Source organism: Pinus tabuliformis, chromosome J, assembly GCF_031772625.1.
Source record: "Pinus tabuliformis cultivar Carrire ecotype Pingquan chromosome J, CPIR1, whole genome shotgun sequence".
In the NCBI taxonomy this organism is placed as follows: domain Eukaryota; kingdom Viridiplantae; phylum Streptophyta; class Pinopsida; order Pinales; family Pinaceae; genus Pinus; species Pinus tabuliformis.
The window spans coordinates 394611068-394683156 of NC_142295.1; positions in this window are offsets into that span (position 1 = coordinate 394611068).

Genomic DNA, 72089 nt, shown 5'->3' on the forward strand with positions numbered 1-72089 from the left:
TATCGTTGGGAGACGTGAGGAGGCTTGTATGCGCCAGAAACCTTGATATATGTTTCTTCCCTAATAAAGAACCAATCTCCCACCTCAATAGGGTATTCTGAGGTTGCTCTAACATATAAGGTAGGTCATGACCAAAATGTATCTGATATAGCGGAGCAATAAAATATTCTGCAATAGTTTCAAATGATTCCTTGTAACCTGGGTTCCAAAAGAACCTCTAATAAATATGTATTAGCTCTGGTACCTCTAGGGTCCATTTAAAACTCTAACCTTCAAATTGACACTTTGAAAAAATTGCATCCATAAGATAAGATGCCATGTAAAATTTTGATGGCTTACCTTTCTCTAGATTGTTTGTTTTGATTGTAGATGCTAGGATGCTTACACAATTGAGTCCCTTTAGTGGAAACTGTGTGCATCACAGGTACCCATGCTCCAAGGAGAGTATCCATATTCGCTCTTTCGTACAACATGTTCATCATTGCTACCATCAACTGAATACTTTTCTAAGTCTATTTGTCTTATAAATCTAATCTATCTTAACCATGGACTTGGTGGGTTCTATCCACCATGATTTCAATATGTCTTTGGTACATTTGGCACTTTCATTGATATTTTCCAGCCATCTAGCATTGAAAGACTCTTCTCATTGAGGAAGTTTGTAATAGTTATCAATATTGATAGTAGTGAAAGATGCCAAAACTTCTCCATCATGCCTCCTGATTACCTAATGACTTTTATCTGTACATTGAAATATCCAATAAAAGGTTTTGGCACACAGGAAGACTAGAGGGTGTGAAACTAACTTATGCAACCAATATGTTTTGACATTAATATATAATTTGAAATATTCATTGTCTTTAGAGTGTAGGTTTTAACACCGTACAAAAATTACCTGCATACGAATTCTAAAACATGGAAAATAAACAATGCAAGAGCATAACACATAAAACACATATACACAAAGATTTTCCCCTGGATCCCAAAACCGGGACTACCAGCTTGATTTTTCATTATGTTCCTTTCAATGTTACAATACATATTTATACATGCCGAATCATCCAATACCATGGACCGAAAACCATCGCGTCCAAAACCATGTGCGAAAAACATTCACAAAACCATAGGTAGGTCCGCCCAAACTAATATAGGGTCCAAAACCAAAAATTTTCGACGCACTGCCCCGGAACCCATAGAGTGGGGTTACCCACACCCCTTAAAACCCCTCTGACTCCCCCCGCTATGCAATAGGTGCAATGAAGGGGGGGCTCCGCCCCCCTTCTAATCCCCCGATTAACTAGGTGGGCTAGTCGTGGAAAGAATATAACACAACCCAACATTCTCCCACTTGTTGTTTTCTTTTCACAGGGGGCAACAAGAGAGATTAGTCATTTATCCAGCCCTACAATGCCCATTGTTTCTCTACACCAAGAGAAGTTCTCAGAGCTTACATATTTTGTCAACGCATCTGCAGTATTCTTCAAAGTGTCCACCTTTACCAACAACACCTTTTTGTCTTCTATCATATCCCTCACAAAGTGATATTGAACATCAATATGCTTTGTATTTGAATGATATTTAGGGTTCTTTGCCCAAGAAAATTGCACTTTGTCTGTCACAGTCTATCCTTATAGCACCCTGTACTAACCCCATACTTGAACACATTCTCTACAACCAAACTGCTTCCTTGCTTGCATGAGTGGCTACCATGTATTTTGCCTCTGAGTTGATAGTGCCACTACAGATTGTTTCTTACTCATCCAACTTACTGCACCTCCAAATAGGTTAAACACATACCCACTTATAGATCTTCTTTGATCCAGATCTCCAACCCAATCTGCATCAACAAAGCCACGAATATCCAACACTCTATCCAATCCTAGTCTTCCTTGGTAGCACAAACCATAATCACTAGTGCCACGGAAATACCTGAAAACTCACTTCACTATTGTATAGTGCTCCTTCCTTGGTTTTGACATAAACCTGCGCAATACTCCCACTATATGTGCATTGTCTGGTCTAGTACAGACCATCGCATACATCAGGCTATCGACTGCACTTGCATATGGAACACAGGACATGTCCTATTCCTCTTCATGTGTCTTGGGACACTGTTCAGCAGATAAATTTACACCTACAGGAATAGGAACCTTCACTGGTTTACCATCCTACATATTAAACCTCTACAATATTGTCTCAACATACTTCCTCTGGTTTAACCAGAGCTTCCTCTTTTTCTGATCTCTTTTAATTTCCATGCCCAAAATATAGTTTGCAGCACCAAGATATTTCATGTCGAATTTGGAGGACAAATGGGTCTTCAAATCCTAGATAATTTCTTTGTCATTTCCAACCAGCAACATATCATCCACATACAAGACAAGATAACTAACATGGTCACCAATTAATTTAAAATACACATAGTGATCTGCTTTGCTTCTGGTGAAGCCAAGTCCCCGTGTAAGTGTATCAAATTTCTGATACGACATCCTTGGGTTTTAACCCATACAGAGACTTATTTAACTTGCATACCAGTTCTTTCTTACCCTTCACCGCAAAGCCTTCAGGTTGCTTCATGTAGATCTCCTCTTCCAGATTACCATGAAGAAATGTTGTCTTCACATCCATCTGTTCTACCTCAAAATCAAAAGTAGCAACAATAGATAAAATTAATCTAATAGAAGTTACCTTGGCAACAAGAGAAAAAATATCACCAAAATCAATTCCCAACACTTGGGAATAACCTTTTTCTACTAACCGAGCTTTGTATTTCTCCACCTTTCCTTCTGCATTTTTCTTCTTCTTAAACACCCATTTGTTGCCAACGTGTTTTCTTCCAGCGGGCAACTCCACCAGATCCCAAGCCTCATTTTTGTGCAAAGATGCCATTTCATCACCCATGGCCTCTTTCCAGAGTTTTCCATCCTCTGAATCTACTGCTTCCTTCATAGTTCTAGGATCATCATCAGTAATAGATAAAGCAAAATTTGAACAGAAAGCAGATGGACTATACCTTTCTGGCTTCCTTCTTTCTCGAACTGATTTCTCACACCCAGAGTTTGTGGCTCTTCATCTTCTGATTCCTCCTCTATTATAGAGTCTGATTCTTCCTCCTTTAGCTCAAACTCTATCTTCTCAGCTTCCTTTGGTTGGACTTCATGTTTGATAACATCTTTTACCTCTCTGAACACCACATCTTGGTTGTACACAACCTTCCTTGTTACTGGGTTCCAAAGCTGATAACCCTTTAAACCATCCTTATACCTAATATAGATGCAATTTTCAGATTTACTATCCAACTTGGTTCATTTCTCCTTTGGAACATGTACATATGCATCACATCCAAATACCCTCACATGTGAAAGAGAGGGTTTCTTACCAGTCCATACCTCTTGTGGAGTCTTAACCTCCAACGTTGATGAAGGTGATCTGTTGACCACGTAACATGTTGTCTACACCGCCTCTGCCCAAAATTCCTGTCCTAACCCGACACCACTAAGCATGCTTCTTGCCCTTTCCATCAACGTCTTGTTCATTCTTTCTGCAACTCCATTTTTCTCAGGTGTGTATGGAGTAGTCTTCTGTTGTGCTATACCACACTTCTTACAGAATTCTTCAAATTCCTTACTGTAAAACTCTCCACCGTTATCTGTCATTAGCACCTTTATCTTCTTCTCTATCTGGTTTTCCACCAGAGCCTTAAATTCTTTAAACTTGCTAAAGACTTCAGATTTATTCTTAAGGAAATATATCCATGTATTCCTTGAGAAGTCATCTATAAAGGATACATAGTACATAAACTTACCTAGTGATGGAACCTTCACAGGTCCAAACACATCATTGTGCACAAGCTCTAATATATGTTTCGCCCTCTTACCACCAAAGGGGAAACTCACCTGATTCTGCTTCCCATATACACAATTTTCACAGAAATCAAAATCCAAAGAGCTATTACTCATACCTTCTACCATACCTTTACCATGAAGTATTCGAAGGCCCTTCTCTACAATATGTCCAAGCCTTTGATGCCACAGCATGGTCTTCTCTCCAGAGACCACTAGATTTTCTGCTCCACTTTCAGGAACCACGGAACTGTTGCACCCATCAACAATAGTGCTACCTTGAAGCTTGTACAAAGTTCCAATTCAAACTCCCTGCATCAATACCAGTGCCCTCGGAACCATCTTGCAGGTATCCTTCTCGAACACTGTTTTCACACCTAAATCCCAGCTTGCTTACACAAATTAGATTTCTGGCTAATGCAGGAATATGCAGAACACCCAGAAGTGTTCTAACCCTTCCACCTTGCAACTTCAACTTTACTTTTCCACGAGAAATGACTCTAGCCTTCCTATCATCCCCCAAGAATACATCACCACCATCATATTTATCATACTCGCAGAACCACTCTTTATGGGGAGTGAAGTGAAAGGATGCACCTGAGTCAATAAACCATGCCTCATGATCTACATGTGTACTTGAAGAAGCCAAGTACATATCCCCACCTTCATCTGAGGTGGTTTTTGCCTCTGTAGAAGCAGCATAATCAGATCCCTTTCCTTTATCAGGAGCTTTAGATTTACAGTCCCTTTTGTAGTGCCCTTCCTTTCCGCATTTCCAGCACACCACCTTTACAGTTTTTCCTGGAGATTTAGATCTCCCTCTAGATTTAGATCTCCCACTCGATGAATTATTTTTGTTTATGTTCTGGGACAGTGCTCGTACAGACAAGGCATCACCATTTTGGCTCTCCATATTTTTCCTTCTCATTTCCTCCGTTAGCAAGGATGAGACTATTTCATCAAACTGTAAGGCAGTTGCATTGCCACCTATTGTAATAACCAGACTATCCCACAAATCTGGTAGAGAACACAACAAACTGATGCACTTATCTTCATCTGAAATTTTAATATCAATAGATAATAACTGACTTACCACAGTATTAAGTGCGTTCAGATGCTCTGTCACCGAGTCTCCATCTTTCATCCTCAAGTTATACAGTTTTTTTCACAGGAACAGTTTATTCACCAGAGACTTAGATTGGTACAAAGTCCCTAACTTGTCCCACAAAACCTTCGCTGTAGCTTCCCCTGATACATTCAAAAACACTGAATCTGAGACACACAATCATATTGTGCTATTTACATTCCGATCCAACTTCTTCCATTCTTCATCAGACACTCCCGTTGGTTTAGTACCCAGATCTACTGCGATCCAATGATCTTTATCCACCAACAGATCCTCCATCTTGAGTTTCCACAACTCAAAACTTTGACCATTAAATTTCTCAATCTCTATATTTCTAGTGCTCGCCATCTTCTTTCACCACCAGAATTGATCTAGCAGATCTCCCACTAAAAAGGGTCTACCATAGGCCCGAGTGAAACCCCTCAGCAACTAACGCATCCCCTTGAAGCCAAAACAGCCCTGATACCAAATTTAGGTTTTAACCCCGTACAGAAATTACCTGCATATGAATTCTAAAACACAGAAAATAAACAATGTGAGAGCATAACACATAAAACACATATACACAGAGATTTTCCCCTAGATCCCAAAATCAGGACTACCAGCTTGATTTTTCATATGTTCCTTTCAATGTTACAATACATATTTATACATGTTGAAGCATCGAATACCATGGACTAAAAACCATCGCGTCCAAAACCATGGACCGAAAACCATCGCATCCAAAACCATGTGCAAAAAACATTCACAAAACCATAGGTAGGTCTGCACAACCTAATATAGGGTCCAAAACCAAAATTTCTACCTGCACCCCTCAAACCCCCTGTGACTCCCCCCACTTCGTAATAAGCACAACAAATGGGGGGCTCCGCCCCCCTTCTAGCCCCCAGGTTAACTACGTGGGCTAGTTGTGGAAAGAATATAGCACAACCCAACATAGAGATGTCTTGGTTAGCAAACTCTAAGTACATCTCCCACCAGGTCAGCTTTGTCTTCTTATTGATATTGCAGGCCCATAAATCATAAAAGAAGGTGGATTGTATACAACTCCTATGTTTCTTTCTTCTCTAGCTAAACTATTTCCCAAACCCTTGCGAGAACTCTTGACCACTTGTGGTGCCATCTCTCCATAGAAGGATGAAATGTTGATGCAGTCCAGATTGATGTCACCTAACATTTCAAAAAAGTAGTCCCAAGACACGGAGTTTAACATGAATAAAAATCACTAAAAACAGAAGAAATATTACAGGCACAAAATAAGTGGGTCACTTGGTCGCAATTTGGATCAATAAGAAGTTCGAAAATCTCAATTGGTGAGATACGTAACACAAGATATCAAAAGGACTAGTTGCAATTCCATTGTAGGTTGCATAGTCGCACTAGAGAGGTGGTCTTAGAGGGTCTGACTCTGACAAATGCGCATGTGTGACTGTACGACTAGAGGCAGTCTAAGTGAACTGCAAAAAGAGGAAGTCACAAGTCGCATGATCTGGTTGGTCACATTCGTATTTGTCATTATATAATGCGACCTACGACTATGCGACTAGGGTCAAGGGTGGACAAGTCGCACAATCACAACGAGGAATAAATATCTTTTTTATTGGCCTCATGAATGGCAAGTAACAACTAAACAGTAATGAAATGCATGATCACAAATCACGAGAGGAAGAGATATACCTATGAGCGAATTAGAAATCTGGTAAGGGTTGTGACTTACAACCTGTATACAAGTTGAGACCTTGGGAAATGGGGGAGTAAAGGTAAGTTTATGCCTTGGTTATTTCAGCTCGAGCCTCAAGTTCAAATTGAACTAACCAAGGAGGAGGCCATTGTATGAATTGATAATGGGTTCAAGCATGTATCAGTCGCGAATATGAAATCAAATCAAGGAGACGTGATTTTTTGGATGCATCGCTTGAACGTAATTCATATAACGAATGGATATTTTTGGGAGGTTGACTGATAGTAGATTGGATGAATGAGGGTTAAAAGGCCATCTCGGCCAAGTCTAGAGAGGGATTCTAGGATGTAGGGTTATGTAATGGGAAACCAAGGTAGTGAGAGTTGTGAGGTAGGTTTAGATTTAGGGTGAGGATAATAACATGAAGGGCTTAGGTAACTTGCAGAGGCATGGAATCAAGGAAGGAGACAAATGGAAAACTCAAAGAATGAAATGATTGCAATAAAAGGAAACATTGCATACTTATGGGAGTCATGGGGTTGCTCAGTTGTAGAGTGGGAATGAATGAAGGGTAGGGTTGGTGAGTTTATATAAAGAGTGTGCATGTGTGAGGAGAGGGCTCACAACTAGAGAGTGTGCATGAATAGGGTCGTGTGTGACTAGAATTGGGTAGATATCGCAAAAGAGGTTGCGCAAAGAAAAGGGGCACATGTGACCTTTTTAAAAGGGTCGCAAGTCGAGGGTGCGAAAGAGAGTAGTCACATGCAACCTATTATAGAGGTATCATAAGGTCGCACTAACAAGTGGGTCGCACAAGGTATGGACAGTTCAGGTTTATTTATGAGACTAGTGCAATAAGAGGTCACATGCGACCTGCAATGTATTGGTTTCAAGTCACGTTGACACCTGATGAATGAGAATGCAACTAGGTCTAGATGCAACTTAGTGACTAGGATAAAGCAATGAATATGAAGTCACAAGTCACAAATTTAATGCCCATATTAAACCTAACCACTAGGAGGGGGAAATCAGACTTAGACCTTTACAGTATGATTTTTCTAAGTTCTAAAGAGACCTTGAAGATGTGAAGGGAGAGCATAACCCTGAGAGACCTTAGGAAAAGACTAGAAGGAAGTCTAGTAAACAGCGGCTCCAAAATTTTGAAATAGGTCAAATTTAGGGGTTGTTATAGTCGCTCCGACATATTTTTAAGCTAACTATTTCCTCGAGCTCCTTCTCCTTTTCATCACAGATATGCAAATGTTTCTCTTGGTATCTACACACAACTGTCAGTTTACTAATTATCTATGACAACCATTGTTGACTCATATTTAGCATGAAGTAGCATCATCATATCGCAATCATCATCACTATGCAACTCAACATGACTAGCATCATAACCATCCAAAGCATAAATCAAAAGAAACTCATTAGTATTTAAACCTTTAGATCCATTTTGTTGCATGAGATTTGGTTTTCTTGCACCTCAATTTTATGATTTACCAGCTACGCCATTCATGCTAGGGGGGTCAAACTCCTTATTCTGTAAAACCCTTTTTCTTCTTAATCTTTTTATCCCCATTCCTACTACTGTTGTTGTCTCCTCCATATAACACTTGCAATCTATCCCTAATCTCCTTGGCAGATTTTAGATCCGCTATCTTCTCTAAGTTTACATTGTGTAGATTTTCATAAATAATAAATCTCGCGTGGTCATATTTTTACATCACCTTTGCTAGCGTAGGACTCTCTCCACATCCTTCACATAGAAACTACCAAATGTCATATCCACAAGATAATAATTGAGATTTAACATTTTCTTTCCATACCTTGAATTTTGTCGTAGTGAGTAAAGGCACTCCTCGATGATCCATTCAAAAAAAAAAAAACAAATTTTTACTAGAACTGTCCAGATCTACTCTCCAACAATTAAGCTACAACTAAGAGCCTCGCTTTAATACTAATTTTTGGAACTGGGGGGGTGTGAATCAGTATTATGCACTATGATCAAATTATACCAAATTTTCCCTTCTTTACCAATTAACTAAATCACCAATATAATCATTAGCAACACATCATATAAATAGAAGATTAGGATAATAACATGATTAATGCATAGTAGTAGCAAACAAATAAACAAATAACCATGAGAAACAACACATCAATAAGCACATGAGACACAGGATATAAGGTGGAAATCCAAAGGGAGAAAACCACCATCTTCCTTTCTATGCTTCACTCTTCTTCTTATTAATCAAAATCTTCTTATTACATAATCATTGGCCCCCACCAATGCTCTAGGCCACTACTAGTTGGAACTCGCCAATTCTTGAACTTTGTAAACTAACATCTGTCAGAAGCCACTACTCCTATGACTTTGCAGGCCACCGCCTGTTGGATGCCCCAACACATAATAGTCTTTTCTAGCCACCACCAGAAGGAAGACTTTACTCCCAAGTTCTCAGGCCACTACTTGAAGGATGTCGCTACACCCTAAATCCGCAAACTGCCACTTGCTTGACTGAAGGCCCCAACCTTCAAGCTCTTCTAGTGGACCTAGTTTCACAATTTTCACACTAGGTCCACACTCATAATCCAAATATCCATGGGCCACATTTCATCCCATTTTCACGTTGGACCCATTGAAGACTCTATGCATAGAAACAATTCAATCAAACCCTCAAACAGTCTACTCAAATCTCTCTCTACAACACACAACCAATCTCAAAATTTCTCATACAATCTCTTATACAAACTCTAACTCAAACCCTCTCAACTCAACAACATACTCTCAAGACAACATACATACATTAGGATATAACAATACATGGCACTCTAGCAACATTACATCAAGACTCATTTACACATGTCTAAGGACATCATACAAGGCCATACACATGACATTAATACATCTCAACAATCTATACTCAGTCATACAAAACATATAAACAATTTTTCACCCATATAATTTCTATGCTACAATTGAATATGATACACTAAGAACCCCTGCAATCAAAAATATGTCAGCACATTAAACACAACTAATACTCTGCCACAAACTCTTGAATTATGCCCATTGTCTGTCACTGCATGAGAAACTTTGTTTCTCAATTGCCCAATGCATTCCTCTGCTCTATTCTAAGTCAAACTAACCATACTTCCATTAGCCCCTAAGCCATGCACATTGGTTCCAATTATGATCATTGCATCAGCTATTCAACATGCCACGTGCACCTCTACTCAATGATATGTCCATACTCTATTTTTTTTACATTCCTTTTGTTCATTGTTTATGTTTCAAGGATCCTTGTGCTCAAACAATATTTATGAAATACATATTCTACCCATACATTAAAGTGCATAAGTTATTCTCACTCTATACCCACATCTCATATGCATATGCTCCAAATCTCACCCATTTGAACCTTTGAACAGTGCAACTCAAATGTATTTAACTATGTTGCTCAACTCCATAAGCTATCAACCCATTCAAAACATATTTACTACCAAATCCATTCCATACTCAACAATCAATGTATTCACACATTCTAATTGGAGACCTAATTAACCACTTCAACAACTAAACCAATGTCGCTATTTCCACAACGAATTTAATCAATGTGTTTTAACTACGTCAAGTCTATTACAATGACTAGATTGATCCATTAAAAAGCACTTGATTAATTAAATGTGTTCATACTACTTTTGGACCAATTCCAATGATCCACTTTCTTGGAGACCAAATTAATCATTAGTCAATTATAACCACATCAAAACGACTTGATAATTTCCAATACCATGTGCAAAAACCATGGGATATAATGTAGAGTTTTTATTTTCCATGCACCAATCCACGAACATGGATTTATACACTTACAGGACTATGGATGCAGATTCGCCACCAACAATCTAGGTTATGAACGCAGGTTATCGGTGGAAAAACTGAGTTTATCCCCTAAGGATGTGTTGATAAATGGCAACAAGAAATTCTAGTTTAATTTGTCCTTGAATTAAACTGTGAACTAAATTTGAATTCTATTGTCATAGAAACTTAAAATAGTTAAATTAAGTTTATTAAACTTACTTAACTTAGGAAATTCTAGTTGGAAGTCTTTTGGAAGTCATGTATATGTTCTCCCTACTTTGTAAGAGTCTAGTGTGAGTTAATTGTGAGTTGTAAAATAGAAGACTCAGTTTCATGAGTCAATTCAGTTAAATTAGTTCTCAAACTGATTGAGAGAACTAATAGTGAGTTAATAATCAATGGTGACACTAATGAACTCCACCAGTGCTACTCTAGTTAACTGAATATTTACTCATCAGAAACTCATGCATGTTGATTCTGAGAAAGACCCAGTTGAGAATAGAGTGCAGGGACAATGTACTATTTGTTTTAGATTTTTTTGAGTTGCACTGATAGTGCATGCAATCAGGAACTGATCCTTGAGGAATTGCACTATTTTTAGAGGCTTTATTTCCCTTTAAATACAAGCTATCCTTCATAGGAATTACACATTGGAATAGAGACTTGGAGAGCTTGTGAAGAGGCTAAGATTTGGCCTTGAGCTTGCTTATGAGTTGGAGATTGAATTTGTTGAGTGTTGAGATTGTTCTAGAGAGAAAAAGCATTGTAACTTCATCTTGATTTTCTGAATTAATACAAAACAGATAGTGGGGTTTTGAGCTATGGCTTTCCCTGGATATTTATTGTGTTATGTGTCTTTGATCCTCTTCCTCTATTGATTATTGTTTGCTCGATGTTTATGGGCTTCTGCTGTAAAGAGTTGAAGTAGATTATTGTCTCTTGCTTTAGCAAATTGCATTAGCTTGTGAATCTACGTGATCTTCAACATGGTATCGGAGCAAGATTGTTTTTTGGGCCGAGAGTTTTCAGAGCATATCTGAGAATTTATATGCAAAATTTTCATAAAAAAAAATTGCAGATCTGGATTCCTTGGGACAAGATAACCAAATTCAAAAAAAAAAATCGACTGAATTGGAGTTCGGATGAGGGAGTTATCGTTGATTTAAAATCAGTGCTCTAGAGGACATTTCGAAGTTTTCGGTTTCTAGGTTATAGGTGAAAGTCGAATTTGCATACATACTTTAGGATCGGCAGATGGCGTTCCATGGGTTGAGGCTTGAGTATGCCTTAGAAGGTAGCTCAAATTTCATAGTCTGGAAGGACAAGATGGATGTTTTGCTAGAGGACAATGGCTTGAAGGAATTTGTTGAACAAGCAATTCCTAAGCTAGCTGCTACTGATGCATAGAACTTGGCCCGAAGAAGTGTGTGGCGAAGGCAAGGTAGATAATCCTTGAGGGAGTTTGAGATCATATTGTCTCAAGTCTCCATGGAAAGGAAACCCCTCATGCTATGTGGAAAATAATTACGGACTTGTATCATAATAACAGTGATCAAAGGAAGTTGGCACTAAAGGATAAACTTTGTAAAATCAAGATGGAGAAAGGTGAGACGATTCCAAAGTACTTGACCAAGTTCACTCAATGTCGGGATGAACTTGGAAGTGTTGGAATCATGGTTTCCGAGGAGGATATGGTGATCCTTACTCTTCTTGGACTCCCAAAGAGTTGGAATATTTATCAGAACTCTGTCAATGGTCAAGAGAAGCTGCCAGATTGGGAACGACTATGGTCAAATTTGATGCAGGATGAGATCAGGAGGAACACCAGGGATGGCTCTTCATCAAAGATTGATTATGAAGAGAAATGTGCCTTAGTGATTAAGATGAGGAAGGGAAAAGGTAAAATTTCTCGTTCCAAATCAGATTCTTATCATGGAGGTAAGAAGAAGGATATGGTGAAAGTTAAATGCTTTCATTGTCACAAGATGGGTCACTTTGCTACGAATTGTCCATTTAGGAAGTCCAAGGAGAAGTCCTCAGGAGGAGCAGCAAGTGAGGCTTTGGCATCCCAATTCGAATTAGAATTTTCCCTCATTGCATGCATGGTGTCTTCAATGATGGGAAGTGTTTGGTACTTAGACAGTGGAGCTTAGTTCCACATGACTGACGACAAAGAGTTATTTAGTGAACTGGAGGAGAAAGATCTCAAGATGCATATCAAGATGGGTGATGACAATAAGTATAGTGTTACTGGTGTGGGGACTATTAATTTTCAAAGGGACCATGTGGCTCCACTCACCTTGAAGAATGTTATGCATGTACTGAGACTAATGGAGAACTTGGTATCCATTGCCATGCTTATGGATAGAGGCTATGATGTGATATTTTCGAAAGGAAAGGCGTTCCTTCGACACATAGCCATGAGTCAAGTAAAGAAGATAGGGATTCGAGTTTAGAATCTCTATAAGATAGAGGTAGAGGATTGTGTTGCTTTGACTTCAAAAGCAATAAATATGTTGAGGCAAGACGTCGGTGATTTGTGGCATAGGCAATTGGACCACTTGCATCATGGGGATTTGAAGATATTGCAGGAAATATCTACCAGTATTCCCAAAGGTATGCTTGAGAAAGTTGATACATGCAAGGGTTGTACTTTAGGCAAATACACCAAGTAATCCTTTGGAGACAGAGACAATCGAGCAGAGTATATTCTGTTGATATTGCAACAAGATGATGGAGCTTAGTGAAAAGAGTCGCCTTCACTAAGTGGGCCCGCAGGCAAATTATGGCGCAAGTTCTATTTTTTATCACAGTGTGGATGATCACAGTGTGGGTGATCACAGTGTGGGTGATCACAGTGTGGGTGACCACAGTGTGGGTGACCACAGTGTGGGTGACCACAGTGTGAGTGATCACAGTGTGGGTGATCAAAGTCTATTTTTAGACTGGCTGTCAAAAATAGAAAAGTCAAATATTATTGTCTCATAATAATATTTGGACTATAAACTTGATCTTATTCTCTTGGAGCACTTCAGTTTGAGCTACAGATGTGGCCCATGCAGCTGTCAGAAGGAAGTACGGTTTTCTTATGAGTTAGTTGAGTTGTTTCATGCATGACTTCAGTTAGAACTCAATCAGTTGAGTTTGGTGGAGTTGATTGTGGAGTTGATGGAGTTGTGTTCAGTTTGACTTGGTTAAACTAGTTGTAGTTAGTCTAACTGCAAATAGACTAATGATGAGTTGTTAAAATAATTATTAACTCAACTATAGAATACATCAGTTAACTCAGTTGCATGTCAGTGCTTGTTCAGTTCAGCAGAGACAGGTGTTAGAGAATCAGATTGCTATCAGTTGTGACTATAGTTGTGCATCAGATCTTGCACAATCAAGGGATTGAGTATGCCAATGAGTTTGCTCATGTATTTGCCCAGTTTGTAGCTTCTTCTCACGTCTTACACATTGTGAGTGATTCTTTGGAGGTGAAATATGAGTTTGGTAGACCATTCTCATTCATTCTTGAGCAGGTATTGAGCAGTAGAGGCAGGCAAGCAGTGGAATAGATTTGGAGATCAGATCTTAGTTGTATTGTGTGTAACAAGTGGAGCTGGTACTGGATTGCTTGTGATAAGCATTGTACTTTGTAATGTTACATGGTCTCAATCATTAATATACAGATAGTGTGGGGTTTTTAGCGAGATGCTTTCCCCGGGTTACATACTGTGTTAATGTGTGAATGCTCTTGATGTTTTATTGTTATTGATGCTCCTATATTGATGATCAATGTAGAGGAGCTTATGTATTGTGTATGTATTCCGCAATAGTACATGATCAGGATAATCTCTATTGAATATGTGTTAAATTATTCAAAATTTCTACATGGTATCAGAGCTAGATTTGTAGAGAATGTGCAAAAATTTCTACATGGTATTGGAGTTGTTGATCATCAGATCTACTATTCAGGAAGTGTTTACATTCTATTTCTTCAGGCAGAGTCTGTAATCGGGCCAGGTAGCCTCTGGATTCATCCTTCCTTTGGAAGGTGAGATATCTAGTAAAATCCCATACAGTCAATCTCTGTACGAGAAATATTTTGTTCTCACGAATCTTAGATCGGAAGCGGTTGAGTTGGTTGCTTGTGGAATTCGAATTTGCAGCAGTGTTTTCTTGGTGACAATGCAGCAATGTCTTTCAACGGATTGCAAATGTTAGTCCAAAGCAAGATCGACCTGGCGCTCAAGGATAAACTCAGAAACAATAAAGGTGAGAATGGATCTTCATCAAAGGTATCTGATGAAGAGAATTGTGCTTTGGCTGCCAAAGCAAAGAAAGGGAAGAGCAAGAAAGCTTCTCAGTCTGGTACGAAAGGCAAGAAGCAGGATATGTCCAAGGTGAAGTGTTTTCACTGTCACCAGCACGGACACTATGCCACTAATTGTCCGCAGAAGAAGAAGAACAAGCAGGATGTTGGATCTTCAGCAGGAGAGGCTCTAGCCTCACAGTTTGAGCTTGATTTTTCATTGATCGCATGCTTGGTTTCAAGTGTGATGGGATCAGTGTGGTTCTTGGACAGTGGTGCGTCTTTTCACATGACAGGAGATAGAGATTTGTTCTCTGATCTGGAGGACAAAGATCTTGGAGTGCACATCGAGATGGGCGATGATGGTAGATACAGTGCGACCGGTATCGGTACCATTTCCTTTGAGAGGGAGTCTGGTAAACCCTTCGTATTGAAGGAAGTCATGCATGTTCCAGGATTGATGAAGAATCTCATCTCAGTGGCGATGTTAGAAGACAAGGGTTATGATGTTGTTTTCAGCGAGGGAAAGGCTTTCCTGCGCAGCAAGACAACTTGTGAGACCCGGAAGATATGGGTTCGAGTGAGGAACCTTTATCAGTTGCATGTAGATGGAAGCACAGCAATGGCGGGCAAGGCAGAAGGATTGTTGAGCCGGGATGATGGCGAGTTGTGGCACAGGAGATTGGGTCACCTTCACCATGGAGCCTTGAAGATAATGCAGCAAATCACTACAGGGCTTCCTAAAGGCACACTTGCGCAGTCAAATCAGTGCAAGGGGTGTACTTTGGGGAAGTTTGTGAAAGCCACCTTTCACGAGAAGGATAGTCGCGCCACGATGATCCTTGAGAGAATTCACACACACGTGTGTGGACCTTTCTCAGTTGCTTCAACAGCAAAACATAGGTATTATGTGATTTTTGTTGATGATTTCTCTCGTAAGTGCTGGATCTTCTTCATGCAGAAGAAGAGCGAGACAAATTCAAAGTTCTATGAATTCAAAGCACTGGTCGAGAAGGAGTCGGGGAAGAAAGTGAAGGCTCGTAGGAGCGATAATGGTGGTGAATACATCTCGGAAGAGTTCAAGGATTTCTGCAAGGCAGAAGGGATTCGTAGAGAGCTCATAGCTCCCCATAACCCACAGCAGAATGGGGTAGCTGAGCGGAAGAACAGAACGATTGTGGGTGCTGCACGGGCAATGTTGCATGATCAGGGCCTACCCCTTCACTTGTGGGTGGAAGCATGAAATACAGCAGTTTATGTGCAGAACTGTTGTCCTCATAGGATACTTGGCATGAGTACACCTGAGGAGACTTATTCTGGTAAGAAGCCTGATCTTTCTCATTTGAGGATTTTTGGTGCTAACGTTTACATGCATGTGAAGAAAGATGCCAGGAAGAAGTTGGAGCCGACCACAAAGGTTGGGATATTTGTGGGGTACACTGATACGCCCCACAACTATCGTGTGTATTTGCCAGACAGTGGTAAAACTGTTATGCGACGGGATATAAAATTTCAGGAGGAGAAAGCCATGAAGTGTTCGCTTGAGAGGGAGCTACACTTGCATGCAGATGAGGAGCTATTAGTTCCTAAGGATGAGCTTAAGGACGTGGATCAGCCACAGGACGAGGTTCATGGAGTGGAAGAGACCACTCATGTAGCGCCAACCATCAGAGAGCGAAAGCGCTTGACAGAAGCTGAGCGACTGGCTCAAGATGCAGAGAAAGTTGTAGGACCACCTACAGCCCAACGCAGCCAGAGACAGTCACCTGATCAGTACACTGGATACATGACTCTGATGAGCAAGTGTGTTGTGACTGAGCCATCCTCTTTCGAGGAAGCTGTGGAGGATCTCGCATGGGTAGACGCCATGTTGGAAGAGTATGATTCTATTGTCAGAAACAGTGCATGGGAGATTGTTCCTAGACCGGAAGGGAAATCAATGGTGGGTTCGAGATGGATCTACAAGGTCAAGCAGGCAGCTGACAGGAGTGTGGAGAAGTACAAGGCAAGATTTGTTGCCCGAGGCTTTTCACAGATAGAGGGGATCGATTATGAGGAGACCTTTGCACCTGTCGCAAGGTATTCTTCCATACGGACAATTCTTGCTCTCTCAATGCAGATGGGATGGCACATTCATCAGATGGATGTGAAGATTGTGTTCCTCAATGAAGTCATTGAGGAGGAGGTGTACATTGATCAGCCTGAAGGCTTTGAGGTCTTCAGCAGCGATTCGCATGTGTGCAGGCTCAAGAGAGCGATGTATGGGTTGAAGCAAGCACCACATGCTTGGTACACACGGATAGACAGCTATTTCACAGGACTTGGATTCTCCAAGAGCGAGGCGGATCCTAACCTATACCAGATTGTGGTGGAGGGTAAGTTGCTTATCATTGTACTGTATGTTGATGATTTGATTCTAACGGGTGATTGTAGGTTTTAACCCTGTACAGAAATTACATGCATACGAATTCTTAAACAAAGAAAATAAACAATGCGAGAGCATAACCCATAAAACACATATGCATAGAGATTTTTCCCTGGATCCCAAAACCGGGAGTACCAGCTTGATTTTTCATTATGTTCCTTTCAATGTTACAATACATATTTATACATGCCGAAGCATCCAATACCATGGACCGAAAACCATCTCGTCCAATACCATGGACCGAAAACCATCGCGTCCAAAAAAACATGTTCGAAAATCATGCACAAAACCATAGGTGGGTCCGCCCAACCTAACATATGGTCCAAAACCAAAATTTTCCGGGGCGCTGCCCCGGACCCCATAAAGTGGGGTTACGGGTGCCCTTCAAACCCCCTATTAACTACGTGGAAAGAATATAACACAACCCAACAATCTCCCACTTGTTGTTTTCTTTCCATAGGGGGCCACAAGAGAGCTTACTCATTTTTCAGCCCTGAGATTCCCATTGCTTCTCTACACCAAGAGAACTTCTCAGAGCTCACAGATTTTGTCAATGCATCTGCAGTATTCTTCAAAGTGTCCACCTTTACCAGCAACACCTTTCTGTCTTCTATCATATCCCTCACAAAGTGATATTGAACATCAATGTGCTTTGTCTTTGAATGATAAGCAGGGTTCTTTGCCAAGAAAATTGCACTTTGGCTGTCACAGTCTATTCTTATAGATCCCTGTACTAACCCCATACTTGAACACAATCTCTGCAACCAAACTGCTTCCTTGCTTGCATGAGTGGCCGCCATGTATTCTGCCTCTGTAGTTGATAGTGCCACTACAGATTGTTTCTTACTCATCCAACTGACTGCACCTCCAAATAGGTTAAACACATACCCACTTGTAGATCTTCTCTGATCCAGATCTCCAGCCCAGTCTGCATCAACAAAGCCATGAATATCCAACACTCTGTCCAATCCTGGTCTTCCTTGATAGCACAAACCATAATCACTAGTGCCACGCAAATACCTGAAAACCAGCTTCACTGTTGTCCAGTGCTCCTTCCCAGGTTTTGACATAAACCTGCTCAATACTCCCACTGCATGTGCAATGTCTGGTCTAGTACAGACCATTGCATACATTAGGCTACCAACTGCACTTGCATATGGAAAACGGGACATGTCCTCTTCCTCTTCTTGTGTCTTGGGACACTGTTCAGCAGATAACCTCACACCTACAGGAATAGGAACCTTCACCGGTTTACTATCCTGCATATTAAACCTCTGGAGTATTGTCTCGACATACTTCCTCTGGTTTAACCAGAGCTTCCTCTTTGACCGATCTCTTTTAATTTCCATGCCCAAAATATAGTTTGCAGCACCAAGATCTTTCATGTCGAATTTGGAGGACAATTGGGTCTTAAAATCCTGGATAATTTCTTTGTCATTTCCAACCAGCAACATATCATCCACATACAAGACCAGATAAATAATACGGTCACCAATTAATTTAAAATACACACAATGATCTGCTTTTCTTCTGGTGAAGCCAAGTCCCCGTAGAAATGTATCAAATTTCTGATACCACATCCTTGGTGACTGTTTTAACCCATACAGAGACTTCTTCAACTTGCATACCAGTTCTTTCTTACCCTTCACCGCAAAGCCTTCAGGTTGCTTCATGTAGATTTCCTCTTCCAAATCCCCGTGAAGAAATGTTGTCTTCACATCCATATGTTCTACCTCAAAATCAAAAGCAGCAGCAACAGATAAAAGCAATCTAATAGAAGTTACCTTGGCAACAGGAGAAAAAATATCACCAAAATCAATTCCCGACACCTGGGAATAACCTTTTGCTACCAACCGAGCTTTGTATTTCTCCACCTTTCCTTCTGCATTTGTCTTCTTCTTGAACACCCATTTGCTGCCAATGGGTTTCCTTCCAGCCGGCAACTCCACCAGATCCCAAGCCTCATTTTTGTGCAAAGATGCCATTTCATCGACCATGGCCTCTTTCCATAGTTTTCCATCCTCTGAATCCACTGCTTCCTTCATAGTTCTGCGATCATTATCAGTAACAGACAAAGCAAAATTTGAACTGAAAGCAGATGGACTATACCTTTCTGGCTGCCTTCTTTCTCGAACTGATCTTCTCACAGCCGGAGTTTGTGGCTCTTCATCTTCTGATTCCTCCTCTACTGCAGAGTCTGATTCTTCCTCCTTTGGCTCAAACTCTATCTTCTCAGGTTCCTTTGGTTGGACTTCATGTTGAATAACATCTTTTACCTCTCTGAACAACACATCTCGACTGTACACAACCTTCCATGTGACTGGGTTCCAAAGCTTATAACCCTTTAAACCATCCTTATACCCAATAAAGATGCACTTTTCAGATTTACTATCCAACTTGGTTCGTTTCTCCTTTGGAACATGTACATATGCATCACATCGAAATACCCTTAGATGTGAAATAGAGGGTCTCTTACCAGTCCATACTTCTTGTGGAGTCTTATCCTCCAACGTTGATGAAGGTGATATGTTGATCAGGTAACATGCAGTATCCACTGCCTATGCCCAGAATTCCTGTCCTAACCCGGCACCACTGAGCATGCTTCTCGCCCTTTCCATCAATGTCTTGTTCATTCTTTCTGCAACTCCATTTTGCTGAGGTGTATATGGAGTAGTCTTCTGTCGTGCTATACAACACTTCTTACAAAATTCTTCAAATTCCTTGCTGCAAAATTCTCCACCATTATCTGTCCTCAGCACCTTTATCTTCTTCTCTGTCTGATTTTCCACCAGAGCCTTAAATTCTTTAAACCTGTCAAAGACTTCAGATTTCTTCTTAAGAAAATATATCCATGTATTCCTTGAGAAGTCATCTATGAATGATACATAGTACACAGACTTACCCAGTGATGGAACCTTCATAGGTCCAAACACATCACTATGCACAAGCTCTAATATCTGTTTCTTCCTCTTACCACCAGAGGGGAAACTCACCCGATTCTGCTTCCCATATACACAATTTTCACAGAAATCAAAACCGAGAGAGCTATTATTCATACCTTCTACCATACCTTTACCATGAAGTATTTGAAGGCCCTTCTCTCCAATATGTCCAAGCCTTTGATGCCACAACATGGTCTTCTCTCCAGAGACCACTAGATTCTCTACTCTATTTTCAGGAACCATAGAACTATTGCACTCATCAACAACAGTGCTACCTTGCAGCTTGTACAGAGTTCCAATCTGAACTCCCCGCATTAATATCAGTGCTCCTCGAACCATCTTGCAGGTATCTTTCTCGAACACCATCTTTACACCTGCATCATCCAACTTGCTTACAGAAATCAGATTTCTGGCCAATGCAGGAATATGTAGAACACCCGGAAGTATTCTAACCCTTCCACCTTGCAACTTCAACTTTACTTTTCCCCGACCAATGATTCTAGCCTTCCTATCATCTCCTAAGAAGACATCACCACCATCGTATTTCTCATACTCGCAGAACCACTCTCTATGGGGAGTGAAGAGAAAGGATGCACCTGAGTCAATCAACCATGCCTCATGATCTACATGTGTACTTGAAGAAGCCAAGTACACATCCCCACCTTCATCTAAGGTGGTTTTCGCCTCTGCAGAAGGAGCATCATTAGATCCCTTTCCTTTATTAGGAGCATTAGATTTACAATCCCTTATGAAATGCCCTTCCTTTCCGCATTTCCAGCACACCACCTTTGTAGGTTTTCCTGGAGATTTAGATCTCCCTCTAGATTTAGATCTCCCACTCGATGACTTATTTTTGTTCCTGTTTTGGGACCGTCCTCGTACAGACAAGGCATCACCATTTTGGTTGTCCATATTTTTCCGTCTCATCTCCTCCGTCAGCAAGGCTGAGACTATTTCATCAAACTGCAAAGCAGTTGCATTGCTACCTATTGCAATAACCAGACTATCCCACGAATCTGGTAGAGAACACAACAGACTGATGCACTTATCTTCATCTAAAATTTTAATATCAACAGATAATAACTGACTTACCACAGTATTAAACGCATTCAGATGCTCTGTCACCGAGTCTCCATCTTTCATCCTCAAGTTATACAGCTTTTTCCGCAGGAACAGTTTATTCACCAGAGACTTAGATTGGTACAAAGTCCCTAACTTGACCCACAAAGCCTTTGTCGTAGCTTCCCCTGATACATTCAGCAATACTGAATCCGAGACACACAATCGTATTATGCTCTTTACCTTCCGATCCAACTTCTTCCATTCTTCATCGGTCACTCCCGATGGTTTAGTACCCGGATCTACCGCGATCCACTGATCTTTATCCACCAACAGATCCTCCATCTTTAGTTTCCACAACTCAAAATTCTTACCATTGAACTTCTCAATCTCTATCTTTCCACTGCTCGCCATCTTCTTTCACCACCAGAATCGATCTCGTAGATCTCCCACTGAACAGGGTCTACCACAGGCCCGAGCGAAACACCTCAGCAACAAAGGAGTCCCCTTGAAGCCAAAATAGCTCCGATACCAAATGTAGGTTTTAACCCTGTACATAAATTACCTGCATACGAATTCTTAAACAAAGAAAATAAACAATGCGAGAGCATAACCCATAAAACACATATGCACAGAGATTTTTCCCTAGATCCCAAAATCGGGAGTACCAGCTTGATTTTTCATTATGTTCCTTTCAATGTTACAATACATATTTATACATGCCGAAGCATCCAATACCATGGACCGAAAACCATCGCGTCCAATACCATGGACCGAAAACCATCGCGTCCAAAAAAACATGTGAGAAAATCATGCACAAAACCATAGGTGGGTCCGCCCAACCTAACATATGGTCCAAAACCAAAATTTTCCTTCAAACCCCCTATTAACTACGTGGAAAGAATATAACACAACCCAACAGTGATGAGCTATTGATACTGTCATGCAAGAAGGATCTTGCTACAGAGTTTGAGATGAAGGACTTGGGCCTCCTTCACTATTTCCTAGGATTGGAAATATGGTAGCGCAGTGGTGGACTGTTTGTTTCTCAGGGCAAGTATGCTCGGGAGATACTGGAGAAGTTCAACATGCATGGCTGCAAGCCTGTTGATACTCCTCTTCCTGGAGGTTGGAGGAAGGAGGATGCCACTTCGGGAGAAGAAGTGGATGCCACTGTTTATCGACAGTTGGTGGGGTCGCTGATGTATTTGGTCAATACACGACCTGATATATGCTATGCAGTTAACCAGCTTTCACAAGCTATGGTTAAGCCTACCAAGCTCTTCTGGAAGGCGGGCAAGCATGTATTGCGCTACTTGAGATGCACATCAAGATATGGTTTGTGGTACAGACAGGAGGATGAGGTGAAGCTATGTGGCTTCACGGATGCAGATTGGGTAGGAAGCCCAACGGACAGAAAGAGCACATCAGGAGGGGTCTTCAGTATTGGATTGACAGCAGTTTCTTGGTACAGCAGGAAGCAGAGATCTGTGGCACTCAGTTCAGCGAAGGCCGAGTATATGGCAGCAAGTTTGGCTGCATGTGAGGCTATATGGATGAGGAAGATCTTGGTTGGTTTGTTCGGTTCTCATTTGGATCCTACTTTGATTTACTGTGATAACCAGAGTTGCATTAAACTCTCGGCTAATCCTGTATTTCATGATAGATCTAAGCATATTGACATCAGGTACCATCATATCAGAGATTGTGTGCAGCGGAGGATCATGTTGCTTTCATACATTCCAACGGAGGATCAGGATGCTAATATTCTGACGAAGGCTCTCACCAGGAGCATATTCGAGTACCACCGAGGCAGGATAGGGGTTGCTGATAATCCATATCTTGTCGAGAGGGAGTGTTGAGATTGCAACAAGACGATGGAGCTTAGTGAAAAGAGTCGCCTTCACTAAGTGGGCCCGCAGGCAAATTATGGCGCAAGTTCTATTTTTTATCGCAGTGTGGATGATCACAGTGTGGGTGACCATAGTGTGGGTGACCACAGTGTGAGTGATCATAGTGTGGGTGATCAAAGTCTATTTTTAGACTGGCTGTCAAAAATAGAAAAGTCAAATATTATTGTCTCATAATAATATTTGGACTATAAACTTGATCTTATTCTCTTGGAGCACTTCAGTTTGAGCTACAGATGTGGCCCATGCAGCTGTCAGAAGGAAGTACGCTTTTCTTATGAGTCAGTTGAGTTGTTGCATGCATGAATTCAGTTAGAACTCAATCAGTTGAGTTTGGTGGAGTTGATTGTGGAGTTGATGGAGTTGTGTTCAGTTTGACTTGGTTAAACTAGTTGTAGTTAGTCTAACTACAAATAGACTAATGATGAGTTGTTACACTAATTATTAACTCAACTATAGAATACATCAGTTAACTCATTTGCATGTCAGTGCATGTTCAGTTCAGCAGGGACAGGTGTTAGAGAATCAGATTGCTATCAGTTGTGACTATAGTTGTGCATCAGATCTTGCACAATCAAGGGATTGAGTATGCCAATGAGTTTGCTCATGTATTTGCCCAGTTTGTAGCTTCTACTCATGTCTTACACATTGTGAGTGATTCTTTGGAGGTGAAATATGAGTTTGGTAGACCATTCTCCTTCATTCTTGAGCAGGTATTGAGCAGTAGAGGCAGGCAAGCAGTGGAATAGATTTGGAGATCAGATCTTAGCTGTATTGTGTGTAACAGGTGGAGCTGGTACTGGATTGCTTGTGATAAGCATTGTACTTTGTAATGTTACATGGTCTCAATCATTAATATACATATAGTGTGGGGTTTTTAGCGAGATGCTTTCCCCGGGTTACATACTGTGTTAATGTGTGAATGCTCTTGATGTTTTATTGTTATTGATGCTGCTATATTGATGATCAACGTAGAGGAGCTTATGTATTGTGTATGTATTCTGCAATAGTAAATGATCAGGATAATCTCTGTTGAATATGTGTTAAATTATTCAAAATTTCTACATATTCTAGAGAGAGTCCATTCAGATGTGTGCGGACCATTGATCCGAATCGGATCCTAAACACTCTCTAAGTTTTCATGACTGTTTCAAATTATGCCAAAAGATTCAAGTCTTAGAAAAATCAAAGCTATCAGAAGGAATCCTCGTAACAGTTGCAGTCGTGGCCAAAGCGGAGCAACGAGGACCCTCGGTCGAGCGCGTAAATCGTTGGCCCATGGTAGCGCACACTGGCACAAACTGGCAAAATCGGAGGCCAAATCAAGAAACAGGGGTGGTTTCTAATACACGATTAGCGCTAAAGCACTAATCGCGTATCGCAGGGCGTCACCCTTAGTGAAGGAAAGCCCTGAAGCACCTGAACTCGAAAATGCTATGAAATGTGGAAAAGTAATGCGTTCGGTTCCATAGCGCAGGATTCCACAAACCGGCAGGATATCGGAAGACCTTGAGGCAGTAAGCAGTTTTGATTGAGTCCCGCCCGATGCCACACATCGAGCGACACGCGTCCGAAGGATGAGAGAGAAAACTGCCTGCATCTGACGGGTAAACATCGTGCAACTTGTCCGCCCGATATGAAGGATGACCACAGGATCTCCGGGGCCCAGATCAACGACGGAGATGCGTCTCGATGACTGACCGGATTTGACAGGTCAAAAAGTGAGATGACAGGGGATTTGAATTCCGACGTGGATAATGAGTTGGCAAATGATTCATGATTCGCGGGCAATCTTGAAGCAAATGAAATTAACGGCCATTCAAAAATGATTCAAGGAATCTGACACTCATTTTGTTGGGAAATAGGTGGCCACCTCCCTGCGAGGCGTTACCCAGTGATGATGACGCAGAGCAGATAAATTCGAACAGACAGAGGTAAGGAAACTAAAAGGTGGGAAGCAAAAACGAACAGTCAAAAGAACAGACTGGCTTTAAAGCCATGACCTCATAGAAGCAGGAAAAAAAACATAGGGAGGCAGACAAGAGTTAGCTAGATGCAGGAAGCTAATAGCAGAGAACAGAGAGTAGAAGTTGAGCTGACCTGAAGTTAGCATCGAGCCAGACAGAGCCAGAGAGAGTCAGAGAGTCTATGTAATCCATTGACGGCTTGAGAGGTTCAAGAAAACTCCTCTGCATAGGCCTGTCATACTACTGTGACCCTCAAAGGTCGAGTTTCAGTAAGGAGAGTCTGTGCACTCCATTCCTACTGGCTTCATTTTGTTTAGTGAGTCTCAAATCGAGCTCACTGTTGTAAAAACTCTGCTTGAAAACATAATAGAGAGGCCACCACTGAAAGGCTGGACCAGGAGACGTAGCCCAGGAGCATTGGGTGAACTCCTTAGTTTTGGTTACATGTTTGACTGTTATGTTTTCTCTGATTGCCTCAGTGTCTATGTATTCTAGCAATCTTATCAACCCGTTGCATAAGTAACATAGGCACATCCATGCACATGAATCTGTAATACCTTTAATTCTTTGTCCTGGATAAATTCCAGATCAAGTGGTATCAGAGCTCCAGGTTACTAAGGTTAGACAAGCTTGTGTTGGATCCTTTTGTTGAATGCTAACTAGATAAAAGCTTAAATTAGGAGAAAGAGAGTTGGCTGAAACTAACCCGGAAATTGGAAGAGTCTATTCTAAGAGGAAAATGTCATAAGAAAATCCCTTGGAATCAAACCCCCAGTTCATGGATAGTGTTATAACCGTGAGATCCATGGTGGAGGAAATGTATAAGGAATTTAAGAAAAATAGAGATGAAGATTCATCAAACTCCAAACAAGACAAAGGAGTAGAAGAATCTCTCCTCCATGACCACTCTAAAGGCAAAGGGAAAGAAGAAAAATTTCTCACACCTCCTAATAGCCCTAAAAATAAAAACAAGACATCTTTGATTAAATTAGATGTTAAATTTGATTTACCAATATATGATGGAGAGTTGAATGCAGAGAAGCTGGATAATTGGATCAGACATATTGATGTTTATTGCAGAGTGCAAAGCATTGATTCAAACAAGAGTAAGATTCAGTTGGCCAGCCTACACCTTGGAGGCACTGCCTTGGTATGGTGGGAAGGCAAGACACAAGTTAACATGAAGAAACATGGTAAGATTCTTTCTGTCTGGAATGAATTTGTTTCTGCAATTAAAAAGAAATTCTATCCACTAGCCTACATGCAGCAAGCCATGATGAGCTGGCAAACTCTTCGACAACTAAAAAGGAAAAGTGTACAAGGTTACACCCATGAATTTAAGAAAAGAGAATTGATTCTAGAAATTTCTTTAGACTCACCTGAGACTTTATTGAAGTATATAGGTGGTCTACACAGCTACATGAGGCACACTATCCTCATGTTTAATCCCACTAGTATAGATGAGGTATCCATTCAGGCTACGCATCTAGAAGCTAGAGGTAAGAATGGGAACCCGGAAGTTGGGGGATCATCCAAACCCACTGCAAGCAAAAATAAGAGGAAAAGAAAATAGAAATGGAAAGAGAGGAAGACAAACACTATGCAGAAAAGCAAGTCTTCATGCACTCACTGTAAGAAGGATGGGCATGATGATGAACACTGTCGGATTCTGCACTTAGAGTTGAAACCTAAGAAGTTCGAGGGCAAGAAGAAGAAGATTGTTGCAGCTATTCAAAAGGATTTGGGATTGGACTCAGGAGATGAAGCAACAATCACAGCCATAGGTATAAAAGGTAAAAAGTCTGAAGCATCTACTAGTAATTCTGCACAATCTACTGATAATGAAGAAAATGAGAGAAAAAGACATGAGCTTTTTCATATTCAAGTTATTTCCAATCATCAAAAGATTGATACTTTGTTTGATAGTGGCTCACAAGTAAATTTAATTTTTGAAGCAATTGTAAAGAAGTTGGGATTACTAACCACACCTCACAAGAAATCATATCCATTAGGTTGGTTATGTGATAAAGCAAAGCTACAAGTGACTAGACAATGTAAACTTAAGTTTTCTTTTGGGTCAGTATTTGTAGATGAGGTTGAGTTAGATATAGTTCCTTTGGATATATGTGGAATTGTTTTAGGAATTCCTTACTTGTATGATAGAAAAGCTATTTCCTTAAGAGATCATAAGCTCAAGAATAATTATACTCTCATAAACTTAGGGCAGATGAAACGAATTGTAAATTCATGCAAACAATTTTTACTGTTGGTTGTAAAGGAAAAGAAACCTAATAAAACCAATGTATTTGAGGGTTGTGATGTTAAACAGCAAGCTGATTTAGAAAAAGTTGTTTCAGAATATGATATATTTTTTCAAGAACCTAAATGTCTACCGCCCAAAAAGGAAATAGTGCATGATATTAATTTGCAGCAAGATGCTCCATTGCCTAACATCGGAATGTATAGGTTGTCCGCTTTAGAGAATGCAGAAATCAAGAAGTAGGTACAAGAGTTGCTCGAGAAGGGGTTCATCATACCTAGCACATCACCATGTGGGTCTCTAATTGTTTTGGTGAAAAAGAAAGATGGCTCGTGGAGAATGTGCATTGATTACTGAGCATTGAATAAGATAACGATCAAAAATAAATATCCCCTTCCTCGCATAGATGATCTATTAGATCAGTTGAAAGAAGTTGTTTATTTTTCCAAGTTAGACTTGCATAGTGGCTATCATCAGGTCAGAGTTGCAGAGCAAGATGCATGGAAGACTGCTTTCAAAACAAAGCAGTGATTGTATGAGTGGTTGGTTATGCCTTTTGGCTTAACTAATGCTCTTGCTACTTTCATGAGAGTAATGAATGACGTACTCGGACCTTTTCTTGATGATTTTGTTATAGTATATCTGGATGACATTCTTATATTTAGAAAAATGTGGGAAGAACATTGAAAGCATGTTAAGCAGACACTAGATGTTTTGAAAAGAGAAAATATCTATGTTAAACTCTCAAAATGTGAATTTGGAAAAACATCTTTGAATTATTTGGGGCATATAGTAGTGGGTGGTGAATTGAAGATAGGTCCCTCTAAGGTTGCAGTCATTGTAAACTGGCCTAAACCCAAATCTGCTACCGAAGTTAGAAGCTTCTTATGAGTAGCACAATATTGGAGAAAGTTTATTTCTAACTTTTCCTTAATTGCAACTCCCTTACATGCTTTAACAGGATTGAACAAGGTGTTTCAGTGGGGAGGCAAATAGAAGAAAGCCTTCAACACCTTGAAAGAAAAGATTAGTATAGCACCAGTACTAGCACTACCCGACCTTCAAAGACCATTTGAGATTGAAACAGATGCTAGTGACTATGCCATGGGAGCAGTGTTGATGTAGCACGGTAAACCCATATGTTATCATTCTGAGACATTTAATTCTGCAGTAGTTAACTATCCCACATATGATAAAGAATTGTATGCATTAGTACAGAGTGTGAAAAAGTGGAAACATTACTGAATGGGAAAAGAGACAGTTATACATATTGATCATCAACCACTTCAATATCTACACTCCCAAACTAAGTTGTAGCAATCAAGACACTATATATGGATGGGTTTTCTACAACAGTTTCATTTAGTCATCAGATATAAAAAGGGCATACACAATAAAGTTGCAGATATGTTGTCCAGACCAATTATAAATGCATCTACTAAAGCATAATCCAGTATTGCATGAGAGCTACATTGAACAATATGCTCAAGATATAGATTTTAAAGATGTATATGCAACTTTAAGTCAAGGAAAATGAGTAAAAGAACTGGATTATCATGTTTAGGACCAACTCTTGTATCATTTTGGGAAGCTATACATTCCATAAACTAAAAGAGTAAAGATAAATCAAGAAGCACACACTTCTCTAATATCAAGTCACTTTGGTGTAAGTAAAACCATTGCACAGTTGCAAAGATTTTGTTATTGGCCAAAAATGAATGAGACGGTTTCTAGATATGTAAGAGGGTGTACCATGTGTGCTAAAAGTAAACCCAGCAATAGAAAAATAGGCTTGTACACTCCACTACTAGTTCCTTCTCATCCTTGGGAAAGCGTTTCCATGGACTTTGTTGGAGGACTACCTAAATCTAGGAAAGGTCATGACTATTTATATGTTGTTGTGGATAGGTTCAGCAAAATGTGTATTTTAATACCTTGTAACAAACAAATTACCGCTGAACAAACTGCAAATTTGTTCTTTCAACATGTATGGGTTGATTTTGGATTACCCACTTCCATGATATCTGATTGAGATACCCGATTTTTTGGGAAATTTTGGTCAAGTTTGTGGGAATTGATGGACACCAGGCTGAAGAAGAGCACAACTTTTCACCCGCAAACCGATGGCCAAACAGAAGTGGTCAATAGGAAAGTGATCCAGTTGCTCAGAGGCTATTGCAGCAAGCATCCCAAACTTTGGGATGAGAATTTATGTTATGTGCAGCATGCTTACAACTGAGATAAACATTCTTCTACACAGAGATCTCCTTTCGAGACCTGTTTTTGTTTCACACCAAGGTCTCCCTTGGATTTTGTCTTTGGTAAAGACATAGTAGTTGATGGACACAGTGATGTGGACAAGGCAACCAAGTTCATTGAACAAATCCAAGAGATTCACCAGGTAGTACAGGAACAACTGGAAAAGAGCCAAGCCAAGTACAAGGCAAGGCATGACAAGCATCGGGTGGAGCATAGTTTCCAAGTTGGTGATCAAGTCTGGCTGTATATCAGCAAAGACAGAATGCAAGGTGAAGGTAAGAAGCTGAAGCCAATAAGTTATGTACCTTTCAAGATACTTGAGAAAATTGGTGAGAATGCTTTTCGCCTTGATCTACCAGCTTACATGCACATCTACTCAGTCGTTGATGCAGACAGCTTGAGACTATTTGAACCTTCATTAATCGAAGATCCCGAAGAGAAAAGTCAATTGCCTTCTATTGATGATCTATTGCCTGAATATCTTAATGAATTGCAGGAAGATACAGTTCTGGATAGGAAGGTAAGAACTACGCACAGAGGGGATGTTGAGTACCTCAGGATTGGACTCAAAGGTTCAAAGCCAAGCAGTGTGAAATAGATAGAAATTGAGCAAGCGAGGAATAAATACCCTCACTTGATTGATGCTTAAAAGAAAACCAACTTTTGGTGGTCTAAAAGCTTTTTCAGTGGGAAGGTCGTGATCCAAATTGGATCCTAAACACTCTCTAAGTTTTCATGACTATTTCAAATTATTCCAAAATAATCAAGTCTTATAAAAATAAAAACTATCAGAAGGAATCCTAGTAACAGTTTCAGTTGTGGCCAGAGCGGAGCAACGAGGACCCTTGGTCGACCGCACAGACCGTTGGCCCATGATAACGCGCACTGGCACAAACTGGCAAAACCGGAGGCCAAATCAAGAAATGGGGGTGGTTTCTAAAGCACTAATCACGTATCGCAGGGCATCCCCCTCAAGGAAAGCCTAGAAGCGTCCGGACCCAAAAATGCTATGAAATGTGGAAAAGTAATGCGTTCAGTTCCATAGCGTAGGATTCCACAAACCGGCAGGATATCCGAAGGCCTGGAGGTGGTATGCAGTTTTGACTGAGTCCTGCCCGATGCCACACATCAAGCGACATGCGTCCGGCGGATGAGAGAGAAAACCACCCGCATCGGACAGGTAAACATCATGCGACTTGTCCGCCCGTTATGAAGGACGACTGTAGGATCTGGGGGGCCCAAATCAACGGCGAAGATGCATCCCGAGGATTGACCAGATTTGACAGGTCAAAAAGGGAGATGACCAGGGATTTGAAGTCGGACGTGGATGATGAGTTGTCAAATCGTTCATGATTCATAGGCGATCTTGAAGCAAACGGAATTAACAACCATTCAAAAATGATTCAAGGAATCTGACACCCAGTTCATTGGGAAATAGGTGGCCACCTCCCTGCGAGGTGTTACCTAGTGATGATGACGTAGAGCAGAGGAATTCGAACGGACAAAGGTAAGGAAACCAGAAGTCTGAGAAGCAGAAACGAACAGTCAAAAGAACATACTGGCTTTAAAGCCATGACCTGACAGAAGCAGGAAAAAAACACAGGGAGACAGACAAGAGTCAGCTAGACGCAGGAAGTTAATAGCAGAGAACAGAGAGTAGAAGCTGAGTTGACCTTAAGGCAGCATCAAGCCAGACAGAGCCAGAGAGAGTCAGAGAGTTTGTGTACTACATTGAAGGCTTGAGAGGTTCAAGCAAACTCCTCGGCATAAGCCTGTCATACTTCTGTGACCCTCAAAGGTCGAGTTTCAATAAGGAGAGTCTGTGCACTCCATTCCAATTAGCTTCATTCTGTTTAGTGAGTCTCGAATCGAGCTCACTATTGTAAAAACTCTTCTTGAAAACATAATAGAGAGGCCACCACTGAAAGGCTGGACCAGGAGACATAACCCAGGAGCATTGAGTGAACTCCTTATTAAACTTGTTTTGGTTACATGTTTGACTGTTATGTTTTCTCTGATTGCCTCAGTGTCTATCTATTCTAGCAATCTTATCGATCTGTTGCATAAGTAACATAGGCACATCCATGCACATGAATCTGTAATACCTTTAATTCTTTGTCCTGGATTAATTCCAAATCAACCATTCTCGACAACATCCACAGCCAAACACAGGTATTATGTTATATTTGTTCTTGGCTATTCTCGTAAATGTTGGGTATTTTTTATGCAGAAAAAGGATCAAACTTTCACAAAGTTTTGTGAGTTCAAATCATTGGTAGAGAAAGAGTCTGGAAAGAAGGTTAAAGCTCTACAGAGTGATAATGGTGGTGAGTATGTCTCCAATGAGTTTAAGAACTTCTGTGCAGCGGAAGGGATTAAACAAGAGTTGACGACACCCCATAACCCTCAACAAAATGGGGTTGCCGAGAGGAAGAACATGAGCATAGTAGGGGTAGCAAGGGCAATGTTTCATGATCAGGGCCTACCACTACACATGTGGGATGAGGCATGCAACACAACGATTTATGTTCATAACCATAACCGACATCAGATACTTGAGATGAAGACACCATAGGGACTTATTCTGATAAGAGGCCAGACATTAGTCACTTCAGGATTTTTGGGTCTTTGGTTTATTGCCATGTGACCAAATATGCACAGAAGAAGCTTGAGCCAACATCAAAGTTGGGGATCTTTGTGGGGTATACTGATACACCCCACAACTATCAGGTGTAGATGCTGACTAGTCAGTTGACAATGGTTCGCAGGGATATCAGGTCCGATGAGGAGAAGGCGATGCGAGTATCCATTGAAAAGGAGCTTGAGCTACATGCGGATGAGGAGATTTTAGCTCCTAAGGGCCTCAGATTGATGTGGAAAAGCCGCATGCAGAGGTTCATAGAGTGAAGACATCCACTCAAGCAGAGTCTTCTAGAGAGGGAAGAAAGCACACTAGAGAGGCTGACAGATTGTTGGATGTTGCATGGGAGAATGTGGGAGCACCCTCTTTTCAGTGTAGACAGAGGAGGTCACCAGAGAGGTACATTGGATACATGGCACTTATGGGTGCATGTGTTGTTACAGAACCATCTTCCTTCTAGGAAGTAGTGCAGCAAACGGTTTTGGTTGATGCGATGGTGGAGGAGTATGACTCCATAGTTCAAAACAGTGTTTGGGATGTGGTCCCTAGACCAGAGGACAAGTCAGTTGTGAGCTCCTGCTGGCTTTAAAAGGTAAAGAAAGCTGCATATGGTAGTCTGGAGAAGCATAAGGCCATATTTGCGCCTCGTGTCTTTTCACAGGTAGAGGAGATTGACTATGATGAGACCTTTGCTCCTGTTGCAAGGTACTCGTCAATCAGATATATTTTGGCACTATCAGCACAGATGGGTTGGAAGATCCATTAGATGGATGTGAAGATTGCCTTCCTCAATGGCATGATTGAGGAAGAGGTGTACATAGAGCAACCTAAAGGTTTTGAAACCTTGGATAGTGAGTCGCATGTGTGTTGACTCAAGAGAGCATTTTATGGGCTGAAGCAAGCACCCCGTGCTTGGTACACTAGGATAGATAGATACTTCATTGGGTTGGTCTTCACGAAGACAAAAGTAGATGTTAACCTGTATCACATAGTGGTGGAAGGTAAGCTATTGATCATTGTGTTATCCTCTACAATGTCCTAGACTGAGGAGATCGAAAGAGGTAACTTCAAACCACTTGTAGTTCAGCAGCTAGCCCTGCTAAACCAGAGAGGGATATCTCTAAGAATTTCATAGTCAATGACTGGAAGAGAAATGGATTTTAGGCTAGATATAATAGTTTTATATGAGTTTTTGAAAATTTAGGATTTTTGGGTTGCTGGACCAGGAATGAGAAAAAGCAATTAGGTTAAGATCTCAGAGGTTTGTAGTAGCAGGAATAAAGAGGAGCAACATAGCAGTGCCTTATGATGGATTTAAGAGTTTGGTCAATGTAGTGTAGGGTTTGAAAAGCTTACAAGGTCATAATGGGCATGTTACCATGAATTCATTAATCTAGAAGAAGAAATACATAGACATGATTTTCCACATAAACAGAGCTTTGAATATAAAGAATTTTGCCTATATAACTGTAAGGAAAATCACTGAGGAAAGAAAAACATGTTAAGAGAGATGGATTCATTCATAAGAAACTGATATAGAAAGAAAACAACATCACAAACTCACTGCACATGTATTCCTGAAAAATAGTTGCAACTGATCCTTTGATTAACTGTGTGAAAGCATAAGATAAAAGTCCTCTCCTCTGAAATCCAACCTTTCTCTCCGAATGAGAAATGATACATATAGACTGTTAGAGCCTGGATCTACCTCAAGCTAAAGGAAGGCAGGTCTAGGGTAACATCAAACCATGCTTAACCTGGTAGCTAGCCCTACCAGGTCGGGAGAGGACTCTCTCCTTGTCAATCTCAATTAGGATATTTGGAAATTATGGCTTGAGATATAATTTAATGTATATTTTAGGCTAGGTACAGTAGTTCAGGGTTTCTGGTTTGATTTTTAGGTTTTGGTTGCTGGATCAATTGGAGAAGGCAGAATGGGTCCGGGAAATCAACTCAGGGATACAGTCATGTTCTGTGGGGCGAACTAGAAAAGGGTTTATGTACTAGAAATGGATTAAGATAATAGATTAAGACAACTGAGGAGTTGAGGAGGGTATAAAGAAACTATGAATCATCTTCAAACAGTTGAAAACATTGAAAACCAAATGCATTCCCAAGACAAAGCATAGCAGTGTATTTTGTCCATTCTCCTTGATTCATTTAGTTTTAGAAGAGAAAGATGGATTTGGATACATATAAAACATAATAAAAGCTCATTACAAATAAAAAACAATACATAAACTCACTATCACAAGAATCCCACAAAAATAGCTATGAAACCTAGTTTTATTCCTTGCCAAACTGCTAATACAAATGTTCAATGAGTGCCACCACTTCTACCAAAGTCCAACCTTTACAAATGACTAATAAATCACATAATATAGGCAAGGAAACCACTCATGCTAGCTATTAGGGTCGAATTCATGAGAAAATGGGTGGTTTCAACCATATCTAAACTAGGAACACAAAAGTAGGCGGTGGAACAGCATGCCTCTAAAACTTAGGAAACCAATTCATTACAGCTCAAAACCACTTGGAACTTGATGTATCTACCCTATGAGGTGATTTTCATCTATACTTACATCAAATACATCATTTACCATGCATACATTTACCTAAACAAGAAAAAAAGTCAACCATTGAAGAAATTGGGCTAAATTTTGAGTTTTAGGCAAAATTGGCAAAATCTGCCTGATGCACAATGCCGCTTCAAGACTGCTTTTGGAGGCCTTCCACTTCACCGAATCAGGCCCAAGATAGCTTTTTGGAAATCCCTGCCTGTCTACTTTCTGTAACATCTTGAATTTCCTGATTTGGAGTTAATTTGCCCCTTCAAAAATCATTTCTCCCAAGACTGCTTCCTGTGGGTCCAAAAAGTGACAGAGAGGGCATTTTTTGAGTGTTTTTTGCCCTTTTGGTGGCCAAGATCTTCTCCAAAATTGATGAAACTTTCTAGGTTTGCTTATTTTTTGATGATGAATCCAAATATATAAGCCACTTGTCAAAAGAATGCACCAATTCAATGCGCAGCGCTGGTGGCGCTATGCATCAGCTAGAATTTCCTGTGTTTCTATTTTCAAAAATGAAAAATGACAAAAAGTTTCAAAAATTTCCTCAAATTTGGTAAGAGGCAACATCATTAAGTTATTTTTTGAGCTAATGAAGCTTTAGCCAAGATTTTGAGTTTATCATGTTCTTTCTTGGCCCTCAAGGCTCTCCTTAACTTAGCCTTTAGCCTCTTTACCCTTGTTTTGCAAATCTTGTTCCGAGTTAAGTAATGATAGGCCATATGGCAAAACATTCTCTTCTCTTTGTTGGCTTTCTCAAGCAACTTCTCAAGGTGAATGTTCACCTTTTCCAACCATGTCTCTCAGTCATTCTCAATTTCTTACTCAAGGGAGTTCATCTCGATCTTTGCTTTCTTTGCCTCTTGCCTATCTTCCCTAATCATTTATAGCTCCATAATAGCTTGATTATTTATCAATTTCTTGTTTTCCTACTCAAGAAAGTTGATGATCCATTTGGCCCTCTCAAGTTTAAGTGATAAGGCTTGTATTTCAGCCTCCTTCTCTTTGATAATCATGTCCTTGATTCTTAAGCCTTAAGAGCCCAAGTTAGTGGCATCCTCCTCAATCAAAATAAACTCTTTGTCTTATCCTTCAGTAGGGCTCTCCTCATGCATCTTTTGCTTCCCTTTGTCTATGCCCTTCTATTGCTACCCAACCTGTACCTGTTTAGCTGGAGAAGAAGGCAAAGCCCCTTCCACCCCCGGTGGAGATAGCATTTGCCTGTGGTCTGGTGAAGAAAACGAGACCCCTTCCACCCCTTGTGGAGATAGTACTCGCTTGGCAGCTGCAAAGAGCATCCTAGTGCCTCTTTCATAGGTAACAAACACAGGAACCTCCTTTGTTTTATTTTCAGGCTCCTTTTGTTGCCCAAAAGGTTCACCTTCCTCTTGGGGATCTAAAAATATTTGAGGCCCCTTGAAGCACTCATGGGCAATGAAAGTTTCCCATGGCACTCCAAACTGAGTGAGCTGATGCAAAACAATAATTTTGATGATAGAAAAATGATAAATGCTATTGAGTTGCTATGGATATGGCTTTCTCTTTGCAATCATTCTCATCCTCTCTAAGTTTTTGCATATGAAATAAGGGATGCTCATGATTCTGACCCTGGTGAAGTGCATGAGCAATCTGATGTGGTAGGCATAAAGCCTGGAGAACCTACCTCACATGCAAAGTATTTAATGATAAGTTTCATGAGTGGAACATACTGGTACTCCAGGAATTTAAAAGGAAACACCCTGCTGAGTTTTCCAAGGTATTTGGCCTTGATATAAGGCTCATAATGTTGCTTACTAATATTTTGCCTTTTGTTCCACTTTTCCCCTACATCTGGAATTCTTGTGGCCTCTGTAATGATAGTTGGTGAAAGAGTGAAGTTTACCCCAGCAAGATGTACCATATTGTTATCCATGTTTATCACAAACTGCCTTGCTAACTCATGGTGAAATTTGACCCTCTCAACCATTTCACAAAACTCAAAACAGGACTGATATCTGAAACATGTGGTGGCTAGTGGGCAGGCAAGGAGTTCACTCATGCTGATAGGTTCCTCCCTGATGATTTTTCCACCTTTGTGAGGCTTCTTGGACTGCACATTTCTTTCTCTTGAGCTATCACTAAGTGTGTCCTCTTCAAAATTTGATTCACTGCTTCTTTCCATGCTTGTCTCTATGAGAATAATGGATATGGTGATGATATGGTGAATAATGGATAATAGGTGGGAACAAAAGGTGAGTATGAAGAGATTTTGTAAATGGAACAATAGTAATGAGATGAGGTAGGGGAATGAAGGGAAGGATTTGGGGAGCTAGGGTTTTGATTTATGAGGGACTTAGGGTTTGATAAAGGGGATTAGTTTCTTAGGGAAATAAGGAAAGGGAAAATAGAATCAAGGGGTAGTTTTAGTGCAATGAAGTTGGGAAAAGGGACAAGGGATTGTGATTTTGCAATGATGTGAAGGTTTTGCAATGATGTGAAATAGAGTATGGAGGCAAGCTAGGGTTTGACCTTTAGGAAGCAAAAATCATGAACCAAACATGAAAAACCCTATTTGAGCTTAGGATATATGAACACTTACTTGTTAGGAGGTGAATGCAGCAAAAGAATTGATAGAGGATGATTTTGGGTGAATTGGAACCTTGGCAGCTCAATGCGCAGTGTGCTGAACCCAATGCGCAGCGCCTCCCTGATGCGCAGCACCAATGTATTTTTACACAGGAAAAAGTTGCTTGATGGGAAATGCCCCTCTAATGCGGAGCGCCGACCCTCTGATGTGCAGCACCAGGCAAACTTGCTGCAAATTTTAGGTTTTCTTCCTCCTTTGCTCAATCTTCCTTCAAAACACGATTTTAGCTCTCAACTTGACTTTTTGCACAATGGAATGGCTTACTATCATGAATTTGCTTTATATACCATACACTTTAATTTTTCTTCATTTCAAACCCACTTTTCTAAAGTCTTGGTAACTTTTTCAAAACTCTGTTTTTCAATTTGAAACTTGACCCCCTTTCTTAGCAATTTGATGGACTGATGACTTGATACTTTTTCTTTTGCAGTAGCATGAGTTGGCAAGGAGACCAGGAACAATTGTTGAGTGCTTATTACATATAGAAACAACTAAATTACATGAAATTTTTACAAAAATGGAAAAACTTTGTTTTCACCTCAAAAGAGAGCTTTGAGGTGAAAAAGATTTATTGAGCATATCAAAAGTAAACTTATGACTTTATGAACCTTCATGTGCCTATTGACCTCTTTATTTGAGCATGATTGACAAACCCTAAGACCTAATGGAACTAAACCCTAGGACTAGTTGTTATACATGAAATGAAACAGGATGACTATGAATGACTAAAAAAAATGTGTAAACAGGTCAACAGGTGGATGTCATGAGGGGAACTGAAACCACTACCATCAGTTGATCCATGACCTAATGGAATGCAGCTGATCGAATGAGACACCTAATATGCATGCAAAAGAGGAATTTGATCACCAATGGAAGTGTGAAGACACTGACATTAACATAGAATAAAACAAATAGCTTCTACACCTTCAGGGGTCAAACCCCTAAGTGGTGGAACAGTTTCCAAGAATCTCTCAACCAACAAGTGAGAGAGAGAAGGTCAAAAACAAACTCTTCTCTTAGACTTTGATTTGAGTTTTGCTTTATTTATGAGGCTTAAAAAAAAAAAAAAAAAAAAAACATATCATGATAATTTATTCATTATTACGTCATCTAGACTTCAAACTACTAAAGTTACATCATCAAGTTACCTTTGACCAAGTCAAACTAGAAATCTGAGAAATTACATAGTGGAATTTTTAATTAAAAAATCAGAAAAATTGCAGAAGCGCAGCACCAACTTTGAGGCCACTTTTAGGTACCTTCCTGGAGTCAAATTTGAAATCTGAAAGAATGGTAAACTAGCTTTGCATGTCTAGTTTCCATAACATCTTGAATTTGTGAAAATTACCCAAGGGAAGGCCTTCAAAAACTTATTATCCCAAGGTGTCTCCAAAAGCGTAGTGCCTATCAAAAAGAGGGGCAGAATGTTGATTTTTGACCCCTTTTTCTCATTTTTCTCAAAATCTGAGCCATGTCTGAGAAATCTGAGGAAATGGGTTTTTGAGAGGAGGCCACCATATTTCCAAAAATGTAAGCCACTTTTCATTTGGAGATCTAAGGAAAAATCTATAACTAGTGTAATTTCTGAACTTTGCACCAAATTTCACAGAAAACCAAAAATGCTCAGAAAACTCCCAAAATTGGTCCACAAGTACCAAAGCAGGTATATTATTCTCTCACGGATGCTTCATCAAGCATCTCCAAGTTTTCCCTCTCAAATTCTCTTTTTAGGGTTTCCTTTAGCTTGTTTTGCATTTGCTTGACCTTGATGTTGCAAATCTTGTTTCTAGTTTGGTAGTGGTGGGCCATGTGATGAGCCTCATAAATGGGTAATTATATGGGCTCATTTTGCTTCCTAACTTAGCTTAATACACAATTCTCATTATTTTATTGCATTTTTTTCGATTATATTTATGCTAATAGAGTGAGTTGGGTTGGTCATTATGCCATGGACTCTAATGTGTGTTTAATGCAGATTTTTGGTCAATTTTAGAAGCAAAGTCAAAGATTTAATGGACATTTGGTAGAAAATATTCGAAGAAGACAAGGGAGAGGATTTATAGGAGGGTATCCCCCTCATTTATGACTCCCCACTTCGAATTCTCCATCATGCAGCTCGGAGCACAAGCAGCCACATCAACGCACCAAAGAGGCAGTCGAGCAAGTGGAGGATAACTTATGTTTATCTCAAGTTTTGGGAGCCAAGCCTCCCTAATTTTAAGAAGCTGTTGGGAGCTTCAATTTTATATGTAGAGAGGCCTAGGGCCTCATTAGGTTGTTGGAAGTTAGTCAAATTTTCCAATTTTTGTTACAGCTTTGCTCTACTCAACTTCGAGCTTACTTTTGTTGACAGTGTCATGTAATCCTATTATTATTTTGATAATGAAGATGAGATCATGTTCAAGCTAGCACTGAGTTACCTCAGAGGACTGAAGCTCTTGGGTTAGGGCCCAATCCAAGCAGCCAAGCTCCTCTTGTTTTGTATTTATATGATTTGTTTCATTTTATGAATTAGTTGTTGTTAGATAGATTTCTTTCTTAGTTAAGAATAGGTTATTGTTGGTGATTTAAAAGGTTGTTTCCATTTCAGTTTGTTGTAGTAGGTTGAACAGTGATAGGAAAAAGATGCAAAAAGGCCATCAACAGAGCCTTGGCCTCCTTTCCTCCCTCTGGGACCATGAACTGAGGCCAAGACCCTTTTGCTACCACAAAAACACAGCTTTGCCTTTTCCATAGGATTGCTGGTGTTGCAGTTTGTTAGAAGGTTAATGCTTTGTTGTATATCTGTTTCACCATATTCATTTCTGTCTTTGCAATTAATTTCCTTCCATGCTTTCTTTCCATGTAGCATTTTTCAGCATTTACTTTCCTAGATCAGAATTTAGACTAGCTTGATGCAAAGTTCTGTTTTTTTTATGTAGCTAGTTTCCTTGCTTGCTTAATCTCATGGTGTGAGTTTCAGTTCTCTTGCAGAAATCCTCTTCTCACAGTAATTCAGCCAATCAGCCATCACCCTTTCTCTTTGATCTATGTTCCACAGGTCACTCAAAATCCCTCACAAATCTACCTTAGTTTTTTGCACTTTTCTTATAAACTTTCCTCTCTGTCCTTGAACAAGTCCAACCATATTTCTCTTTCATGATCCTTCTTGATGAACCCTAGACACCTTAACACATCACCCTAGCCTTCATCTACCCTTTCCACCCGCTTTCCCACCTTCAAAACCTCTAAAACTGCTCTCAGCATCCTCTTGTAGATCCCCTGCAGCCTCCTGTAGATTTTCCTGTAGGTGTCTTTTTGAAGTCTGGTTGTAGGAAAAGCCTCCAAAAGGCCACCTGGGACCTCCTAAGACCCATCCACACCTTCCTACACCTCTGCAAACTCCAAAGTCACCCTCCATCGTCACCTAATCGTTGCCACATTCACAAACAAATAAATTATATGCATGACAATTTCACCTAAAAATACATAAAAATCCAAAAAGATGTTTTTTTTCTCATTTCCTTCTAGAAATAGCTTGAGTAGATGTTGTTTACTTCCTAAGTAGGTAATGGTATTCATTTTATGGTTTTTCATCTCTCTTTCTACAAAAGTAAGATTAGTTGGTTAATTAGGGTTTTCTAGGTTTACTTCACATTTCAGTCTTCTTTCTCTTTCTGCAAGTAGAGTAGCCTCTATATAGTAAACTTTCCTTTCTTTCATCACATATAAAGCTTCTTATGGAATTCATTCAAGTTGGCTTGAGCTCCTATTGATCTTGCGCCAGCTGACCAATTGACAGCCTGTAGTAAGAACTAGTACTTGTGCATATAGCACCGTCGCTTCCAAGTTTGTTACGAACTACCGGGTTGATAAAGTTAAAGTAGGAAGCCCAAGGGTTGCAGCATTATTGCTACAATATTGGTGCTCACCACCATGTGCCTCAACAGCTGGTTGTCCTTGTTAGCCTTTTCAAGAAGCTGCTATAGATGGCCATTGACTTTTCCTAACCAATATTCTCTGTCTTCGTTGATCTCCATGGAAATTTTGTCTTCAATATCCAAATCTTCATCAAGTAGATTTTGGTCTTTTTCCTTCTGCAATGCTTTTTTAAGACCCTTTGTCCTAGGCCTCTTCTTTCCAACATGCTTTTCTTTTTCATCATGCTCATCTTTCTCTAACACTACTTTACCTTTGACTTCTTGCTTCAACATCTTGGATTTCTCTTTCTCCATGATTAGTTGTTTTGCCTTGAGTTGATTATTTTCCTGCTTAAGGAATGAAATGATAAATCTGGCCCTTGCCAAATTGTCCATGAGCTCTCTAATTTGGGAATCCTTCTCCTTGATATCTTGTTGCAAGGTTGATTTCTCATCTGCTACCTCCAATTCAACTAGTTCAAAATCATGCTCAATTAGCTCCTCGTCCTGCAAATGTGATTCCTGTTGTGTTGATGTAGAAGACTTCACCCTTTTCTCAACTTGAGAAGTAAACACAAGTCTTTATCCTCTCTGGTACATTTTGGTCACCTCAGGTCTAGATGCCCTGGGAACCTCCTCTAATTTTCTTCATGACCCTACCTCCATAGGTTGTGCTACTGTATCTTGGTGTTGGCTTAGTGAAGTAGTCTCATGCCATTGCAAGGCTGCTTCAATGAAGGTGTCCCATGCCATGTTCTTTTCTTCCAACTAGTGGAGGACTACAACCTTTATCAAAATGTGATTGAAAAGGCTAGGGTAATGCTCTTTGTTTTTCATTTGAACCTTTTCTGACATTTTGATGAGACTTCTAGATAAGTAGTTACATAGGTTGAGAGGCTTCACAGCTGTGAAATGCATTAGAAACCTAATTTGGTATTGGTACAATCTAGAAAATCTCCCTTCACAATTGAAAAACTTCATCACAACCTTCATCAGTGGTGCATACTTTTCCAATAGGTATCTGAATGGAATGATGTGTGAATGAGACTCTCTATAAGGTGATTTCAAGAAAGGTTTGTATTTCTTAAGGTCTAGGCTCATGTCTTTGAACCAATACTCCCCATGATTTGGTATCCCTGTGGTAAGAGAGATGGCAGCAACTGAGAATGTGAAATCGATCCCTACTATGGTGGCTTTTTCTCCCTTCAAATTGGTGGCAATCCAATCAGTGAGTTTCTCATGAAAACCTACTTCACCCACTCTTTGACAAAACCCTAGGCAGCTAACATATTCAAAGCACTATCTAATGAATGGTGAAGAGTTGATCTCATTGCAGCTTGTGGGCTCATACCTCATAATCCTCCCCCCTTTATGATGTTTTCTCTTTTCCGATGGTGAAGAATCTCCCTCCATTTTGAAAACCCTAGATGACAGGAAAATAGAAAAAAATAGTGAGAAATGAGTGAAGTGGTGAAATGAGATAGTTAGGGAAGGGAAATGGTGATAGGGAAATTTTTGGAGATGGGCCGGGGTTTTAGAAATCTTTAGGAAGTTGAATGGAGGGAAATGAATGAGACATGAGTAAGAGAATTTAAAAACAGTCCTAGCTAGGGAAACTACTCAATTTGATATGTAAGAGCTAGGATTTGTAAGAAGATGAAGTAAACTTGAAGGGAAATGATTTGTCTAGTGAATGGGATGGTGATTTGTATGCAAATAGATGTATGGGATAGCAATTTCTAGTGTTTGAATGATCCAGCTAACTAAACTCACCATTTGCAAGCTTTAAAACATGAAATTCATACAAACCCTAGATGATTAAGCTCACCATCATTTGTTTGTTTTGCTAAAGGAAAATAGGGAGTGAAATTAGTTTACTTACTTGCTAAATGGCTTAGAGCAACAAGAAACTCGAATGCAAGCTTAAATTTTGAATTTGGGTGATTTTCTGTGAGTTTTGGGATACTCTGTCCTGTGCGCAGCGCAGTTCACAAAAGCGCAATGCAGTTCACAGAAGCGAAACACCTCTCCCAGAAATGCAGCACAGTTCACAGAAGCACAACACCTCTCCCAGAAACGCAGCGCAGCTCACAGAAGCGTAGCGCAGCACAAGGAATTTGTTGCCAATTTGAGCTGAAAACTCATGTTTTTTCACCTAAGAAGGAAAGAGCTCGATAACCAAATGAGGTAAGGATGAAAATGAAATGTGTTTGAAACTTTTGGGCCTTTATAAATGATGAGCCTCAGTATTGCAACAAGAATGCTACAACTCCCAAGGCTACCGACTTTAATTATCAACCCGGGGTTCGTACAAACTTAAGAGGTGTCGGCACTATATGTGCGGCATACAATGTGTCCTTCCTCTGTTGTCATGATGTAATGGAGTGCATGTACTGAAGTCAAATCCTAAACTAATTGAAGAAAATGAAATGTTCAAAATGGAACCTTAACCTATTGCAAGAAAGAAAGTACAAGGAAAGAGATGGAAATTCAATGCTAAATCACACCATTCCCTAATTAACTGCCAAGAAACTATGCTTTGCAATAATGCTAAATTATCATGAACCAAATGCTACTACCTAAGCATGGAAGTAAGAAACATCAAACATCACTAATGTGCAAGTAAAGGGACTGGAATAAACCTATTTCTTTCTTTTTGTCTTTTCATGAAAAATCAAGTATGCAAACTAATTTCTTTTGGTGATGTGGCAGGTGAATTAAGGATGCTGGAGGTTGGATGGAAGGGTTAGGAGATGGTTGTATAGTGTGGGAGACCCTTGGGAGGATTTTGGTGACTTCCTATAGGTTTTCCATCAATTTGGCCTCAAAACAGGCCATTTCAGGGAAACCTACAGGATGTACTAGAAACCTACAGGATAATCCTGTAGGAATTACAGTGAACCTACAGGATATAGCCGAGAGAAAAATGTGAGGTGTTGGAGGTGATGGAAGGCTTAGGAAAGGTGGTAGATGGGTGGAATTGAGTGAGAAAATGCCTAGGATCACTCAGAACTCAAAACCAAAGTTGGGAGATGGATGGATTTGCTCAAAAAGCTTGAAGAAGTTTCCTTGTGCAATGATGAAATTGGTGAAGGTTTAATGACCAAGAAAATAAAATCCAAATTGGATGGGACAAATTTTTTTATTAAATAGGATGTCTTAGGTCCCTATTCCAAGTGGAATCACTCAAAAAGACCTCTATTAATCCATGCAAAAATAAAAAACATTACTAGTCGAAAATCTAGAAATTCGAGAACTAGTGAGCTAGTAAATCTAAAAAATGCCTAACCAAATCAAGTGCAAATGCAATGGGATAATTTATGTTATGAACTAGAATGCTTTTGTGATCTAATGCAAGTTGAATCAATTCAATTGAAGCTCGTTAGCATGCTCCAAAAAATAGCAGAAATTTATTGTTCTCTGTTAAAAGGGAGGTCCAACAATCTAGATTTCGAATAAAAAGACTAATCCAAGCAACTCAATGATTATTATGAACTTCCAAAGATTTTCCAAGGATGAAATAATGCTTTTGATCCTACAAACAAACTTACATCAACCATTTAAATCAATCCTACAACAAGAAATCATTAATACTAAATGCAGAAATAGAACAAATAAAAACTAGAGATGCATGTGAATAAGCAATGAAAATAAGGAAAGAAAATAATACAAAATGGCTTTGAGGTTCCTAGAATGGCTAAGCCCAAGGAAACTCAAAGACCTATGAAGGAAAACAAGATTTAGAAGTTGAACTTGACACCAATCTTCATTATTTTCATCAATAGAATTACGTCCCTGCAAGAAAATACAATGGAGCTACAAAAATACAGGCTCTCTCCACAATAAAACTAATAAAAAATCTCTCCCTAGAGGCAAATTTGACTTGGTACTTATACAAAATGATTAGGAATCATTCCCCATGAATGGAGGAATCTTTTGCCACCAAAATCCCTTGATTAGTGGATCTAGTCCCCAATACTAGGAATTTGCATAAAATGGCAGGGAACACATTCCTAGATTTTCTCAATCATTCCCTAGAGGAAAATTCGACTTAGTACTTATACAAAATGATGAAGAATCATTCCCCATGAATGGAGGAAGCTTTCCCCACCGAAATCCCTTGATTAGTGGATCTGCTCCCTTGATTGGTGGATCTGCACCCTTGATTAGTGGAACACATTCCTAGATTTTCTCAATCATTGGAGTTCCACAATTTGTGCCATAATTCTATAATATCTTGTTGAATTATTATTTAATATTGATCCTCCAGTAGTAGGTAACAAGTCCCTAAATTATCTCCTCCTCCAACTCTTCATAATTTGCCCAATATTCTCATGATATTCCACAAAAAATAAATAATATTAGGCACAAATATTCAATTATTCATAAACCTTCCTAATGAATATATTAAAGTTAAAAAAGAATTATCTAATGCAAAAAGAGAGGTTTAATGTGATGAAGGATGGTCATAGGCCTTAATTTATGTTTTACATTAGAGGCATGGGCATTCTTTATGTCTAATTTAGAGGCCCATCATACCCCCTGCTGAAAGTGTTGCTCATCATCTGAGCAACTTAGGGACCTCATTGTGCCTCATCCATGGCCCTGGTAGCCTTTCTCTTGTGCATTAAGAATCTTGGTTGTAAGCTCTGCAAGTACAAGACAAAAAACATATTTGTGCAAAGAAAAATCCTTGTTTCTTGAGACCATTAGTTTTCCTTCTTCCCCTTATTCAAGATGGTTCTTGATTATTTTTTCAATTTGGCAAGGTCTTCCACACCCTTATAAACATTCTGCTACTTTATTCCACCATTTATTTTCCTTAGGACTGCCCCCTGTAAAAATTTTGGGTCACTGTAATTCCTACAGGATCATCCTGTAGAAAACACAGTCCCTTTGTAAACTGAAGTAAAGGAGAGGAAAAAATGACAGAAATGGTGGAGGAATGAATGGTAATGAGTGGTAAAATAAAAATGTGAGTGACAGGGGTCTCTTTGTGATCCTCCTTTTCTCTTTGATCGTCCTTCTTGCTGACCTGCAAATGAAAATTTCATGAAAATGGAGAGGATGCTCTCTTTGTTTTTTTGTTTTTTTGTTTTTTTGTTTTTTTGTTTTTTTGTTTTTTTGTTTTTTTTGTTTTTTGTTTTTTGTTTTTTTTCAAGAATGAAATGGGATGGATGAATGATGAATAGATAATGATTATGAAGTGGATGGAGGGCTTGGAGTGTTGTGGTGACCTTGTCCTTTGCAAAAATTTCTTCTTTTAATTGTTGTCCTCATTCCTTGTAATCATCACCCTTCATAATTTGACTTTTCAACACTGCATGAGTGAAGGAGTGAGCTGCAATCAACTAGTTGAAGGCGGCTAAGACTGTTGGCCCATCCTTAGCTTATAAAACCTCATCTTTCATGCATTGACAACAAATTTCTAACTATAATATGCTCAAGAGAAGAGGTCAAGAATCTTGCATACCTGTAATTACCTGATGGTTGTTGGAGAGACATACATGCTACTCCAGAGTTGATGTTGATGTGTAGGTGTTGGATGGTGATGCTGATGATGCTGATGTTGTTGCTAAGCTCTAGAGGAGCTTCTTTGACCTATGGATCTCCTTTAAAACTGCTCACTACCAATCCTATAGGTGTTCTGTATCTAGTAGGTTTACAGGATACCAACTTGTTTTGTCCATATCTCCCAAACGGTAGACTGGATTAAGATGAAAATTTTGAGCATGTTGCCATCATCATTATGCACCTCCCCATAGAAAAAATTTGGTCAATGGATGCATGGATCTCAAGAAAAACTAAAAATGGTTGAAGGTGATGGAGGCCAATTTCTTGGAAACCATGCACTGGAATTTGCTGAAATTGCTTGGGCATGTTACCATCATCCATATGCATCTCCCCATGAAACAAATTTTTAAATGGATGCATGGATATTGAGAAAATGCAAAAATGGTTGAAGGTGATGGAGGTCGATTTCTTGGAAACTGTGCACTGGAATTTGCTGAAATTGCTTGAGCATGTTACCATCATCCATATGCATCTCCCCCTGAAACAACTTGGCAAATGGATGCATGGTTTTCAAGTTATGGCAAAAACAAATTTCTGCTCTATGTATTTTTGTATCCTGTAGTAAAACAAAGCATCCTGTAGTTTTTTAGGACAGCAAGGAAAATGAGTGGTAGAAGCTTGAGAATGATGGGTGGATGGTGAAAATAGATGAGGGTGATGGATTAGCATGGCCTTGGCCTTGTTGGAGCATTTAGGGGAAGTAGGAGAAAGTCAAAATTTGACTTCTTTTGACTAGGCTTGACCAATTTTCTTTTTGGTACCAACTTGTTCTTGTTGCTTGCAGATGTTGGAGAGTACATGCATGCATCGACCAAGGGTTCTTTTATTTTTTTCTCTCTTTTTTTCTTCTAGGCCTACTACCCGCCTCAATAAGGATTTCAACTAGTAGGTTTGCCTAGGTGCCTCAAAGGAGGTTTTCACCTAGGATCTTATTTTTTCTCTTTTTTTTCTTTTTTTTCAACCCGTTGACCGCCTCATGGAGTTTTTCAATCAATGAGCCAATCTAAGGCACCTCCAAGGAGGTTTTCACCTTAGATTTATTTTTTTTCTCCTATTTGTCATTTTTTTTCTTCTACCCTACCCTACTTGAAAAACAAAATCACTTTCAAGTATAAGAATACTTCCAATGGAGCCATGTGCACATCAAGATGAAAAACAAAATGATGTGGAGGCTTGAAATGTATGCTTTGACATGTACCTGGATTTCAAAGACCAAATGATTTGACTTTGAAAAGATCAAGCATAATTGAGGAAGAGAGTGATGCTGCAACTTAGTGACTATCTGGAACCATATTTCAATATAGTTGTGATGCCTCTGGTCCACTTGCTGATTTATATCATCTTGTATTTCTTCTTCTACCATGACTTTCAAGTCCTCCTCTTTTTATTGATTGATCTCTTGAATACATGGAGGATTTGATGGTAACCATGAGGGAGCTTTCTCACTCTCCGATTTTTTTGTCTACTCTTCATCAAATGCAGCCCATGGTTCTTTGATCTTCTCTTTTGAGTCTTCTTCTTCTGGATGTGGTCCTTCAATGATATCAATATAATCTCTTTTTTGCAATACTCTTCCTAAGCTATGGTGAATATCTGAGCTCAAGAGGAGTTATTTGAAAGTGTTGTACCTCACCATTGTAAGTGGACTGAGCTACTTCAATGTGTGGGTTTGGAAATGGTGGTACGGGTGTTGAGCGGGAGTGTATATTTGAGATGGATGTGGATGGGGTTGTGGTTGTGGTGGAGGTGAATGGTAAGGATAACATGGAGTTTGGTATGGAAGATATTGAGGAAAATATTGAGGATATTGTGGATGGATCCCATAAGTTCCTTGCCAACCTTGTTGCCAAGATTGGTTTTGGGGTTGAGATGGCCAATGTTGCCAAGGAAATGGTGTGTTCCAATTACTTTGAGGTGGATATGCATAACCTTGAAATTATGAATTAGGCTTTTGCATCATATCAGGATGAATAGGCTGACATGGTCCTCCTAGAGCTACATAACATTGTTGCATTAGCAATTGACTTGCTCCATTTTCTTCTTGGTAAACTTCCTTCAACCTTGGTAATGATGGACACTGTTTAACATCATGCAATTCTGCAACACAAATATCAACATTTTCTTTTCCTTCATCCTGCATTCTTAACATTTCTACTTGTTTTTTTAGATAGCTAAGAATTCCTGTTTTAAAATCATCAAACAACTTTCCAAGTTTAGCTTGACTTACCGATCTTGATGTTCATTTACCTACTCTCGCTTTTCCTCTTGATATGTGTTTGCATGTTTCAAAAATTTCCTCAAGTGATAATTGATATACGTCACCTCTACTCATGAGATTAAGGAGATCAATCCACTCATCCCTAATTGTTCTAAGTAAGAGGGTTTTTAGTGTGTCGGATCCTAAATGATGTAGTTTTTCCCTCTTAAAATTATACGTGAACCTCTCTATTAGATCCTCAAGGCTCTCATCTTATCTTTGATTCATTCTAAAGATTTCTTCTTTAAGATCATGATCTTTATATTCTTCTATAAATATCTTTTACATATCATTCCATGATCTTATTGAATTAGTCCCTAAACTCATGAACCATTTAAGAGCTCTATCCTTGAATGTTGCCGGAAACAATCTCAGTTTTTGAGTTTTTAATAAGTAACCATAAGATCTACAAAAAATTTCAAATTCAAAGAGAAAGGTTTCTAGATCCTCTGACATTATACCATGAAATTTTGGAAGAAAAGATGGAGGGATGTTCTTCATGTGCATACTACCATCAGTATCTTGAATGGGAAATCTGAGAGGATCTTCCTCATTGCCATCATCTCCATCCATTTCTTCTACATTCTTTGACATCTTCTTCTTCTACCTGCAAAAGTGAATGGTGATATGGCTCTTACTGCACCACATGAACAAATGGGGGGGTGAGTTGGTGTTGGAGATTTTTTTGTTGTCGTTATAATTGAATGAAAACACTAATGCAATGCACTTTTCTATTTTTGAAATGAAATATGCCTAATGCAATTATTTTTTGTTTTTGCAAAAATTAGAAAGAAATGAATCAACTAGGGAAGAAAACAATTCATACTTTGACATCTCCCTGGCAACGGCACCAAAAAGTGATGAGCCTCATTATTGCAACAAGAATGTTGCAACTCCCAAGGCTATCGACTTTAATTATCAACCGGGGTTCGTACAATCTTAGGAGGTGTAGGCACTATATGTGCGGCATACAATGTGTCCTTCCTTTGTTGTTATGATGTAATGGAGTGCATGCACTGAATTCAAATCCTAAACTAATTGAAGAAAATGAAATGCTCAAAATAGAACGTTAACCTATTGCAAGAAAGAAAGTACAAGGAAAGAGACGAAAATTCAATGCTAAATCACACCATTTACTAATTAATTGCCAAGAAACTATGTTTTGCAATAATGCTAAATTATCATGAACCAAATGCTACTATCTAAGCATGGAAGTAAGAAACATCAAACATCACTAATGTGCAAGTAAAGGGGCTGAAATAAATATGTTTTTGTCTTTTTGTCTTTTCCTACAAAATCAAGTATGCAAACTAATTCCTTTTGGTGATGTGGCAAGTGAATTAAGGATGTTGAAGGTTGGATGGAAGGGTTAGGAGATGGTTGGATGGTGTGGGAGACCCTTGGGAGGATTTTGGTGACTTCATATTGGTTTTCCATCAATTCGACCTCAAAACAGGCCATTTCAGGAAAACCTAAAAGATGTACTAGAAACCTACAGAATGATCTTATAGGAATTACAGTGAACCTACAAGATACAAACGAGAGAAAAATGAGGTGTTGGAGGTGATGGAAGGCTTATATAAGGTGGTAGATGGGTGGAATGGAGTGATAAAATGCCTAGGATCACTCAGAACTCAAAACCAAAGTTGGGAGATGGATGGATTTGCTCAAAACATTTGGAGAAGTTTCCTTGTGAACTGATGAAATTGGTGAGGGTTTAATGATCAAGAAAATCAAATCCAAATTTGATGAGATGAATTTTTTTATTAAATAGGATTTCTTAGGTCCCTATTCCAAGTAGAATCACTCAAAAAGACCTCCGTTAACCCTGCAAAAAAAATAAAAATAAAAATAAAAAAAACATTTCTAGTCAAAAATCTAGAAATTCGAGAACTAGTGAGCTAGTAATCTTAAAAATTCCTATCCAAATCAAGTGAAAATGCAATGGGGTAATTTTTGTTATGAACTAGAATTTTTTTTTATCTAATGCAAGTGGAATCAATTCGATTGAATCTCATTAGCATGCTCTAAAAAATAGTAGAAATTTATTGTTCTTTGCTAAAAAGGAGGTCCAACAATCTAGATTTCGGAATAAGACTAATCCAAGCAACTCAATGATTATTATGAACTTCCAAAGCTTTTCCAATGATGAAATAATGCTTGTGATCCTGCAAAAGAACTTACATCAACCATATAACAAACCTACAACAATAAATCATTAATACTAAATGTAGAAATAGAAATAAATAAAACTAGAGATGCATGTGAATAAGCAATGAAAAGAAGGAAAGAAAATGATACAAAATGGCTTTGAGGTTCCTGGGATGGCCAAGCCCAAGGAAAATTAGAGACCTATGGAGGAGAACAAGATTTAGAAGCTGAACATGACACCAATCTTCATTATTTTCATCAATAGAATTACATCTCTGCAAGAAAATACAATGGAGCTGCAAAAATACAAGCTCTCTCCACAATAACACTAATAAAAAATCCCTCCCTAGAGGAAAATTCAACTTGGTACTTATACAAAATGATTAGGAATCATTCCCCATGAATGGAGGAAGCTTTCCCCACCAAAATCCCTTGATTAGTGGATCTAGTCCCCAATACTAGGAATTTGCATTAAATGGCAGGGAACACATTCCTAGATTTTCTCAATCATTCCCTAGAGGCAAATTCAACTTGGTACTTATACAAAATGATAAAGAATCATTCCTCGTGAATGGAGGAATCTTTACCCACCGAAATCCCTTGATTAGTGGATCTGCTCCCTTGATTAGTGGAACACATTTCTAGATTTTCTCAATAATTGGAATTCCACAATTTGTGCTATAATTCCATAATATCTTATTGACTTGTTATTTTTTATTGATCCTCCAGTAGTAGGGAACAAGTCCCTAAATAATCTCCTCCTCCAACTCTTCATAATTTGCCCAATATTCTCATAATATTCCACAAAAAATAAATAATATTAGGCACAAATGTTCAATTATTCATAAACCTTCCTAATGAATATATTAAAGTTACAAAAAATTATCCAATGCAAGAAGAGAGGTTTAATGTGCTGAAGGATGGTCATAGGCCTTAATTTATGTTTTAAATTAGAGGCATAGGCCTTAATTTATGTCTAATTTAGAGGCCCATCAATAGACATAGTATGATTCTCTTTTGAGTGAAAATGGGCCCCACATATCTTTTTCAAACATGATTTTCACTCTTTTTCAACTTGAGAACCTTGGTGTTTTGTAACCTAGACTTCTTTTTATGTTTTTTGAACAATGAACCTTCTTTCTTTTGGAACCTTGAGACTATAGCCATGAAGTACTAATGAAATTTCATCAAAATTTATTGAAAAGAGTTCCTTATCACAACTCATCATATACCGGATTTTTATGCATGAAATGAAAGTTTTGGTGACCTTGAAACCCTAATGACCTAATGGAGACATTAGACTGAGTGAAATCATGATGGTGATGATTGACATGATAGTGACCTTCTTTTAATGATGAAAACTCTCAGTTGAAGGATATAAGCGACCGACATGTGAAATTTTTGAGAGAATAGAGATAACCCTAGATAAACTAACCAATGACCAAATTTTATTCTGAAAGCCTAGTGACATGATAAAATTTGACCTTGGGACCCCTAACAAAACTTGGTAAAAGCATATTTGATCACTGGTGATAGGAAGAAATGACTAACGCTAACACATTGTACTTTATGTAGATGATCTCATACTGACAGGTGATGAGAAGCTCATCAAATCTTGCAGAGGGGGACCTTGCAAGAGAGTTTGAGATGCAGGACATGGGGCTCATGCATTACTTTCATGGCATGGAGGTATGACAGGGAGATGGGGAGTTGTTTATATCTCAGGGCAAGTATGCCAACGAGATGCTCAGGAGATTTTACATGGAGAGCAGTAAACCCATGGAGACTCCTCTAGCTAGTAACTGGAGGAAGGAGGATGTTACCTCAGGGGAAGTAGTTGAAGCTACTGTTTATAGGTAGCTTGTGGGTTCACTCATGTACTTAGTGAACACACGACCGGATATGTGCTATGCAGTTAACCAGCTTAGTCAAGCGATGGTTAGGCCTACCAAGCTGTATTGGAAGGTGGCAAAGCATGTATTGAGATACCTCATAGACACTACTCAGTTTGGGTTATGGTACAAACATACAGAGGGAGTGAAGCTCAAGGCTTCACTAATGCAGACTGGGTAGGGAGCCCATCCGACGGGAAGAGCACATCAGGAGGGATCTTTAGTATTGGGTCAGCAACAGTTTCTTGGTACAACAGGAAACAGAGATCAGTCACACTCATTTCGGCAGAGGTAGAGTACATGGCTACAAGTCAAGCAACATGTAAGGCTATATTGATGAGGAATATCATGGTTGGTTTGTTTGATCAGCAGATGGATCCAACATTGATTTACTGTGATAATCAGAGTTGTATCAAACTCTCTGAAAATCCAGTTTTCCATGATCGGTGCAAGCATATTGATATCTGGTATCATCATCTCAGAGATTGTGTATTGAGGCGGATCATAGTTGTTAGATTACGTTCCCATGGAGGAGCATATGCTGACACCTTGACAAAGGCATTGTCAAGATGTAAATTCGAGTTTCACAGAGACAGGATCGGGGTAGTTGATAATCCCTTCTTATTGAGAGGGAGTGTTGAGAAATGGAAACAGGAAATTCTAGTTTAAATTTCCTTCAATTAAATTGTGAATTAAATTTGAATTCTATTCTCATAGCAACTTAAAATAGTTAAATTAAGTTTATTAAACTTACTTAACATATGAAATTTGAGTTGGAAGTCTTTTGGAAGTCATGTATATGTTCTCCCTACTTTGTAGGAGTCCAGTGTGAGTTAATTGTGAGTTGTAAAATAGAAGACTCAGTTTCATGAGTCAGTTTAGTTAAATTGGTTCTCAAAATGATTGAGAGAACTAATAGTGAGTTAACAGTCAGTGGTGACACTAATGAACTCCACCAATGCTACTCTAGTTAACTGAATATTTACTCATCAAAAACTCATGCATGTCGATTCTGAGAAAGACCAAGTTGAGACTAGAGTGCATGGGTAGTGTACTATTTGTTTTAGATTTTTCTGAGTGGCACTAATAGTGCATGCAATCAGGAACTGATCCTTGAGGGATTGCACTATTTTTAGAGGCTTTATTTCCCTTTAAATATAAGTTATCCTTCATAGGAATTACAATTGGAATAGAGACTTGGAGAGCTTGTGAAGAGGCTAATCTTTGGCCTTGAGCTTTCTTATGAGTTGGAGATTGAATTTTTTGAGTTCTGGGATTGTTCTAGAGAGAACAAGCATTGTAATTTCATCTTGATTTTCTGAATTAATACAAAACAGATAGCGGGGTTTTGAGTTATGGCTTTCCTCGGATATTTATTGTGTTATGTGCCTTTGATTCGCTTCCTCTATTGATTATTGTTTGCTTGATGTTTATGGGCTTCCGTTGTAAAGAGTAGAAATATATTCTTGTCTCTTGCTTTAGCAAATTGCATTAGCTTGTGAATCTACAGGATTTTCTACAGGATAAGCGTTCTTAATGGTTAATCTGCATCCTTCCCCTAATTTGGAGAAAACTAAAGTTTCTTTAATCCAAATTTACCATTGCTGCTCCAGGCCATCTACAACCATATTTTCAAGCATCAGTAGACCTCCATAACACTTCTGCACCTGATTAAAACACCATGCAAGCTCATCAATTTGTTGGCATCTGTTCCAACAATGCCAACACAACTATTTGATTGGTTGATTGTCTCCTAGGGTTGACATCAATGTCAACACCATGCTACCAACATAAGGAAGGTTGGAGATTTATTCTTTTTCTAAGTGGCAAGGAAGACCCTCATAGTCACTCTTAATAATATTTAGTTACTCACCAAATTCACATAAAGAGCCAATCCACCAAACAACTTACAAATCAAAATAAATACTCTAAAGATGCCAAATCAAAAGCACCAAAAAGCACTCAAAAGCTCAAAACTAAGGATTTTAAAGAGAAAGGAATGAACTATCACTTATCACACTTAGACAAACATCAAGCTCACACAAAAAGAAAGATTGATTTTATAGCTCAATACAAGCAATGAACAAACATCAAGCTCACACAAAAAGAAAGATTGATTTTATAGCTCAATACAAGCAATGAACAAACACACAACTACAATGACCTAAAAGGGAAAGCACTCCAAACACTAGATAGAGGAAAAAGACTTAAAATTCCATGCAACTTGGATTTATTTGCAACTCAAACAATCAAATAGATCATAAATACTAACCAAACAACTTTGATCAGATTTTCAATGTCAAGCAAACAACAAAAAGATCAATCATTGTTGGAAGCAATCAATCAACAAACAAAAACCTTGTAAAAACAGGAAAATTGTAAAAAATGAACTAAATCTCACAACTTAGAAAGGGTATAGATAATATTAGGACCATATATAATTAACCATAAACAGGAAAGTGCAAACCTAAAGCTCTGACAACCATATCTAAAGCAAACCCTATTGAAAATGTCAATGTTAAGAGGCCATCACTCCTAGACAAGGATTAGGGCGAGTCCCAATCACTACAAGGTAATTTCCTATGAGCGATTAACTATTGTATTCACTATGTAACTCAAATATAGGGAGTTAATGCCCCTAAGATCAAAAGTAAAAGAATATAATCACTAATATATTAAGAATATGAAGCAAAACAAGCCTATTAAAGGCTTAAACAAGGTAAAAATCAAGAAATAAAGACAAAAGAAAAAAAATCAAAATCTGGGGATTGCAAAGAAGGAAAGAGAAAAAAATCACTAGGGATTTCTTCCCAGTGGAGTCACTAGTTTTGTTAGCATTAAAATCACAGAGAGACCAAGGAGTTATTCTCCGTAGATCTTTCCTCAAGATTTGTCAGACAATGGGTGGAATAACCATGTTAATCTCCTGGTTGTTGAAATGCCATTGCCAACCATACAAATAACAAAGACAAATGGATAAATGATCATACCTCAAACCCTTTCAGGCTGATATAGTTTGCATGCCCATTTTGTATTTGGAAAACCTTCTCCTATCCGAATATCCCACTCAGACTCCTTAATCAAACCTCCTACACACAAGAAATCAAACAAGGATGAGATTTTCCACCCTAGAAGGAAAATTAGCATGCAACATAAACTTAATGAAGTAAATTACTGAGGTTTCTGTTGAGGCAAATTAATTACCTATCATTTAATTATCGACCCGGGGGTTTCGTAAAACTTGCGAAGCATGCATGCACTATATATGTTATAAATTAACTTCCAATTTAGATCAATCTAACTACTAAACCAAATAACGACAAACCAAATTCACCTATTCTAATTCAACAATCAATTCAATGGAAATTATAGTACATTGTTTGGAATTGAAATCTTAATCTACCACATTTGCAGGAATTGAAGTCTTAATCTACCACACTTGCGGGAATTGAAAAGCACACCACTCTTTCAAAAATGAAATTGCATGAAATGAAATCTACTCTAAGGAATCATGTATGCATTATCAAATCAAGATCCTATGAAAATGAATAATCAAAACCACATGATATGAAATAAAAGCAAAAACAATAATTCTTAGCCTCTAGATATGAAAGAAAGTAAAAACAATCACTCTTAACCTCTCACACAAGAAAGAAATAAATTTTAATCTATGAAAAACAATAAATCTCACACATTATAGATGGCCAATCCAAAAGCATGAGGGATGGAAAGTTGAGAGGCTCCAAATACAAGTATAACTAATTCAAAGTGAACATCACTCATGAGTATGGTGCCAAACCTAAATTCTATATTCAAAAAAGGAGCATTTCCCCAACTTTTCACATTCAAATGATAGGAGAAAACTTCCCATATTTATACAAAAAGATGAGAAGCTATCTCATTAATGAGAGTCCATGAATCTCTCTCTATATCTCTAGAGTGACAATCAAAATAGAAAATAATAAGACACATGTCTTCTTAGAGTTTCAATACAAATAGGAAATGAGACACGTATCATGTGATCTTCTCCACTCAAATTCGAATTTGGTTTTGGGAGGCCACATAAGGGTCTTTTAGAAGCTTCCTTTTGACCTACACATTTCAACAATCTCATCCCACTTGTTAGGTATAAGCATATGCACATTATTTTCTAATTTTTAACCATAAATTCACTTAAAAATGCTAAGAAATAATAAAGTTTCGAAAAACATAAATGTGATCAAATAATGATAATGGTAAGGTAAATGTAATGAAATAAAGGTGGAGTGAAGGTGACAATATGGAAATATAAGTGAAAATGTAATGGAAGTGAATAACAATTTCAAGGCCCAACATACCCCCCAATTGAAGCTATTGCATGTCCTCATGCAATCTATTACATTAATTCTTTTTTATCCTTGAACTTTGGCTTAACTTTGCATGATATCATTTGATAACTTCATACTTCTGCAAAATCTTTTAGTTGAATTACAACATGGTTGGTTCTTGTGTTACAACCATATTTTGTTGTTGCATTCATTTTTTTATCTTTGAACTTTGCATAATGATAATTTGATTATTGTTGCAAAGTATATCTTCATTGGATTGCATCATAATTGGTTCTTGTGTGACAACCATGATTATGTTTGTATCCAATTATCTTTTTAGTAATTTTGACAACCCTTTGTATGCTCATAAAAATAATGTAATAGTTAATATCTTTTGAAAGTATGTGGGCTTTTGAATGTGATATAAATATGGAAAAATATAAATATGAATGTATCCCCCCCAACTAATGATATTGGAAATTTTATGAGATGAGGAAGAGAAATGTTTTTTCCAAAAATTATCATTCTAGCTTTTCAAGGAATTTTACGATAAAAAGTTAGAAAATGACATACCTTAACTTACCCTTTAGAATTGGATGAGTTGTATGTGTGGTGGCTGAAAAATTTTGATCATAATCTTCTTCAAGTGGCTAGACAAGTCATGAAGAAAAGAGTCAAGATGATTTTTTATTTGCTTTTATTAAAATTTGTTGAATCTATTGCGGAATAGTGCTAATTTTGTTGCTGCCATCTGATTCTGTAGCTGTTATTTGATTATGCAGTTATCATCTCATTCTGTAGCTGTTGTCTGATTCTGCAGCTGTTGTCTGATTCTGCAGCTGTTGTCTAATTCTGCAGCTGCATATCTTCTACATTTTCTCCAGAATGATGAAAATGATAGTCTTCATTTCTTCAAAACTCATTGGCACAATTCTTGCTATGTGAATAGACGTTCTGATGTCGAACGTAGCAGGAAATTGTTGACTTAGTGGCCATTAATGGATGCAACTAGTCAACACGAGAACTATCACCATTGATGACAATGAGAGTCAAGGTACCCAAACACATCTTGCTAAGTACGAATAATTTTGTTGTTGTCGAGTACCTAGAAGATCCGATGAACAAAGGATGTTGATGTATTCCCATTGTTCATCAGCATGAGGACTTTCCATTAAGACATGCAAGCCTCAAGGTGTTTTGCAAGGATTTTAGACTCAAAGGACTATGGACTCACTAATTGGCATTGAAGCATGGTTTATTTGTGAAATGAAAAGGATAGGAAAAGGAAAATGAAAATGGAATATGACAATGGGCAATAATCATGAAAATAAGCTTCTTGCTTTTATTTGTGGAGTAGACGGAAAGTGTATGTGAATAAAGGAAAATGAACAACGGACTCTTGTTGGGAAAAATGATTGTGGCTTGCTTTGAATTGATTGGTTGGATTTATAATTCAAAGGGAGGAAAGGTAATGGTTTTGGTGGATATGGAGATGGACTTGTTCTTATGTTTCTCATGGAATTGGTCATTTGAAGACCAATTGCACGCACAATTAGTTTTCTTCAACGATCATTCGATCATCCCAAACCTGCAACAAAAACTTGACATAAAGAACATAAGTGTGTTCAAAAAGAAATGATCAATTCCTTTCTGATTCTTACACAAAATGTCAAATGAAACAAACTAAGGAAAATCAAAAGTGCTATATTCAGTCCAATTCATGATATCGATAACAATCCATTTTTAAGAAATAACCATGAAAAATAAATTAACTCCCTCCATCAAGTAGACGGGATAATACCATTAATAGTACAATTCCATCACGTAAGTGATAGTCAAGATCAGCAAACTTGCTGAAACCGTTCACTGTGTATATATAAAAAACATTTTTTCTTCTCAAGCAGACAACAAAATATGGCTCTAAAGAACCGCAAAATTCTCTCAATTGGTTTCAAAATCCAGAAAATGGTTTCTGGGTTACCTAATTGCCCCTGTTCTGGGAAAAATCCACTCTTGGATTTTGCTAATTCACCCTACTGGTTCACTTGAAGCTCAAGCCTTGAAATTATCTTCCATCATTTCGCCTGGAAATCCACATATCACATCAGTTGTTATCTGCATGTCTGGAACAAGTCACATTAATGTATCAACCACAAATCTAAAGTTAGCAATTTCTCTCAAGTGTTCAAGGATGTAAAGAGGGTAAATCTGTTGAAATTTTGCGGAGGAGCAAGAGTCATTGTTTGATTAGAAGTCTTAGTGAATTAAATGTGTTATTGCCAGAAAAACCTCGTGCATAAAAAAAATGAATATGTTTTCCTCACGGAGTCACCAAACAGGGTCCCGAATAACCGCAATTTTCTCCCGAACGGTTAGAAATCTGAGGAAACGATTTTTGGTTTATTAAACTCATCCCGTTCCGGAAAAACCATGTCTCAATTTTTTTAGATTCACCCTGGTTTGCTCAGAAAATTCATTTTAAAATCGAGTGTCAAGACAGTTACAATTTCTGACAATTACATTTTCTGCAAAAATCAATTTTGGATTTGTCAAACGATTATGCCTCCAGTTTCGCTGTAGTTTCTGAGCAAATTTCTTGTCTCCCTTGGCTTTCCTCTCTGCTTCTTCAACTGTAACTTCTTCCTTCTTCTATGCTCTTCTATCTAAGAATGTTTTTGATGATCTCTTTGTTCTGCAGAGAGATGATTATCACAAGCTTTTTACTCAGTTCAATCTAGCATTTTATCTTTGAACAAACGCTGACAGTTTTGTGCAGGATACATGGTTTTTATTTTTCATTTTTTTTTTGTTACAGGCTAAACCTGAGCAACTAAGAACACATCAAATTCGACACTGCAATGTGCTACATATACCAAGGGTTTTATTAACCAGTGAATAATCATATGAAAAATGGTTTATAAATTTTGACCTTCGTTTTTATGAAGTTCAATAATAATGTTGGATTTTATTGTGTAATGCACACCCTTTTTCCCTTTTATTGTATGTGTTGTTTTATCTTATATGTTTTTGTTGGTATTGTTTTGTTTTTAGTTTTTGTAAAAAAAATTAATGTTTTGTCTTTTTGTATTTTGTTTTTATTTGATTTTAATTATTTTATGTGTTTTGTTTTTTTTTTTAATTATATATGTTACTATATACCTGTTATGCTACTATACCAATAGGTGTCATATTTCATGATTGACTGGTAAAATCCCAAATATGTTCATCCTTTCCATGCTGCAAAGGTTCCATATTTTGAAAAGATCAAAAAGCTTAAAAAATGTAAAGAGGGTATGCCCTAAAAGAAAAATCAAAGGGTAAAAAGAATGAAATGGTCAAGAGAAAAAAGAAAAGAAATGAACCCCAAACAAAGAAGACCAGGAAAGTGTGCTAGTCCAAAATGCCACTGCTATTCTATTTTTGCAAAGAATCTCATTGTGTGCAATTGGTTGACTCTTGCCACAGTTGATGGATGGCCAAGCAGCTTATTCCTCGCCAGTTCATGTTTAAATTTCTTGTTTTAGAAATAGAGAATAAAATATGTCCAAACAGTTCAAGCTTGGCAGATAAATAGTTACATAGAGAAGCAAAGGTGCTCAACAGCTAAATCTGAGCCCTTGGAAGAAATAAGGGCAGACTTAGATAGGATTGCAGTCAAAAGAAAAGAAAAGAGTAAGGGTTTGCTATTCCAAGTGTACCCATGGAAGAACAAGAAAAATGTTAGATATAATAGGCTGGGTAGGTAGTTTTGGTGTTGCAGAAGCATGCTTATGATTAACTTTGGTTTCTCAAGAGGTTCATCTCATTTGATATCATAAGTACAATGGAAATTATTTGGCTACAAAATAGGTGATGCATGTCTGACTTCCCCTCATACTTCTCCCAAAAAACACTTACTAACCTCCCCCCAAGGATATTGAGATCTGCTCAATACTCTTACAATCACTCCATTTCATGAAAAACCTGAGGAAAATAGCATTCCTGCTCAAAGCAAAGAAGCCACATTCCTTGTGTAAAATCCTTTCATTCCCTCAACCTAAGTTATCAAACTTTATAACTTAGTGTTTTTTATTACAAACCCATATTAACTGCAAGCACTAGTATATAGCTCCCTATGGTTATTCCCCCTTTCCCGTACTTTATTAATATATGCAAAACCCAAGATTTTATAATATCCTGCCCTGGTTTACTTATAAACCATATCACTGTATTATCAGGGATTATAAGCTCATATAGAACCTTATAAAAACCCTCCCCACGCTCAAATATTCAAGGTTAATTAACACCTGGTTAATTAACAAATTTAAACCCCCCGACAGCCAATCAACGCACCCCCGATATATTTTAATCAAATGTTTATTATGACTAGGTCCCGCGTCGTAGCCCTTCACCACCTCATATTTGTGCTGACCATTGGATCTGGTCCTGTTGATCGGACAACTCCAGATCATATCGTACGCTCCCCTCCATCCGATATTTACCGCCCGGGGAGCCGGCAGTATTCCCGTCGTACCGGGGACACGCGGCGCCCTCCCAGCATGCTCGCGGCCCCTCATCCTGATACCACCTTGGCCGATAAGAGATGTGGGCCCAAACCACTTACCACCCCCGTTGACCCACCCGCTTACGTCACCTCCACGTCATCGCCACGTCAGCACCCATACCCTCTGCTATGCGACAAACTCTCCCGTCATGCTGACGTCATCCGACCAAAAGTGCCAAAAAGCCCGCGAAGCCAATATTTGTCAAAAAACTCATAAAAAACATCATTTTCATTCATTTTCATTCATCTGTTTCCCAAGATTGTTGCATGCAAAATCACGTCCGACAGTTGCGCAAGCTCCAGTCTGCCACCCCGACCAGCAAAGTCCAGTTTTCTGCTCTGCACATCGTCAGTCAACTTGCGAATTGCGTTGGTTTGCTTCCAAAACACATGTATTTACCCCGTTCCACCTCCTGAACCCGTGTTTTTGGTTTTTCCTCTGCAAATTGTACCTGTAATAGCCAAATTCAAGCCAAAAACAGTCCATAATTGCTGTACCAAGGCACCCATAACTGCTCTATAGCCTTTTTTCCACAGAAATTCAACCTCCGAGTTAAAAACACAGACAATTGAACAATGGAAGCCCCAATCACCCTCAATATCACGCCTCTCAATGCACCTCATACAGACCAGCATCATTTACCCTTGGCTGACAGAGATTTCCAGATAAAAGACCTAATTGGTTTACAAAATCATCTTCATACTTTTTGCCTAATTAGAAACATTCATTTGGACAATTCTGATATCTATGGAATATGGGAGTCCAATTTCCCCAGGTATTACCTTCCCTTAGTCAATGTGTTCCCAGATATTGTTCGCCACTACTGTGCCAATTATGACCCTGTCAGTAAAGCAGATATCTCTCCATCACAAACTGTCATGTTTTACATAACTGCTGAGTCTATCAATGAAATGATACAATTCCATCCAGTTCAGCCTCTTGCTTCTCTTTCCATGGGATATTTGCTAGAGCAAGGCTCTCAACTGTCCAGTGCAGAAATAGCTAGGATTGCTAAGTTATTCATGAAGCCAGAATGCCAGCCCCAAGGCCCACCTCCTTATTTATATGTCTCATTCAATGAGACTGGAAAAATTCTTCTTGACATAATATTAGTGATCTTGGGATTCAGGTCCAGTGAATTTGTGGATGAAATGGTCCTGGTTCTGTTATCCACCTTTACTTCAAGATAGCCCCCTACTATTAAGTATGATTATGCCTCTTTCATTGCTGACAAAATCCATGGTCAATTTATGAATTTGGAAAGAGAAGGATTGTTTAAATACACAAGTTTCATATACCATTTGTTGTTGTATTATCACCCAGACATTTTTATATTTCCCATCAGGAAATTAGATGCCAAAGGAGAGAGGAGGTCTGTAATCTTTTGGACCTCAGTCTTCCACAGAATTATTGAATCCCCTTATACCTATTGTGAATTCATTGACTTGTTTATACATCCAGCCTCCACTCTATTGATAGGAGCTCCTCCTCCCAGACTCTCTGGTGACATAAGGAAGATTCTACAGCTCTCCAAGAACCATAGGATAGGTGACTAGTACTTCTACCAGGATCACACTGAAATCAAGATATATGGTTGTGAGTTGTGCCCTTATAAGCTGCCAAAATATGTGCCTATGAGACTATTTGCTCTTGATTATTTCATGCAACTAATCAATGCAGATTTAACTCACTTTTGCAATGTCAAAAAGAAAGCTCAGCTGAGGATAAGAAACCAGTTAGGCCCCTTTATCATTAACAAAAGGGAAGCATGGGAAGATGCTAATAAAATATTAGGGGAAGAGCTTAAATTGAAGAAAAGCTTCTGGTGGGTACCATATGACCCAAATGGATTTATAAGTGAAAGAAAAGTAAAAAACAGGCTATCAGCTTACACACATCATAGGATCCCTGAAGTAGAACAATATGCCAATCAGGATGAATGGATAAAGGGTACATTAGTAGAAGACCTTACTCGGCAACAAAAAATGGAACAAGCTATGAAAGATTTAGAAAAGACCCTTGACCTAGACTCTTTTGGACAGGTATCTTTCAAGCTGCCTCAGCAAGCCGGAGTGGGTACATCTTCTGTTGGGACTTCACAGCAACCTATACAAGGGACCACCACACCAGTTTCAAGTTCATCAAAGGGCAAGGAAGTAGCAGGTGCAGGACAGCAAGAAATGACTGATCAACAGGAGCAAATTCCTCGAGTGCAGACCAAAGCACCAGAGATACCAGCATTACAGACTCCTCTAAATGAGGAAAAGGGAAAGAAAATGGACAGAGAATAGGCCACACCCATCAGTGGGCCTGCAGAACAGCCAGGTGCTAAAAGGCAAAGACTAAATCCTCTATTTGAAGAGGAAATGAATGAAGAAACATTAGAAAGCCTAAGAGGTGAGAGGGCAACCAGCCCACATACCTCCCCAGTGATAGATACATCAACCAGCTCACACAAGCAAGAGCTGTAAAGGCAGCATAGTGTGGAAGTTTCATCCACAAGGCCACCAAGAAAGCAGACCTCTGCTATTAAAAGAACATTCACGAAAATAAAGGCTAGAAATGATCCATTGAGGCTGCAAATTTATGACCAATATCTTAAGATGGCCCCCACAAAACAGCAAAGATTGATGTCTGCATATGACATTAAGGAGGGCAAAATGATCATGAGCTAATTCAAGCCCAAAGAGCAGCAACCACAGTCAGCAGCTGATTATATTAGGACAAATCTGGAGGCCTTGGCCAAAAACATTCATCCAATAGATCAGATTGAGCTGCACAAACAGATGGGAGAGATGGTGTATTCTACACTAGCTGACAAAGCAATGTTGGCTCACAAATTGCAAAACTCATTGGAGAACACCTCTGCTCAGCTAGATTTAGAGAAAGCTTCCTCTCTAGCAAAAGAAAACAGGATCAAATCCTTGGAAGATATTATCATTGAGCTGGGACATGATCCCAAAGATGCCAAGGGCATAAGAGCACTAATGAAGAAAAAGGAAGAGGACATTGTTGCCCTCAGCAAATAGCTCAAAATGCCTCCTTCCATGCATCCACGGACAGCGGATGTTGTACAGCAAAAGTCTGAGGAGCACATGATGGACCTGCTCATGAGGTTGAATGAAAGATTGAGTGAGATAGAGCAGGCATTGGAGAAAGCATTACAATAAAAGCAGGGAGAGTCAGCCTCCCAGCCACCTCAAGTAACTCCAAGGGCCACAGCTGCCCCTCCCATAGTTATAACAGCAGTGCCTTCCACTGTCCCAGCATCAACTGTAGAAATCATCACAGGAGCGACATCAACAGGACCAGCACCAAGCAGCAGTACAACCACGATCACAAAGCAGTTAATCAAAGCCATGGAGGAATTGAAACTCCAAGTATCTGAATTGAAGCAAGTCAAAGAAAAACAGGCAAAGATTGAGCAAAGCTATGATAAATCCAAAATGAATGTGGCAGAAAAAACGAGGGAAGTCAAAGCATTGGAAAACAAGGTAAGAGCCCTAGAAAAAGATCTCTATCTGCATAAGCCTCTGGTAGAAATCAGAGGAATTTTGTGGACCAATATCTTTCAATCACTTAGTGGTGTATGGAGGTCTATTCAGACCATTAATGAATAAATTGATTTGATAAAAGTAGCCCAAGAGGAAGTTCAGAAAACAAGAGTCGTATTGGGGCAAATGCCTGAGCAAGCTAACAGGCTAATACATTTTTTGAATAACAAGACCAGTGAAGAGCTGGAGGTGCTTGACATTAGAGACAAAACAGGTACTATTTTGGACATCAAGAGAGTTCTAACCATGAGAACTCTAATGCAAAACTTGGACAGGAGATGCCAGGACATGCAGGTGGAAATTGATTCTTTCATAGACAAATTTACAGTCCTGAAGCAAAAAGGTTTGCCAAGTCTTGTAGGAGATAATGAGCATCTGATGAAGCACAAGGAATATGTACACAAATTAAATACATTTTTTGTCAGTCAAGCTAGTGCATCTTCAAGTACTTCAGCAGAAGTGGCACTTCCATCTGGCCAGTCCCTTTGTGACAGTCTGGAAAATATTTTTTACATAGAGCATGAAGTAAAGCATATGTTCACCACCCCACCTAATTTTTTTAGGTACACAGAGTGGTGGCAAAGCTTGTTAGAAATCCTGTAAACTTATCATTGGTCAAAACAAAATTGTGCACCATCTATTGTAAATGCGCAGAACAGAAATGAACCACGGTCCTGCAAATTAAAGCGTATCACATCAGTATTAAAGAAGGCCCAGCCAAAGTAGAAAGATCAGTGCAAAGAATCCGTATAATGCAGCTGGGAGACCGACTTATAGCATCTACCTCCAGTACTTCCCATAAATTCGGACCAGCAAGCGCAGCACGAATTTATTACATCTATTTATTATCTCCCTGTTTTCGAGACTGTCTGTCTCTATCTATGTAAGAGAAACATTAATTATCAACAGATATTTATTTCTATCAGATATTTTGCATAATATCTTGGCATTTTTGTATAAATACCCCCTCAGACGAAGTATTTGGGGTTGGTTGGTGGTGAAAGTTCATAGCTGTGACTGTAATACTGAACAATTTTTGGAATAAAAGGCTGTTGGAACCATTCGTTTTGCTCACTAGATGAAGATTTGATGCTAAGGACCATGTTGCAGAATTCTTGAATCATTTCATGGATCAATAAGTCTCTTCTAACTTGTGTTTTACAGTTTCTGTGTTTACTATATCATCTATGTTTCATGATCTAAGTAATAGAGAAAAAGAATAACCCAGAATTTTCTTGTTTGCACTCTGTGTTCAATCTCTGTTATTATTAATGTTTTCCTCAAGAATTAGCATAAACAGTGAATTCTTAATTGCTCATGTTTCCCCTGGTTCTTTCATCTTGAATATTAGCTAAGGAATTCTTAATTTCTCCTTGGCAATAATCATCCTTTTTCCCTTTGTCAACATGATGAAGGATTCTTAATTGCTCTTCACCCATTGACTCCATTCCATCTGATTTTAGCTTATAAATTGTTCCATATTTGAGTACCTTGCTCTGTGATAAATCCTCTGATAAGAAACCTAACCCGGGAAGCTATCCTTCTTGACTCCATCATGCCCAATGGACTGAAATGTTTCAGTTTCACCTCACTATTCTATTAAGTCCCCATCCTTCCAACCAAAATTCAAAACAAACCTTTGCACTTCATAACTAGCCTAATACACCCTAAAACAAAGCTTAATTATAAAGAGAGAGTCCTCTCTGGATGCAGATTGGCTAGAATCTGTGTCTAAAATATTGGTATGTGGTTACCTCGGTCGTATTCCCTTTCTTACAACTTTTGGGAACAACCTGAGTGATAACATCATTGGCAACTCCACTGGGGACCTGAATAATTGTTTGTTATTACTGTTTGTTTTTTAAAGCTACAGGTGGAGCCTGAAATTAGCCAGGTAGCCTTTGAAACTGCTTTTGCTATGCAATTGCAGGAGTAAATAAAAGCTACTTCAGTTTATCTCCAGTCTAGTTTTAGGCGTTGAACAGTTGTCTCAAATATTTGATCAGTTCCTTGTTTCAATAGATCTTTAGGAAAATTCAAAACTCCCATATTCTAAAACTTCCTTCAAGACACTGTTAAAGTTGTATCCCTCAAATATTTCAAGAAAAACCAAAAATATATTTAGAATCTGGCTCCAAAGAAGAAGATCCATTACACTAGATCAAATCCCGATCCAAATCCCCCACCTGTCTTTCAAAATCCTAATTTGATTCCTGAGAACCTTAAAAGCCAGCAGAACCTTACCCAATCTAAGCTAACTCCTACAAAATCATCAGTCCTTTCTGCCATTATTGTTGCTTCTCCTAGTACACGATCAGCACTTCAAACCACCTTTTTTGCTCCCCCATCCACTACATAAATTTCAACTATTATCCCTGTTCTCCCAGCTGTTACATTTATCTCTGCAAATATGGCAAACCAATATGCTCCCCTACAATTACCTGCTAATCCAGGGGCTATGCCTCAAGATTATCAAAGCAAAATCACCTATTTTGATGGTACTGGCACTTACACAGCTCAACAACACACCAAGAAAACGATGGATTATTTTGAAAACTATGAAATTGATGATGATGATGTCAGAATGAAAAATTTTGTCCAGAGCTTAACTGGATATGTTAGAACCTAGTTTAGAGCACTCCCTGCAAATACTATCAATGATCCTGAAGCTCTTTTTTAGACCTTCTTAAACAGATGGGAAAAAGAAAAAAGATCCCCTCCACATTTTAGCAGAATATGAAAACTTAAAAAGAGGTCAACAAGAAACTATTTAAGATTACTGCACCAAATTTAACAATGTTTACAATGCTATCCCTCAGAATATTAGGCCTCCACCGGACTTGGCCTTGATCAAATTTCCTTGTGCATTTGACTCTGACATGGCATACCAGCTTAGCGAAAGAGCTCCTCGAAGCCTAGAAAACATGCAAAGTATAGTTGTCAGTGTTGAGGCCAACCTGATTTCCAAATGGGCCCGAGCTAGGGCTGAAAGAAGAATACCCATCAAAGAAGAACCTTCTACATTTGAGCAGAAATTAGATGCTATCATTAAAGGAATGGACAAACTTGGTGATAGAGTAGAAACAATTGAAAGAAAGTCCCCTTGGGATGGTCAACCGAACAACATGGGAAGAAACCCAAATTTCAGAAACAATCAAAATCCCAACACTGGAAAAGCTAGTCCTGACCAAAACATCAGACCCCCATTCCAAGAAAACTATGCTGAAGCTTCAACTTCTAGTGAACCAATAGAAGACACACAAATTAACTTAATGGGGCTCAGTAGTGAACAATAAATTTTCTTGACCCAAGAAGACCAAGAAGCTAATACTGTTAAACAGTTCCAAATCCAATCAGGGGAATCATTTGATTTTAGGGAGGGATATGACACTGCCATCTATGAAGTTCATAAGCAATACAATCTAAGAAGTAGGAGAATAGATGTCCCTGATGAAAATAAACAGAAAGAAACTACACAATCTAGCAGAGCTAAAGTCAAGAACCCTCCTATGCAAACTCCTCCTAAAACGGTTCCTAACCCAAACAGTCCAATAGTGGAAGACATTTCAGATAATCATCAGCCTAATAAAAAATCTTCGGATCCCATTCCTTCCAAAGAAATTGTGGGATAACCTCCTGAAAATGACATACAAACAACTTCAGCGCATAACACTGCTCCTGATAAAGGAAAAAACATTGAAAAAACAGCTGAAAAAGAGAATCTCACTACCCGAAATGAAAAAATTCAAACAGAAAAACCTTTCAACCTTGAGACCGAAATAGGCAAATTAAAAATAGCAATTTCATTGTCAGAATTAGCTAAGCATCATATCTATAGAGAACAAATCAACAGATCACTTCAAATTTCTGAAAACAGAGATGCGGTAAATGTCCTTGATGATCAACCAGAATTAATTTTTGGCCCTGAAGTAAACGGTAAATCAGTAGATGGATGGATTCCTCCTTTCTATGTAAGTCTGAACATTCATGACAAAATATTGCACAATGCAATGTTTGATTCTGGAGCTTCCCATAATCTAATGCCCAAATCTGTAATGGAAAAGTTGGACCTAGATATCACCTGGCCATACAAAGACTTGTTCTCTTTTGATTCAAGCCAGGTTAGATGTCTAAGATTGATAAAAGATTTATGTGTATCATTAGTTCAATTCCCTGCCAAGACAATTTTGATGGATGTAGTGGTAGCTGATATCCCACCTAAATATGGCATGTTGTTGTCTAGATCTTGGGGTGCAAAGCTCCAAGGATCTTTACAGTTGGACATGTCTTATGCCACCATTTCATTATTTGGCTAGCCAAAGAGATTGTATCAGGAAACCTTGATGAAATACATGGTGAGCAGCCAGGAGAAACCCCAAAATTTTCCCATTTATTCCATGCATTCTGATATGGATTCCTTCATCCTTAAAATGTTGAGATTTACCCTCCAACTGATGACATGGTTTTAGCACTTGAACAAGAAGAGATCGTAAACGAAAAACCTATTGCTCAAACCCAAGAAAGTCCTGAAATAATTATTATAATAGACCCACAAGGGAAACATCATGAAACTAAAGATCCAAACCCACCTAGTAAGCAAATTTCTAAGATCCCTGATACTAGTTATAATCAAGAAACCCTATGGTATTTGGAGTTTGATGGATCTGTTAATAAACTAGGGGTTGGACCATGAATTTGGATACATAATATGGAAAATGATCATGCTGAAGGATATGCATACAGGTTGAATTTTAGATGTACTAATAACATGGCTGAATATGAAGCCCTCTTGCTAGGACTTAAACTGATCAAAAGTCTAGGGGCAGTTAGGGTATCAATTTTGGGAGACTCTGATCTAGTTATTCAACAAATGAAAGGAAACTTCCTCACAAATGATCTCAGATTAAGGTCTTATAGAGGGGCAGCAATTGAAATACTCAATACCTTTTTAGAAACACAACTTGCCAAAATTCCAAGGAAACATAATTTGCATGCTCACAGTTTGGCAACATTTGCCAGCACTTGTAAACTGTCATTCAAGCCTAATCATCATTTTACAGCTGAAATTAAACACAAGCCAACTGTACCAGACAATGTAAAAAACTAGCAGGTGTTTGACAATGACTCTCAAATTAATAATTTCCTGACCTTGAAAGAAGAATTTTCCAGCACCAATATAGATACATGCATTGTAGGTGAAGTTGATCAAATAGACAAAGTTGAAACATGCATTTCAGCTGAAACAGCAACTCAAATACTGCATCCAACGAAATTTACCAGCAAAGAGTTGCAAGAGCTCAAGGAAATAGACATTGATGAAACTATTGGAGGAGAATCTGAATTTATTGATTTAAAGGACAATTTTTTACCCACAGGTCTGACTCCTCTGGAAGACATTTTTTATTCTAATGATATCCCAAGGAAACCCAAAATGCAGCCATTAAACGCAGAGATTGAGGACTGTAACATAGGGACTGAACATAATCCTAAAATGATAAATTTGTCCAAAACTTTGCATCCTGACCAAAAGCTGAAATATATTGAACTGTTCAAAGAATTTCAAGATGTTTTTGCATGGAGCTATGAAGATCTCAATCCTATGACATTTCTGTAATTCGGCATACAATACCCCTCAAAGAAAATAAAAAATCTTTCAAGCAAAAACTCAGAAGGGTAAACCCTGTGCTCCTCCCCGTAATTGAAAAAGAAGTCAAAAGAATCTATGAAGCTGGGATAATTGCACCCATGAGATTTTCAGAATGGGTCTCCAATTTAGTGCCCACTAGGAAGAAAATAGGAGAAATTAGACTGCGTGTTGATTTGAGAAATCTTAATAAAGTTTCTTTGAAAGACCACTACCCCTTACCTAAGATGGACCACATTTTACAAAGGGTAGTAGGAGCCTCTAGAACTTCACTGCTAGATGGGTTTTCAGGCTTCAACCAGATTTTAGTTCACCCTGATGATCAAGAAAAAACTGCTTTTACAACTCCATGGGGAACTTTCAAATATGTGAAAATGCCAGTTGGACTCAAGAATGTAGGGGCAACCTTCCAACGTGCAATGGACATAGCTTTTTCTAAGGAAATTCATGATTTCATGGTCATATGCTTAGATGATCTCACTGTGTTTTCCAAATCAGATCAGCAGCATCTAAATCATCTCAGACAAGTATTTTTAACCTGCAGAAAATATGGTATATCATTGAATCCAAAGAAGTCATTATTCGGCCTAGAAGAAGGGAAACTGTTAGGTCACATAATCTCAAGAGATGGCATCTAAATTGACCCTGACCGAATACAAGCCATCTTACAAATACCTCATCCTAGAAATGTCAAAGAACTCCAAGCTTTCCTAGGGAAAATCAATTTCCTAAGAAGATTCATACCCAACTTGGCTGAATTAATAAGATTGTTGAATAATATGCTGAAAAAGGATTCCAAT